The 72,089-nt window shown below is 46.4% G+C and overlaps 1 protein-coding gene across 1 annotated transcript; it reads left to right on the top strand.

The window, feature by feature from the left end:
- The first annotated feature begins 29,813 nt into the window (after positions 1-29,813).
- LOC127217490 (cyclic AMP-responsive element-binding protein 3-like protein 2) lies at positions 29,814-62,600 on the top strand. Its single transcript, XM_051178488.1, has 7 exons — positions 29,814-29,912; positions 52,715-52,891; positions 54,700-54,787; positions 57,662-57,846; positions 60,391-60,537; positions 61,323-61,381; positions 62,501-62,600. Exons 1-7 carry the CDS (start codon positions 29,814-29,816, stop codon positions 62,571-62,573), a joined length of 828 nt encoding a protein of 275 aa, XP_051034445.1. The 3' UTR covers positions 62,574-62,600.
- Positions 62,601-72,089: the final 9,489 nt, after the last annotated feature.

The raw sequence follows: 72,089 nt of genomic DNA, 5'->3' as shown, positions 1-72,089 counted from the left end.
CTTTTCTGTTTTATGCCTTGGTTTCATGGATCTTGACTGTTGCTCACATGCCAAGGGCTCAGTGGCCAGCCTGCATTATTGGGAAGCATAAGGAAGTTAGGCAATTGGTAGCATTGCCCTTGAAGAGGACATGGGGGTCCCATCCCCATCCCCTTCCCTTTCCCAGCTGCCGTGAAGTAAATGGTTCCCTCTGCCACAGGCTTCCCCTGTGGGAAGCAGCAGGGCCAAGAAGCCAGGTACTGAATGGAACCTTTGGAGCCGTGAGCCAAGGTAAAGCTCCTTCTTCAGTTGATTATCACAGGTATCCTAGCAACTGAAAGCTGATTGACAAGACAGGCATTCTGAAGACTGGAAAGAATTCAGTAAACCTTCACGTTCATTCCAATATGCTGTGATCTCATGTGTTAAGTGCTACGCCTGGAGAATTGGGTCTGACCCCCACTGACCTATCCTGGACATCCACCCTGATAAGATGCACTTCTGTGTACTTGAGTAGTGGCCAGGATGAGTGGAGAGGTCAACTGGGTGACCTCTGGCTCAGGAGCAGCTTATTCAGTGTCTTTGATGCAGAAGATGTGACTGAGTTAAACAGGCTCCTTCTGAGCTCGCTGGGTCTCTTGGAGTAGTGACAGTCATGGCCGTAGATGCTGGAGAGATAAATGAGTTCCTTGAATCTGGCAGTTTTAAGTTCTCTTTATTCATCAGATGGCCCTAAGTCTCTGGTTTGGCTTGAAGTTGCTGAGAATTAATTTTCTGGTTCTTTGGAGGGAGGAGAAATTCCGTATTAGTTACTGCTCTGTTGCTGTGGTAAAACACCACAACCAAAGCAATTTATGGAAGAGTTTATTTGAACTTACTGTTGAGAGAGAGAGAGAGAGAGAGAGAGAGAGAGAGAGAGAGAGAGAGAGAGAGTTGCAAGTAGGGTAAGGCCCTACTTTAAGATCTCTTAAAGTTCTCTCCAGGTGAGGTACTTCCTCCATCAAGACCACACTTCCTAAACCTTTCAAAACAGCGCCACCACCTAGGGACCAAAAGTGTTCAAATGCCCAAGGCTATGGGGAACATTTCTCATTCAAACCATCGCAGGGCCTTAGCGGTTAGTCATGAAGACTTACACTTGACAGGAATTATTTTTTACAAATATTTTACCTTAGAATTTTAACTGGTGTTAGACCATTGTATTAGTTCTGTTTCTCATCACTGTAACAAAAATACTTGAAAAAAAAATACCAACTTAAAGACGTGTTTATGTGTGTTTACTGTTCCCCGGGACGCAGTCCGTCATGGTTGGGAGTTCCTGGTGGCAGGAGGTGGTGGTCACACAGGGTCCAGTCAGGAAGCAGGAGGTGGTGGTCACACAGGGTCCAGTCAGGAAGCAGAGAACAGTGAAATCTGGGCTCAGCTAGCTTTCTTTTTTTTATTGGGTGTAAGATTCTGGCCTGGGCAACAGTGCTGCCCACGGTGGGTCTTCCTGCCTCAATTAACCTGACCTAGAGAACCTCTCACAGGCACGTCCAAAGGCCTGCATCTGAGGTGATGCTAGCTCCCAGAGCCCTAGCCCTGGGGTGTGAATACTGATAGTTAGTATAAACCATCACAAAAATGAAGTTTCTCATATCCTTGGTCTTCTATGCTTGTAGGGGATTCCCAGTCACCTCCTGGCTCACAAACTACAGGGAGTCGGATGAGCAAGCTGGGATGTCTGGAATGGTGAGGGCTTAAGAAAAGGCTAGAAAGTGACTGACTCATTTAGTGCATCCTCGGGACTTCAGGGTAACAAGCTTGGCAGACTCTGTGGGGGAAGAGGCCCAGTTGTATGACTGTTGCCTCCTCAGGACCGAATAGTTTTTCTTCTGCCCTAAGTTGCAAGCAGGAAGTTACAGAGTGAGCTCATCTGATAGGTTTTTATTTACTGTGCTGTTAATGCCCTGGCAGGGGGCAGAGATACACATACTTGTTGTAGTCCCCAGCTTCCTCCCTCTTCTTTGATGAAAACGTGTGAAATGGCTAAATTGAAATGGAAGGAGTAGGAATTATTGGGGTTTCCAAAAATAATGCCAAATCCTCTTCACTTTCTGCCTCCCTCCCTCCCTGTCCCTCCCTTCCTTTCTTTCCTTCCTTCCTTTATCATGTTTGCTTTTTTGAGACAGGGTTTCTCTGTGTCGCCCTGGCTGTTCTGGAACTCACTCTGTAGATCAAGCTGGCCTCAAACCCACACCTCCCAAGTCATTCTTAAAATGAAGAAAAATTGTTCACATTTCCTTGCGATTAAAGGTTCATTACTAGTTGAGGCACTGGAAACTCCCCCCTCCCCCCCGCACATAGGGAAAGATAAAATCAGGCAATGCTGAGGGTGGTCACAATGTGGCACAGAACAGCCAGGAAAGCCATGGGGTCACGGCATTCATTAGTTTATCAAGGGTTTATTTGCCTTCCGCCCTGCCTAGCACTGTAACCTAAGGCTTTCCCATGATAAAGCTATGGGTAACGTGGCCCGTGACCACATCCATGAAGAGGGGAAATGGACAGAGATGCACAGAGTAATGACTGCTGAAGGGCAAGTGAGTTTTGGGAACACGTTGGGCTCACAGCGTCATGAATTCAGAAAGGCTGTGCTGTGAAAATTGTAGACGTTTTACAGGAAGATTAATGAGGATCCAGCATTTTCCAATCCATTCCAGGATGTGTCCAAGGCAGGGAGATTTGGTGACCTCCTTATCTCTCCAGCGGATCAGACTGGAGAACAGTGGAGGGACCAGAAGAATCAGACAGAAGGTTCTGAGAGTCTTCATGCTAGGAGGGATGGGGATGAAATACACACACACACACACACACACACACACACACACACACACACACACACACACTCACACACGCACGCACGCACACACACATACACACACACCACACACACACACCACACACACACATACACACACACCACACACACACACACACTCACACACACACCACACACACACTCACACACACACCACACACACTCACACACACACCACACACACACTCACACACACCCCCACACACACACTCACACACACACTCACACATACACACACTCACACATACACACACCACACACACATACACACACACCACACACACACACACACACACACACACACACACACATACACACAGTGGTAGTTGGAGTGACAGACAGATGCTGCCCTAAGAATTTGTCACTAAACTTGAAACGGTTTTATAATGAGAAAGGTTCAAGTATGGAACTGTACTATAGTACGGTTGCATTTACATCCAGTTACCACCTTTAACTTAGTTTCCACAGATCTGGTGAACCGTCTGGAAATACCTCTAAGGCCTTTGGGACCCTCCTTTGTCTTCTCATCCTACACATGGCACCTGTTAGTGTAAGATGGCAGGCAGTAAGACCTGCGTGCTGAGCTCCGGGGCCCAGCTGGTGATTATTTCCAGGGACTTGAAGGTACCCAGGTGAGAGGATAAATTATCCGCGTGGCAAGGAAGGCTGGAGTCTGGCTGTGCCCTCCCGATGGCCTCGGGGACATTAGCTATCCTCTTTGAACTGTTTCTCATAGAAGTTTCTAGTTTTATGTGTAATACTTCAGCTTTCCTCTAAAAATGTAAAGCTGAGAGAGCAGAGGTACATAAGTAAAAACTGCATGGAGTTATTTGTTAGTTTTCTTGTGAAATAACTTTTTCTTTTCTTTCTCTTTTGGTGTGGTGCATGCTTTGCTTTTTGTCTTTTGAAACCACAACATTTATTTTATAACTGATGGAAATCCTCGAGATGAACGCCACGCTGCAACATCTGGCCTCTTGTTTATGTGGAACCCATGCCTGAATCATCGATAGACAGTTTTTAGGTGCCTCATCCACCCAGTCCCAATAGGGCTTTGTCGCTCAGCTCGGGCACTCCAGTTACACTTTCTCTGGTGCTCTGCAGGGCGGTCACATTTGCCGCAGGTCAGCTTCTGAGGGTGGTGGGCCTTAGAGTCACGGGAGCACATCTTTGCTCTCCAGAGCATGATGCTCTCCATTCAGCATCTTGCTGCCGCCGTCTGGGCCAAAGAGACCAGAAGAGAAGGAACTTCCGCTATTTCTGTGGATAAGCTCCTGCACTGGGGACTTCACATTATTAAAATGCATGGGCTTTTCATCTCAATTGGAAGTGAAGGTGCCGAGTTCCCTCACACATACTTCTAAGGCTCTGAGTAATTTTGCACATGCCTGTGTCTGGCTGTCAGGGCTCCCTGGGAGATGAGTGAGAGGGCGATACTAAAGTATTAACCATAGCATGGCCATTGAAACTTCCCTTATCTTGTGACACCACCCTCTACCCGTCAGTGCTGGTTGTGACAAATGTCACGAACATATGCTTCTCCTATGCCTGTTGGATGGCTTCTTACTCTACACCACACTGGTGAAAGATGAGCAAGAATTCCTTCCACATAGTGTCTAGTGACTGAGTAACCACGTAGGGAAGGCGGCGCGATTCTGAAAGACCAGGGGAATAGTGGCTGATCACAAATGGGATCACACGTTTGCTCATCAGTTACAGTACCTCCCTGGCAGACGTGAGATCCTGGGTTTGATCCCAGTACTACATACAGAACTGGGCGTGGCGGTACAACCCTGTCCCAGATTTTGAGAGATGGAGGCAGGAAGAGCAGAAGTTTGAGGCCAGCCTGAACTACATGAGACCTTGTCTGAAAAAGGTGTGCTTAAATGGATAGGAAAGGTTGGAGAATCTTGTTTAATGCTAAGTAAGAACTGAGCCTCCTGTATCCCAGGAGAGGGGTGGGTGGGGCTGTACCGCAGAGCAGCACCCCACTGGAACAGGGCTTCCTGCATCCTGGGCTCTGCCGACCCAGAAGTACCAAGTGACTGCTGGGATAATCCACAGCCTTTCCTCTTTTGTGTGTAACCACTGTCCCTCGGTGTCTGGGACCGTGGGGTGTATACCAAGGAAGTGGGGGACAGACTGGAGCGATGGGTCATCCTGCAATCCTGTCCTCTGCCTCTTTTCACCCATAGCCAAACAAGGCATGGCACATTCCAGACTCCCTTCTCCGCTGTCGGAATAACTTTCAACCACGAGGGCCTGGAGAGCTCGGCAATAAAAATTTAAAAGAAGAAGGAGGAGGAGGGAGAAGGGGAAGAGAAGGATGAGGAGGAAGAGAAAAGCCTTTTCTGAGAGACACATGATTGAATCCAAAGCCTAACATATGCTAGGCGAGTTCTCTACTGCTGAGTTATGGGTGCTCTAGACTAGATGTTCCACTTTAAAAATAGGGTGCTCCTCGAATGTTTGGATGTAAACACGTGCTCCCTGTGGGAAAGTGATGCTCCTGGCAGCTCCTGTGCAAACCCTTTCCATCTGCTGAGTTTCCCGACAGAAGCCAGCTGAGGACAGTGTGGGCCTAACCCGCCCTTGAGAGAGAGAGAGAGGTGATCCCGCAGCCCCTCCCTGCCTGCTTCACCCCTGCGGGCTGGGAGGGTATCTGTAATCTGCCAGTAATACCCGTAGTACCATAGCCTTCTCATTTTAGGACAAATGATACACAATTAGGACAAAACATCACTAAGTGCCAAGTGCTACACTTGGTTTCCTAGAATCATTCAACACTGTGGATCAATTTCCACGGTCGTCTGCTTATCGATTGTGTTGGAGTATAACAGATACCCTCCCGAGTCTCAGGGTCAAAGGGCAGAACTCTGGTTTTTCTGTGGAGGTTGAAAATAGCAGAAGCCCAGGAGGAGCCTCTTGGGTGGGATCTTCTCTCCACAAAGAGTGATGGGAGGTTTTTTTGTTTTTGTTTTGTTTTGTTTTTTTCCCCTGGCGACTCATCAGGACAGCTCTGTTCATTCTTCACAGCTCACAAACCCCCTCTGCTTTGACCTCATGACAGGTTGCTAGGTCTCATGTCTGTGGGATATCCCTGGCTGGTGTGAAAGTCTTGGTGATATTTTTCCTCTTTGTTTGGCTACCCTTCTAAGATCTCTCCTTCACTTGGTTATCTAGCTAACGTGCTAGTCTGCATTAAGAGTTGCCTAGACACCATCATGAAAACAGCTTTTTGTTGTTGTTGTTGTATACCCCGCAGGTGCTTTCTGGTTAAGTTTGGTGTTAGAAATAGCTCAGTGTATATACCCACTGGCCTTAGGCACGTGGAAATGAAACCCAGGCCGTCAATGGCGATGTCGCCATGCGCCTGCGCAGTCAACATTCTAAGATGTACATGCAATAGCCCAAACATCCCCTCCTCTACAACCCCATGTTACCTTCCCTTCTAAGAGACTCTGTTGTGAATTGCTGGCCCTTTCTAAGGAACATTAGCAAAAAGCAACAGAAAATCCCAGACACCATTATTCACCCGTCAGTTGCTGGGAGCATAGCCAGCCTGGGGTGTGTGTAAAGTGGGAACCCTGTTGCTCCACATCGGTCATGAAGCAGGAATGTGTTCCATGGAGTGGCTGTTAATCAGTCCCTGATAGGAAGGCTTTCAGCAGAGCGACACCAGGAGCTGGCCCTCTTTTAAGCAAATCCAGTGACTTGCACAAACTTCCTAGCCCCGGATCCTGCTCCTTCCCAGGAAACAAATCACCATGGAGCCAAGAGATACCAACTCGTGTATTTTCAAAGTTCTTCTTAAATGGCTGAAGGAGTCTTAAACTCCTGAGCAGGGAGATAAATGATTGTGGCTGGACCTGGGGTCAAAGGAGGAAGAGATGCCAGGAAACCTTAGTGTTGGTAAAGTCAGCAAATATTTACTGAGCACCTCCTACGTGTGGAATTTCCCGTGTAGGTGGGGTAGGGTCGCTGTCAGAATGTCAACAAAATAGGAATCAGATAGTGAAGTTCAGAACAGATCAATGCTGATTTCAGACAATGGCAAACGTAAATGTGGATGACAAAACAGATCTGTGACTGTCTTCCCCAGCTGGCTATTGATAACGGGCAGGAGACCTGGACTCGGCAGCCAGGATGTGGGGAAGGCGGTGCTTTGTGGTAGGGATGGTTAATAGAAATCAAGATACAGAGGACGTGCAAGGCTTTGACAGCAAGTCACTTCCAAGTTTCCCAGATGGTTTTAATCACCTTTTGGGGGAAAGCTTAACATGGTATTAGTCACACGAGTGACAATAAGGACATGTGGAATCTCCTCCGAATCTCTTCTTGCTACAAAGTCAGAGTCAGCCAATAGACAAGAAGAAAAAATGTGGAGAGTCTAATGCGCCTCTCATGCTAGCGTCAGCCAGTCGATGCGTGACCGTGATTGTGTGTTCTTGTGTTTAGAGGCACCTCCTTCAGTGTGTCCCATCGGCCTGTTTACACTGGACTGTAGCCAGGAGCTCTATACCGTGCTCGAGTGGCGCTTACCTGCCCCGGGATGTTTTCTGTTAAGGCACATGATAATCTCCTTGCTTGGGGAACACATGGCATCGTGTCACAACTGTGCCTGGGGCCACTTCAAGCAGCAGACTCATCAAAGTGCAAAGGTGTGTAAACATGACAGCACACAGCCCCTGAAGAGGGCACCGTTTCCTCTGTAAGGATGGAGCCAGGCGCCGGCGCGGCGGCAGATAACCACTGTTCCCTCTGCTTTGTCCAGATTCCCAAGAGACCCGGAACCACCACTGACTTGGGGGTGGGAGCAAGCAAGAGACTCTGGGTTGTAAAGAGTGTCTGTCCTGCTGACGGGCGCTGTGTGATTGACAGTGTGGTAAATGGCTCACCCTGAACATGATTCTATTCACAGAGCCAAACCTTGAAAGCCTGGGGGGGGGGGGAGATGGCTGGGAAAGGCAGAGGTAGGAGATTAACAGCCCCCTACGTCTCAGAAGGGCTGATGGCAGCCACGTTGCCTTTCATTTAGGAGGGGCATGTGTGGATTCCTGTGTCGTGGACTAACTGTCTGGAAAAGAACACAGCTGTGAATTGAGTGGAATCACAGGAATTTTGCCCACCCTCCTGAAAGCTGCAAGGGTTTGTCTGGATCCTTTCTTTGACCACTGCCGCCTGGTAAGAATAGACACGCTGGAAAACAGGTCTCATGTTGCACATGCTCAGGTAACACAGGCAGGCAGGGTTCTCTCTCCCGTTGTTTAAACGTTCTGCGTGTTTATGGTGATCATACTCCACTTGTCTTCACCATGAAGGGTGACTTAGCTGCGGATGCTGACCTTTCCCTTAGAAGGATGGAATAGTGGGAAGCTCGTGGTCCTGGGTCTCTGGCTCCACCCCCTTTTGAGCTTTGCCTGCAGGTCCATCGCAGAGCCTCTCCAGGCTCACGTTTTCTCACTGATAAACTGACTAGGGTAATAATTGCTTAACTCATATGTCTGTGCTGAAGATTCATTCAAATAATATACCTAGCCACGTTTCTGGTTGTACCTCCATGGCTAGGTGCTTATGCACAGCTAGCTCATCGGTGGCTCATCATCTAGACGGTGACCTTTGTCTCCCAGCTGCTCTGCCTGGAGAGGGCCACGCCCAGTTGCACCATTATCAAATCGCCAATGTACACTGGCTTCTGCATCAGCAAACACCTAACCCGATATCACTATTTACTTTCTTCTGAACACAAATGTTCCAGAGTAAACATGGAGGCAGATTCCCTTAGATTTTTTTTTTCTCTAATCTTGAAGGAGTTGCCAGGTTTTGTGTGTCAGCTGTTGAGTAAAGGGCTCAGGGACCCTTGCTAGCTATGACAGACAAGTGAAAGGTAGGGGGAAGCTACTCCTTCAGTGTGGTGCCCATCTCATTATGGGAAAAGTGCAGTAGTGGGAATGGCTTGAGCCACAGGATCCTGATCAGTGGCCAAGTCTTTGAGGTACTAGATTGTAGGACCTCAGAGAAGAGGTCAGGACCCTCTCTCCAGTAAGATGAGACCACATGGAAACACTTAGATTGATAGACATGGGTTAACATTTAACACAGAGCTAGCCAATAAGAAACGCTAGTAACAGGCCAACAGCTTTATATCTAATACAGCATCTGCGTGTGTTATTTGGGGCTGATACAGCTCTGGGACCAGGGGGGCAAGAAACTGCTGGGAACACTAGACTAGAAACATAAGGACTCCCCCGTTTTGTGATGATTTTGCAATTGCATGGTACTGTGTGTTTTTTTTGTGGAGTTTGGAGCTCCACCTTACACCTAATAAGGACATTTTCCAGTATTTATATTTTACTTTAAAACTCTACTTATGGTCCTGTGGATTGGCCCCAGGTTTGTGGGCATGCTAGGCACATGCTTTGTTACTGAGCTTCATTCTCAGCCCATGAGGGTCTTTTAAGAACTTGTATGTGAAGTTAGCAGGTGAAAACCAACTACCAAAGTACATTGTAGGGTCAGCTTCACAATGGCAAAGACCACGGGGTCATCAATCTCATGGTCCAAGTGGCTGTTTTTCTCTGAACTTTGGTAGCTGATATCCACAGGAGAGAAAATGGCATTTGTTCATGATGTTCATATGTGAACATATGCAGCATCCCGTGACCGTTTGTATTGGCACAGTCTCTTGATTGCCCACCTATTGCTTTTGTGTAGGCCACAGAACAATGATGATGCCGTGCATCCAACACACGTCTAGGGTCTTACAGTCTAAAGCAGTGGACAGGGTGGCAGGTGATTGTGACGAGGCTACTTTCCAGTGGTTCACTAGTATTCATGAGAAAGTATTCATTCAAACTAGAAAACCCTAGCTGAAAATGAAAGCACACTTCAACAGCCAAGAGGGCCTGTCTTAGGGCTAAATTCTTGTCTTGGTTAAGGCGAACTGGAATTCCATTTCCTTCTGGTAACTACACAGGTGAGAGCCAAGTGAGGATGCTAAAACTATAACACATTTATTTTGACCTTACAGGGTTAGAGAGTTGGAGGACAGGAGAAGCTACAAGTAACTTTTGTGTCCCCTACCCTCCCCCCTCCTCCCATAGAGTTTTCCTGGCTACCGTTGAGCTGGAGCTTAGGCAGTAGCTGGGGAGAATAATTGGATCCTGAATGGAGTTTTGGCAGAATGTAGTGCCAGCCTCCGTAATAAATAAGCAGGTACTTTTTAAGTGTCCTGCTAGGTCCCAAGCTGATTATTCTTGTATATTCAGAGCACACGTGTTCACAACACGTCCTGCATTCTTAATGTATCTTCTCTAAATTTAAGACAAAGTGGGCAGAGAGCAGAGAGAGAGACCCTGTGGCAGCCTCAATACAGCCAGTAAAGCAAGCATGGCTTTGAAAGGTGCCTGGGGTTAGGTGTAGGAGAGGCTTTGTTGAGGTCATGCAGGGACCTTCTGACCACAGGGAGCCAGAAGCCAGAGTGGAAGGACCTGGTTGGGTGGTTGCATGGAGGAAGGGCCAGGAGGCTACAGAGCTAGTCAGGGAGCCTGCTCAGAACGGCTGGAGGGAGGCAGGTGCACTGTCACTTGCAGACAGGCAGAGGGAGGAGGCAGAGCGTCAGCAGTAAAGCTGGGCTGCAACCAGTCTTGAGTACAGTAAGCCTTATGCAGATATGTGTCCTTTGCGCACAGCAAGAATCCTTCCTCCATCCTTCCTCAGTATTCTTGTAAACATTTCTTTCAAAGGAAATCAACTTCTTGCTGCCTTAAACCATAAGGGAAACAGACCACCCCACCCCTACATACACACATCTCCAATCTCCCTCCAGACATAGGCCAGAGCAGAATAGCAAGCTTGCTGTCTAGGAGGCCGGAGGTGAAGTTCCAGCCAGACTTAACTTGTGGCCAGACATCACAGAGGGGTAAGTGACAGGTGGGAGGGGACATCAGGCTTAAGAACCAGTGCGGAAGTGGCCCCTCACTCCAGGCTAGTGGCTGTGTGCGAGGTGCACAGCTTCCCCCAGTTACCACCCGTGTCTCAGGATTCCCTTTTCGTCATGTAGCTATCTTCAGGGGCGAACAAAGGAGAGAGGGTATAGGTACAGGAGTGGACGGACATGAAGCCAGGTGCCGAGTCTATGAGTTTTCTGTTGTTCCGTGTATTAGTCTGCCTGGGATACTGTGTGTAATAAAGCACCATAGCCTGGTTGGCTTCAGAGCCAACTTCTCACAAGTGTATAGGCCGGGAAGACCTGTCAGGAAGCCAGTGTAGTTGGATTTGGTTGAAGGCTTGAACCAGATTTATAGATTCTTAACTGTGTTCTCAAAGAGAGAGGAAAGAGGAACCAGAAGGATGAGTCAGCAGGTAAACACACTTGTCACCATCACCGGCTGGAGCTTGGCAAGCTTGGTTTGAGCCTAGGAATTCACATCCCGGAAGGAAGGGCCCAGTTCCGGGAAGCGGGTCCTCTGCTTGTACTCCATGGTGTGCCTACCCCTCCCCGCATAAATAAAGGCTGTTAAAAAATAGAATGTAAGAAGAAAAGATGGGAAGAAGACAAGGAGGGAAGAGGAGAGAGAAGAAAGAAGGCAGAGGGAAAAACAAAGGAAGAGAAGGAGACAGGAGGAAGAGAGAGGGAGAGAGAGAGGGAGGGAGAGAGAGAGAGAGGGAGAGAGAGGGAGAGAGGGAGAGACGGAGAGAGGGGAGAGAGAGAGAGAAGGAGGGAGAGAGAGGGAGGGAAAGAGGGAGGGAGGGAGAGAGAGGGAGAGAGGGAGAGAGAAGGAGGGAGAGAGAGGGAGGGAAAGAGGGAGGGAGAGAGAGAGGGGGAGAGAGAGAGAGAGAGAGAGAGAGGGAAAGAGAGGGGGAGAGGGAGAGAGGGAGAGGGAGAGAGAGGGAGAGAGAGAGGGAGAGGGAAAGAGAGAGAGAGAGGGAGAGAGAGGGAGAGAGAGGGAGAGACGGAGAGAGGGAGAGAGAGGGAGGGAGAGAGAGAGAGGGAGAGAGAGGGAGAGGGGAGAGAGGGAGAGAGAGAGAAGAAGGGAGAGAGAGGGAGGGAAAGAGGGAGGGAGAGAGAGAGGGGGAGAGGGAGAGAGAGAGAGGGGGAAAGAGAGAGAGAGGGAGAGAGGGAAAGAGAGAGAGAGAGGGAAAGAGAGAGAGAGAGGGAAAGAGAGAGAGAGGGGGAGAGAGAGGGAGAGAGAGGGAGAGGGAGAGAGAGGGAGAGAGAGAGAGGGGAGAGCCAGCCAGCACACCCAGCTTTGTGACTTTGGTTCTGAGTATTGAATTCGCAGACTCACACCTGTGCACTCCACACCCGAGCCACCTCTTCAGCTTCTTTCTTTTTAGGAGAAAACTGGTCCCATCATGAGGGCCCTTCCCTGTAACGTCATCTAAACCTAAAAACCTTCTGAAGGACCCATCTCCAAAATACCGGCACATTGGGCGTTAGAGATCCCACTCGTGAAGCTGTGGGATAGTTCTCTGTTTAGCGTCATTACAGAAGACCACAGGCATAGCAATTTGAAATGCCACATTTATCTTCTCTTGTTTCCTGTGGGCAGAGCTACCTCCCTCTCAGTTCTTAAAACCTTGTAGCCAGGTGGCAGCTGGAGCCACAGCCTTTCTGTGGTCCCTCTTGGGACCTCTTGGGTTCTCTAGCCAGGTGTAAGTTGGGTTGAGGTTTTGTGGGGGGGTGGGAAGTTGGTCTGCAGGAGGGAGGTCTGTCTATTGGAGATATTATTTAAAAGGTCCTAGTGTCTTAGTTAGGGTTACAATTGCTGTGATGAAACCCCGTGACCAAAAGCAACTTGGGGAGGAAAGGGTTTGTTTGCTTACCCGTCCACATTGCAAGCCAGGGACAGGAACTGGACCAGGGCAGGATCCTGGAGGCGGGAGCTGATGCAGAGGCCATGGAGGCTGCTGCTCACTGGCTTGCTGCCCCTGGCTTGCTCAGCCTGCTTTCTTATGGAGCATGGACAGAAACATGCTAGATGGGCTGAGCCCTCCCCCATGGATCACTAATGAAGAGAATGCGGTACAGCCACATCTCAGGGAGGCACCCTCTCAACTGAGGCTCCCCTCCTTTCAGATGACTCACTGTGTCAAGTTGACATAAAACCAGCCAGCACACCTAGACAGGATGGTCTCCCATTTAATGAACCCAGTCAACGGAACCAGAACCTCAATGACATCTATAAAATAGCCTCATATCACCGCCTCCCTTTTCTACCCTACTCTTACTGCAGAGGCTGAGCTTTGGGGAGGGAGACTGAGTACCCAGAGAATAGAGAGCAGGGGCCTGGGGTCAGCTTAGAATTCGGCCGGGTCTGTGTGGTGCCCTAGCTGGCAGTAATGGGGTGGGTATTTGGATTGTAGGGTCAAAACTATGCTTTTTAGGTATTTTGTGGCTGGCGGCCACGAGTCACAAGAGCCAGGAACTACTAAATACTATTAAAAACTACAAGCTTAACTGAAGTAGTTGGGGGTGGGGTCCATGGTGATGGAGTGGTTCTGGAAGCCCTCGAGGGGCCTGCCTGGTGAGGGGCTGTGCAGGAAAGGGGCCATTGCAAGGGGGGGTGTAGAGTGGGGGAGGGTCTTGTGTTGCTGACTGGAGCTGTCTGCAGACCTGCCCGTTCACCAGGACAGCTCAGAGGGTGTGAGTAGTAATTGCTAGTAATGTGGGGGAGAAACTAAGGGGGGATTTCTGTCCCCTTAACAATTTAAAGTCTCAGAGAGACATTTGGTGACTTGGGGTATTACGCTATGGAGACTATTTTAAATCCCAATCCCCAGTGGGCTCTTTACGTATTTAACAAGGATGGAATATCCAGTATCCGCCCTCTGGATAGAAAATGTTGCGGTCAGGGATCCTCACTGTCCTTTGTTCCCGGAGGACTATCCAAACCAGGTCTCCCTTAACTCTATTAAAAGGAGTCTGTTTTCAAGGTGGAAAAAAAAGTGTTTTGTTTTTCCTCTGTTATAACGAACTTGAAAGTTTTTGTTGCAGAAAACGTAGACCAGGAAAATCACATTATCTGTTTTCCTCAGTAGATGCTCCCCCTTGCTTACCATTTCTCTGTGTGCATACCCCTACTTCCAGCATTTTGTAAGCAGTTTGCTCTTTGATCGTTGAGAGACTGACGGGGAATTCAGGTTGTTGTTCAATGCTATCTGTGTTGGGGCTTTTTGAAACATGTTAGCAAATGGACTTCTGCCACAGCATCTGAAACAGTTACTCAGACACCTCTTAAGTTACTTCAGCAGTCTTACCTGGGCAGTTTCTGTTTCACACGGGAAGCTGGTGGCAGTGCAGGGTGATCAGTTCCGTTAGGAGACCCACTTGGTGGCTGCTGTCCTGTGTGTGGATCCAGTGCTCAGAGCAGCGTGCCGTGATGTGCCTGCTGCTTGCAAAGGCCAAGCTCCTGCTGTATATTTCCCTTTCCCCTGCTCTGTTCCCAAGGCTCCTTGCAGTTTTTAAATGCCTCCTTTGTGAGTTGGCAGCCCCAATAAACAAACCGCTTTGTTGAATCTAGGAGTATCAAGGCTGCCAGTCTCCCAGTGCGACTGTGCGTGGCAGACATCAGGAAATGACAGGGTGGTCCAGCTTCACCTTGCTTTCACACATGGGCTCTGTGTGCAGCTCAGGGAACTGGGGTTTGTAAGGAGTTCGGGTTTTTCTGCCTGCCGCCGCCCGGTCTTGTCCTGCTGCTGCGCCAGCCCCAAATAATACACAGAGACTCTGTATTTGATACAATACTGTTGGCCCGGTTACTTGTTACTTATCGGCTAGCTCTGCCTTTAATTATTAACCCATTTCTATGTATCTATGTATTTCTCTTACCAGGGAGCCGGCAGCATACTGCTTTCTCCAGACTCTCCATCTTGACTCGTCCTTACTACTTCCTATTTCCTCCTTGTCTCCTAGTCCCTCCTATCTTCCTTTCCTATTGGCCAACAGTGCTTTATTATTAACCAGTATGAGAAACATACAGAATGACATCTCCCATCATCTCCTCTTTTCTGTCTAAATAAAAAGAAGGGTTTTAACCTTAACATAGCAAAATATATCACATAACAGTTATCAAATAATCACAGTTAACACTATTTAGTCCATTAACATTTAGCAAGATTTGAAGAAAATATTCCATCATCTATCCTATCTTTGTGTGTCTAAAGTAACTTATCTTTAATACTAAGGAAAACTATAACTATAACTATCTGTCTTCAACTCCTTCAAAGACCACAGAAGGATAATATATAAGCTCTAGAAATGACAGAGACAACTCACTGCCTGGTCACCCGAAGTTCTTTTGTAATCTTCCATCTTCAGCCCATAGGCCATAGTGTGTCTGGCAGACTCTTCAGCAACACAGGAAACTTTAAACTGTCTTCTTGTATTGGCAGTTTATCAGTCACTTTTCTCTGTGTCCTGCATACTGTCTCGCAGACTCTTCCATGAATCAGGAACTCTGTAGCAATGTCCATCTTGAATCAGCAGTCACTTTTCTGTGGGTCCTGCATGTCCAGTTTATACAGCATAAAGTCAAACAGTCCAGACAAGAGCAGTATCTTGTTCAAATGGCTAGTCTTGCCATATTGGAAGCAAACTCCAAAACGAGTTTCTTCAATGTCCATCTTCTTTTCTGGTGCAGGTGGTATTGCCAAGAGCAATTATGTCTCACTGTCAGGAAAACCCTAAACCATTTTAAATGCCATATTCTGTAGGTCTTTGAAAGGTTTGAAGAATGCCTATCCATCTCAAATATATGTCTGTATATCTAGAAATACTAACTAACTTAACTATAAGTTCTAACTATCATAGGTAACTATCTATAATCTGTACTACATTATACATTACATTTCTAACTGAGCTCAATAAACACAATACCTAAACAAGAGAAGAAATATACATATCACCTTATTGACCTTAAATTGTATCAATAAATGAAAATCCATTCCAAAACAAAGTATACATATCTATACCATAATTCCCTTTTTACCTTTAAAAAGAATTGGCTGTGATCATTACCCATTTATAACCAAGTCCATTTACATGAAAACAAACATTTATAAACAATGTTTGGGAATTTGGGCGTCGTTCTTTCCAAACTACTTCCTGCTGACAGGGGGCGCTGTCATGGGGGATCCTGAGAAGATGGCAGTAGTCTGCATGGCTGCCTTGTTCAAGCAGTTTTGAATGTAGGATCACCTGGTACTCTGTTTCAGGCGGTCTGGCTTGCTCAAACCACCTTAGTCTGGAAGGAATCCACAGCTTTTCATTTCCTGTTGAAACAAAAATAGAAATCCTTTTCCCCAGTAACTTGTCCTTGAACTTAAATGTTGGAGTCAAAGCATTTTTAAAATATATAAATTGAATTAATCCAGCAGCATTTCCTTTATCAGTTGTTATTTTCTCAGCAGTCAAACAATGCAGAGACAACACAATAGCATACAGTAACCAGATTCTCTCTAAGCTTTTCATCTTTACATGGCTTTATTATTACTCCATTTCTTTTCTTTTTTATTTTTTGAGACAGGGTTTCTCTGTGTAACTCTTATCTGTCCTGGAATTCACTCTGCATACCAGGTTTACTTTGAAATCACAAGAGATCTGCTTGCCTCTGTCTCCCAATTGCTGGGATTAAAGGTGTGTGCCACCACACCCAGTTCCTCTTTGTCTATTTAAAACCATTTTTTTGTTTCCCAAGCCTATGTATTTTTTTAAAACACACTGTAAACTTTTAGCACCTTTTGTTAACGTGAATATGTCTCTACTGTAAATCTTTATCTTTTTTTTTTTTTGGCCATGAGTCTTTATCTGTTAAACAACAACATTGTTAAAATGAAAGTCTTTGTTTTTGCCGCGGTTTACCAAAGATGGTGGCGGGTACTTTTACTGCCAGCACTGAGAGCTGTGCTCACCGCCTTGGTCTGCAGTGCCACCCAGAAAGCATTTTAAGTGGAAGTTCTTACTAGCCACGTGGGCGCCATTTGTAACGAGTATGGTTTTTCTGCCCGCCGACGCCCGGTCTTGTCCTGCTGCTGCGCCAGCCCCAAATAATACACAGAGACTCTGTATTTGATACAATACTGTTGGCCCGGTTACTTGTTACTTATCGGCTAGCTCTGCCTTTAATTATTAACCCATTTCTATGTATCTATGTATTTCTCTTACCAGGGAGCCGGGCAGCATACTGCTTTCTCCAGACTCTCCATCTTGACTCGTCCTTACTACTTCCTATTTCCTCCTTGTCTCCTAGTCCCTCCTATCTTCCTTTCCTATTGGCCAACAGTGCTTTATTATTAACCAGTATGAGAAACATACAGAATGACATCTCCCATCAGGGGTTTGTCTTTCAGTTTGTTTTTTTTTTTTTTTTTTTCTGAGATACTGGGGCAGAAGTCTGTTTAAACTAAGGTGAGCAAAGGATCATGGTAGCGCCTCAACTTTAAAGCTTCGCTGGAAGCCTGACTTTGCAATGAGAAGGGCATTGAGGAATGTGGCACATGGATTTATCAGCTTACATATAAATCCTTTTGTGGTTTTTTTTTTTTTTTTTTTTTGAGACTTGGTCCCACTCTGTATAGAGAAGGATGACCTTGAATATTTGTTCCTTCTGCCTCAGCTTCATGAGTGATAGGATTACTTGTACCCAGTAGCATGAGATGCTGTAGACGAAGCCCAGGGCTTGAGGCATGCTAGCTAAGCACTCTGGCAACCGAGCAGCATCCCGAGCCCGGGCTTCCATTGTGCCAGTATACCTTTTTGACTTTTCGGACCCTATGGTGACACTTTTGGTTGTTGTTGTGATGAGAAAGGGAACAGTTCACTAGCATTTCATGCCCAGGAGCCTGATCCATGTGAAGGCTTGTCTTGAACAGTCATTTATAGCATGGCCTGGTTGAGTACCTCTAGCAACTTCAGAACAGTTGGGTTTCTTCTAAGGAGTGGTGTAGAATGGGGTAGAGGACATGAAAACATGGCCCCAGGTTGCTCTGGAAATTGTCCTGCATCTCTTTTTCCCACTGAGGTTATTCAGAGCCAAGGCTGGGAAGATCTTGGATTTGTAGGTCAAGGAAAAGGAGTACAGGGCTTTTAAGCCTTCATCTACAGTTGGCCTGTAAAAGTTGAGTCATGGTTTTGTTTTGTTGATAAATGCCTTTCTGGTTGTTTGTCTCTAAGGCCAGCTGTGGGAAGGGTGGAAGTCAGCCAGTCCTGTCCAGCTGTTAGCTCAGCTGTCCTCAGGGAGGAAATTCTTTGCCAGGAGGCCCAGAAAAGGCCAAAAGAGGACTTTGCAAGGAACACTGACTCAGGCTTAATATTTGTTTTCAGGCTATATATATTCCCTCAGGTGTAGGGGAAGCAGAAGCCAGCTGTGTCGTGGTTACTGCCTTCTGAATGTCAGGGTGGTATGAGAAACCAGGTCACCCTTTATTTTATCATCTGAGAAAAGAGACCTAGAAACGCTCAAGGACTGTCTGGGTTGGGTGGGGTCACAGAATCAGATAGTGACAATATGTCTACAACTAAAAGCCTTAGATTCCCAATGAAGCATTCTTTCCAGCACACAGGCTGACTTCCCACAATTTATTAGTGAAGCTTTGTTGACTTTCTTTCTAAAATATTCCCCTCATTCCCACCAAGGCATTGCATCATGGTCCCATTCAAGCCACATGTGCTTCTTAAGGCCATTGACTGCACGATGGGGGAGAAGGATGTTTTCTGAACAGCAGGCAGCTCTCTCTCTGATCATGCTGCTGTGAGCAGCTTTCCACCATTGTTTAGCCGTGAGCAATACACAGAAGCAGCACCCTATGTTGTCTTCAGTGTAGGAAGAGAGGACAAGGGTGACAAGGATCTCACACACACAGATACACACACAGACACAGATACACACACACACACAGATACACACACAGATGTGCACACACACACACACACAGGTACACACACACAGATACACACACACAGACACAGATACACACACACACAGATACACACACACACACAGATACACACACAGACACAGATACACACACAGACACAGATACACACACACACAGATACACACACACACAGATACACACACACACAGATACACACACACACAGATACACACACAGACACAGATACACACACAGATGTGCACACACACACAGGTACACACACACAGATACACACACACACAGATACACACACACACACAGATACACACACACACAGATACACACACACAGAGATACACACACACAGATACACACACAGATACACACACACACAGATAAACACACAGACACAGATACACACACAGATGTGCACACACACACACACAGGTACACACACACAGATACACACAGAGACACAGAATCACACAGATGTGCACACACACACACAGGTGCACATAGATAAACACACACAGATACACACATAGACACAGATACACACACAGATATGCACACACACACACAGGTACACACACACAGATACACATACACACACAGATACACACAGATACACATACAGACACAGATACACACACAGATGTGCACACACACACAGGTACACACACAGTTACACAGATACACACTACACACACACTCGCACACATACACACAGATGTGAACACACACAGATACACAGATACACATACACACACACACAGATACACACAGATAAACAACACACACAGATACACACACAGACACAGATACACACACAGATGTGCACACACACAGGTACACACACAGATCCACATACACATACACACACACACACATACACAGATTCACACACATATACACACATACACACACACACACACCTCAAGTAAGCTGTTTGGTAACAATTTTTAACATGTGGTGCCCAGAGAGACTCTACAGAATATTTTCAGTTTGGTTGATCTTATAGCAATCTGTTACAATCAGAAGACACCATTTCTGCTTTTCCCGAGGAAGAGAGCAATGTGACCTCTGTTGCTTAGAATCAGAATAGAGAAACTTTGGGTGTGGCCATGATGCTTTCTGTCAAGCTTTTGAGGTTCACTCCTTTTGGACTGGGCTCGCCAGTACAGTGACCCAGTGTGTGGGGGTATACCTCCAGGCTCCATAATGCTCACTTTAAGTCATTTGGGTCTTTTTTGGTCAGCAGTTTTACTAAAACAGGAATCTGACAATGCCGCTAAGTGCCGGCCAGTTCTCTTATAAAAGTTGGGGTGAGGGCTGGAAAGATGGATGGTTCAGCAGTTAGGAGCTCTGACTGCTCTTCCAGAGGACCTAGATTCAGTTTCCAGTGTCAACAGGGCAACTCAGGACGCTCTGTAACTTCAGTCCCAGGGGGTCTGAGGTCTTCTGGCCTCCATGGCCACTGCATGTATGTGCTGCACAGACATTCATGAAGGCAAAACACCCCTACATGAAGTAAAAATAAAGGGAAAATCGTCACATGGGTGGCAGGTTTGCATAAAATTATAATCTCTGGCTAGAAGAGCACGAAAGAATTCCATGGGTATGGTCAAAGTTGATTTATGGAGAAGCAGTCATAGGGAATGAGAGAGATGATTTGAGCGTGGAGATGTGGATCTCTTCAGAAAGGAGGAAAGAAAGCATATTTATTATAAACCGATGAACTAACAGCCAGGGACATGGCTTAGTTGGAGGAGTGCTTGCCTAGCATGCACCAAGGCATGGGTCTGATACTTAGCATGCACAAAATGGTGGGTTTGATCACTGCATGAGCTTCCATGTGTCTGTGTGTGTCTGTGTACATGTATGCACACATGTGCATTCATACATATCTGTAGTTCTAGCTCTTGGGAGGTAGAGGCAGGAAGAGAGCAGGAGCTCAAGGTCATTCTTGAGTACATTGTCAGTCTGAGCCCATGATAACCTGTGTAAATACATAAGTTAATTTTAAAAATAAATTAATGACCTGAACACTGAATCCCTTACTTAGTAAAACGGGCAAACAGGGAGCTGGTGTAAGTTCACTAAGAAAAAGATGGCATTATAAATTAATGAGCTCGATCATTTTTTACAGTATTGTCCTATGGACGAGTCAGAGAAGTGCTTGTTAGTGACGAGAATGACATCAATAAAACATCAAACCTTACTAAGCTCGTGTTATTCAAAAGGAGCTGTTGTAAGTGTTGAGAAAAAGACCAAATTCTGCTTGAGAGGAGGTATGGAGCCAGTAGAGCATCCTTTAAAGTGATGAGGTTTAGGTCTCTAGCAGCACGGCTACCATCAGGGGCTTCTCCTGGGGCTGGCATGGTAGAGTAACCGGACTCAACAGGAAGTTCTTCGTTCTCCCTGCTTCTGGATATCCTGTTTTGAGCAGGCCATTCCGCCTTTAAATTCTAGACGCATTTGGAGGTGGAAAGCATTTGTTACTGAAGTCAGTTTAAGTCCATTAAAGGATCTGAATGTAAGAGCAGACAGCCAGTGGCTATTGTGTTCTCAGTTTCTGCCACTGTTAACTGGCCAGACAAGATGGCGATAAGTACTGGGACATAGCTTTCACGTTCAGATGGTTTCCTCAGCCAATTCTCTTTTATTATGTCATGTCTAAAATATGTATGTATTGAATTTGTTGTCATTGTAGTGCTGAAGGGCAGATTGTATTTGTGATTTTCAGATGAGATAGAAAGTACAAGTGATTTGACCACAGTCAGATGCTAATAATAATAGAGCTGAATTAAAAATAAAGCTATCACCAGGCTATGGTGGCACACGCCTTTAATCCCAGTATTCAGGAGACAGAGGCAGAGGCAGAAGCAGAAGCAGACAGATCTCAGTGACTTTGAGGCCAGCCCAGTCTACAGAGCTAGTTCCTAGGACAGTTAGAACTGTTACACAGAGCAACAAAAACCACAAAACAAAATTTAAAAAAAAAAAAAAAAAAAAAAGCCAACTCTCAGGACCTAAAAGATGATTGTTACTAGAGTTCCCTCCTTCCTCTGAGATTAACAAAATCTGTAGACACTCAAGCCTTTTGCATAATGAATGACTTGCATAAACCTACACACATCATCTCATGTACTTTAAATTATCTCTAAACAGTTTACAGAATAAGGCTATGTAAATTGATGTTCAGGGAATAATGGTTGCTTGGTCTTTGTTTTGTTTCTGAACATTTTCAGTTTTACTCCATGCTATCCTGTCCATAGTTTGCAGATGGAGAAACACAAATGAATATATGAGCCCAGTAAGGGAAACACAGCTTTTCTTGGCTAGTGTCCCCGATGTGTGGTAGTTGCTATCATTCCAGAGAGGTGGGTCATACTTGTGAAGTCTAAAGGATCAAGAGACTGCATGGCTGAAAGCCAGAACCTGTGGGATTCCTGTTGCCTTATCTAGGGTGATGGAGTTTCTTCTGCCAGTGAGCCCCTCCCTGGGAGTTTAAACAAGGCGGTACCTTGTACATCTGACACACCCACGCCCTGTGACATCGTTGGCTCATAAATAAGACAGAGTCCGTGAAGTATGCAAACTTCATGACTCCTTTACCTTATCATACCTGACAACTGACCTGGTATTGGGTCTTGAGTTAAAGTTAGATTGCATACCAAAGTATATGTCCTGTTCTTTAAGATTCCAGGTGGCATCGGACCTGTGAGAACCTCCTCTCCCTCTACTTTGGTGAGCCTTGAGTTTAGTCAACCCTTGACTCTGATTCATGTACCACTTTTGGCCTCTGTTCTTCTCCAGTTGGAATGATCAGGCTGCTACTTATGATTTCCAGAGTTTCTGCCATCATCAGTAGTCTCAGACTTTGGGGCTATGTTATCCTCCACAAATGTCTCAGGAATGGCAGGTGTTCGTCATTCAAAGTGGACTCAAGATAGTGAGAATGAGTATCTTAACAGTGTCTTCACTGCAGGAGATGAGGGAACACCCTAGACTGTTGGGGCAAAGCCCAAAGGTTGACAATAGAAGATAGGAGCTGAGGGTAGGTGGGTGTACATTCTGTTGAAGAATGAAAGGAACCTAAAAGCTGTAGTGGGAAAGGGGAACAATATTTCTAGAAGACATTGAGCAAAACACCCTCCACATTCACTTACATAGTGAAAATGTAAAGGGGTTAAAATCTGCAAACTGAAGAATCCAGGAAGGGTTAGCAACAGGGGGCAAAACAGAAACCAGGAAGAGACTCTTGAGGGACATTAGCTGGAAGATGAGAAATCAGAAATTTAAGTCCACTTAACTTTACCTGTGGGTAAGTTGTGTTTAGACTGAGCTGTGTTAGAGGCTGTTTTCTGAGTGTGGAAGAGTTAAGAACGCTGGTTTTCCAGGCTCCGGTGTGTCGGTCAGATCAGGCACGAGCCCCTCTGTTACCAGCACACCCATCTAAGGGAGGTGGCTCATCTGAACTTTGCCTTGGAAGGAGAAAAGGGAAAGAAGGGACAGACCGTGAATACAGCTGTTCTCTGTGCCTGGAGTCTGTGTCTCCCCCTTTATGTTTGGAGAACAACGTAGAAACGCAGACTCAGTACTGCTTTAGCATTGAGTGCTTAGCTCCATCATGATTTTGAGCGACTGTCATTTGATAGTCAGATTCAGTTGCCTGCTAAGGTAGAAGAAGCAAGAGAAGGACTCACAAGCTGAAAATAAAACAGAGGCCTCCTCCACCGCACAAGATTCTGCTGTTCTAGAAGGATCCTAAGGGTTTTCTCTATTATCAAAGGAGGTGGTCCTGCCGATAGGGCCCAAGTCAAAATTGGAAAAGGATTTCTTTTCGATGACTAGGAATCTGAGTTACTAGCTCTCTGGCAGAGATGTAGAAGTGGAGGACAGTGATGGAAGTGTGGGGGGCGCAAGCTAGAGGCCAGGAATCCTTCCCTGCTCTTTGGATTCCAGTCTCCACCCTCTGGCTTATCCCAGTCTTGTGAAGATAGCTAAAGCAAGAGTGGAAGCTGTCTGTGCCTGCAAAGCACCAAGCACTGAACACGGTGAAATACAGCTGTAGCTTCTCCAGTGCCCCACGGGGGGGACTGGATGGATTCCAGTGGGAGGAGAGGCTCTTCGTCAGGGTTAGGCTCTGGTTCGGCTTCAGAAGTCACTCAGATACACATTTGGGGGTCATTCGCATCTACAGGTGCAAGCAGAAGGCAGATTGTGCTAGCCGAGCGAATCGCTTGGAGCCCTGTTGCTCATCAATGGGCTTTTCCTCCCTTAAAGTCATGAACTTGTGCTTGCAAGCCTCTCCCTCTCCTCCCTCCCACCGTGTGTGTGTGTGTGTGTGTGTGTGTGTGTGTGTGTGTGTGCACGCACGCCTGTGCATGTACAACAAGAGCCACAGTCTTCAAAGGAAAGAGTGCATTCTCCCTAAAGCAAATTCAAGAAGAGCTGCTGCGGGCCATTAAGGATTGGCCTACATTTGGTGAAAGTTTATCATTTCTTATTTTAATGATGGAAAGTTACGCAGTTTAAAAGCCGTTCTTGCTGGCGTGAGGCAAACAGCATCTGTAAAGAAATTTACATTTAGATTAATAAATAAATGAAGGGTGACAAGAAACTTTGAAGAGCACTTTGAGTTTTGCAGCAGAAGTGAAGAAGAAATACTAGAGATTTCCCAGACAACTATATTCATGGTCGTCGTCTGGGTCAGAGTGACCCGTATGTTACAATTGATGGGCACTGACCACAGCCTTCACAGGACAGCCAACAGTTTATGTTAGACTTCCATCAGTAGTGTCAGCATCACAATGGCATGTACAGGAGTTAACTGTCCTTCAATCCCAGGGTGCCATTGTTGCGGAGTAATCCTGTATATAAACCACGGATGCACCTACCTATGGATTCATATTTGCTCTCTTAGGATCTGCATGCGCCTTTATACTTTGATTAATTCTGTTACATGCTTTATCCACAAAGAAAAGCACACCTGCACACAACATACTTAAGTGTGTATGTCTTAGGGTAGGACTTGAGACATTTCTTTTACTGCTAGTTTCAATAAAACAAATGACAATTACCAGAGTAAAACCAATCCTCTCAAAACACGGTCACACCTTTAACAATGAAAGGAGCTGCAAGGCTTGGCCCTCTTTTATTTTTTTAATTTAGAGACATCTGTAATTACCTAAAGTTTAGTGCCAGAAACAAATTGGGCACACTTGGAATTTGCTTGTAATGGGATTTGACTCATCAGCACCTCCCCTTTTTTTTTTTTTTTTTTTTTTTTTATTTCTTTTTTGGCTTGTGACGTTGACTGTGTTGCCTTCTTCCTTCTGGCTGTGTGTGTGTACAGAGTCCTGAGTCAGAACCGCTTAGATCTAAGGCCTCTGTGGGGAGGGGACAGGGAGAATAGCTTGATGGCCTCCAGAGCCCATGGAGACCTTCTAGCCCACCTCAGTACTGTTCTGCTGGAGGGAGGCCGAGCTCTGTGTCTAGTCAGCTTGAGGCGCGTCCTCTAAATGTTTTTGTTAGCTTGTCCCACCGCATTCCCCACTTTGTGGCTCTGGAAGTGTGCTATGTGTGTAAGCCTTGAGCGTTTTGAAGTATAAAGCCTCCCTTTTCTCTGTCCAAGTGCAATCTTTCAGGCAGAGGCCCACAGTGACCACAGACATGGAGAACAGGACTCTTAGCAAGCACAGATTGGGGGCTTTGGATGGCTGGCCCTGGGGTTCTTCCACCTGAACCCCAGGGTAGAGGTCATGGGTGGGGGGACCCAAAACACACCAACCAACTACTACTATAACAACAAAAGTAGCGATAAAGCAAACCCACAATAGAAGAAGGTAGGAAAGCATGCATATCCTCATTTTAGGTTGCCTCAACATTTTAGAAAATTATAGAGTACCCTAGCTGAATAGGTTACTAACCATGGCCTGCCAGTGTTTGTGAGTGATTACTATTATCTTTGTTGGCAGTTCTTAGGCTCAGTTCATGGAATACCCCTCTTCTAGCTGGGATAGACTTCAGGGGTGGGCAAGCCTGGGTAAGTGGGGTTTGTGTGTCTGTGGCTGTGGGTGTGTCTCAGGCAGGCTGGTCCAGCACATCCTGTATGAGTTTGCACAGTTGGGCCTTGAGTCCAACATCTATATGTTCCACCATCCCTTAACATAGAACACCCTACTCATCGAGGTGGACAGATACTGACCACATCCAGCATTTATTTCATTATTCCTCAATGCATCCCCACTCCACTTCTCCAACACACACACACACACACACACACACACACACACACACACACACACCTGATTTCGAAGCAGTGGGTTGACAGCTACACAGTCCCAGTCTGCTCTCTTCTTGTTAGGCTGAGCGCACCCAGGACCATGACCACAGGATGTGCTTCAGATCCGTCTGTACACGAGACTAGTTATTTTCTCTCTTCCTGCCTAGCCCCCTCACTTGGCCCAGTGCTTTGTCTAGAGAGCTGTATATAAGCCACATTGGATGAGTAGCCTCAGGGGTGAGTGTTTGAGGAAGACCATAGGAAGTCAATGTACCAGTTATTTGAACTCATTATAATCCTTTCATTTTCTTTCCATCTCATTCCTTTTTCCTGACCCCCATGACTTCAGATCTTGGAGCAGTTATTAGCATTAGGTCACCTTTGGGGTGTGTGTGTGTGTGTGTGGTGTATGTGCGTGCATGTGAGCGTGTACACACCTGCCATGTATTGAGATCAGAAGAGGTCACTGGGGGTCCTGCTTTACCATTCTCTGCCTTATTCCCTTGAGACAGGGTCTGCCATGGAACCCGGAGCTAGACTGGTGGCCAGCAAGCTCAGCCATCCTTCTGTCTCCACTACTATAGCTCTTGGGTTATGGGCACATCTGGAGAAGGGGGAAAAGCCGTGCTGTTTGATTTAAGCTGGCATGGAGCTCAGCCAGCTACACGGTAGACCCACAGCCATAGAGTTGGAAAGAGAGGTTGACCCGTCTGCTGAGTCCCCAAGACCAAAGCTGCCGAGTAGACCTGGCTAGCTCCCCTTTGCCGGGCTGAGTCATGGCATCCGTTAGAACTGATTGGTGCCATCTCTTTAGTCCCTGAACCCACTCAGCAGTTACCTTTGTTAAGTCCATGGTGGGTGGCTAGGTGCTGTTGGTCTTTGCTTCTGGGGAGCTCCTTTTCTGCAGAGGGGGAGGTTATGATGTGGATTCTCAGGGCCACCTGTTATTAGGGCTAAATTGTCTCATAACATGATAATTACTTTATCGTCCAAAGTAGGGGGAGCCTGAGGAGGGTGAACAGAGCCCGGAGTTTATTATTGGTTATCAAGAGGATGTTCATGAAAACATTCATTAGTGCTGCTCCAGAGAAAGAAACAGGGTGTCAGCAGAGCAGGCCAGCCCAGGCAACTTCGCCTTGCCTCTGGATGGGCCGGGATTCCAGAGGCTTAGTGGGGCTGGCCTATCCAGCCAGCGTTGACCTTGTGGCTCGGGACAGAGTTGTGGTTTGGGTGCGGGCAGGCTGTGATCAGTGCTTTTGAATCTTACGGTTTTGCATTATTTAACCTCCCTTTCTGTCACTGTGATTTTGTTCTCAAAGGTAACGCCATCAAACACCTCATAATACTCACCGTCCATCAATCCGTCCATCAGGCCGGGAGCGTGGCCTGCTTAGGGGGACCATACACTGACCTTAGCTTACTGTATAACAGGAAATCTGGTTCAGATCTTAGCCTCACAGCTGCCCTGCTCCTCCCTGGATTCAGCTGGTCGCAAAGGAAGGCTCGTGGGCCCCATGCATACATGTGATTCAGAGTCTCCCTCTTCAGTCTCCCCGAATAATTTCTGTGTATGGAGAAGTTTAAGACGCCCTGTCCTAAGTGGCCATGCCTTAGGGAGGCCTGGGTCTTTTTGTCTTCTTATTTATTTCATGTGCTGGGTCTTCCTAAAGTTTGACTTTAGCTGCAACGTCTGTGGCTCTTCTTCTCATCTTGGACGCCGCATCTACACCGCTAGGGACAATGCCAGTGTTCCAGGACACAGGCGGGTCAGGCAGCAGAGCCGTGAGTGGAAGTGGGGCCAGCTTCCTGTTCACAGTAGAAGCCAGCGTGGAATTACAGGTGCTGAGGGTGGCTTCAGCACGGAGACACTTTGGTTTCACACCAAAGAGGGGGTGTTCCCGACATCGAGGGGGTATATACAGACCAACCCCCACCACACACACACACACACACACACACACACACACACACACACACACGCACTCCTGCCGCCACCTCTACACCAGAACCGAAAGAATTATCTAGTCCAGCATGCCAGCCGTGCAGTGCTGAGCATAACTCCGCAGATGCTCACTGGACCGGTGCAGCCCTCTGGTGGGGAGGGTTAATGGGGCTTCATCCCCTTCAATGTGGGAGGGTGAGAGGGGAAGATAGCGGCCCCAGGTACTACATACAGACTACTCCTATAGAGTAGAGTGCCCATGGCTTGGCAGGGACTGAGAAGTCAGCTGAGTTAGAGATGGAGGGTGGAAAGTGACTGTAGCGCACGCCTGATATGATTAACCTTCCCCTTGGCTTATGTTGTGGAGGGTCCTGCGTGTAACTGCTCACGTTGCATAATCGGTTCATGCTGACGCTGCTGTTCCGGGCAAGCCAGCACACCTTGATGTGCGGGTATATGGCAGAACAGGGCTGTTCATCCCGTGGCTGAAAAGTGAAAAAGAGAAAAGAACGCAGGGTCCTGTGTGACCCGAAGACCCCCGATAGGCTCCACCCCAGAATGGTTCTTTTACCTCTCAGTGGCAACATGGGTGAGGACCAAAGCTAAGACATAGACTTTGGGGGGAATATTCTAGACCAGGACTATAGCGCTGCCTCTGTTGCTTTTGAGTCGGGCTCCTTGCTGTAGCCAACTCCTCACTCTGTAGAAATAGAGGGTACCCTATTTAAAGATGTTGCTAGTGCAGACTGTGGCTGAGCATTCCGACAGTGGCTCTCAGGGAATCACACTCATCTGCAAGTGGATTTTGATATATATATATATATATATATATATATATATATATATATATACTTTTTTTTTCTCTCCCAGGAAGTAGAGTTGTATTGTGCCACCCCATGAGCCTTGATTGGAGTGTCCATGGAGACAGGGACTTTGTGAGACAATGGTGTATGATTCTGAGGTCATTCATCTATCATTTTGTTCTTCCTGGAAGATTTCTACCATTCTGTCAGGGAACCCCACCCAGCTGCCTTGAGTGAGGACCCAGGCATCTAGCTGCCTGAGCCTAGACCCTAGCCAAGCGTGCAGTGTGGCTAAATCATGGGACCTCAATGAACTCAGTACCTCACTCAGAAAACCCACAAAGTGACAAGGGATAATAAGTTATGATTAGTTTAAGCCGCTAAGTATCGAGTGTGTGTGTGTGTGTGTGTGTGTGTGTGTGTGTGTGCATGCACTCACAGGCTAGAGGTCAACCCTAGTGCCCTCAGGGACTATCCACGTGTCTTTGGAGCAATGTTTCTTGCAGGGACCTGGGGCTCCTTAATTAGGTCTGACTGGCCAGCAAGCCCTAGGAGCCCACCTGATTCCCTGGCACTGGCATTGCAGACATGTGCCACTGTGCTTGTATTTTCATGTGTGCCCTGGGGACCAAACGCAGGTCCTCATGCTTGTGCAGAGAGCACTTCACCAGCTGAGCCTCCTCTGCAGCCCCTGCCCACCGCCATGCTTTGACGGACAGATATAGACGAATGGAATTTGCAAGTGGCTGCACGCCGGTCCGTCCATCTCTTCTCCTTGAGGTGTGTGTGTTGAGTGTCAGATCAAGAGCGAGCAACCCTGAATTCTTCCTCCTCTGCTTTCTTGCAGCACTTCTCGGAACTGCTGGATGAGTTTTCCCAGAACGTCCTGGGTCAGCTCCTGAATGACCCTTTCCTCTCAGAGAAGAGCGTGTCCATGGAGGTAGAGCCATCTCCAACCTCACCAGCGCCTCTCATCCAGGCTGAACACAGCTACTCCCTGAAGCGAGGAGCCCCGGGCTCAGTCACCATTCACCCATGTGGCTACCAACGATGGCTTCAATGACGGTAAAAACAGAGCAACAGAACCCTGGGGGCCTTAAACCCTTTGACTGCACCTCATTGTGGAGACAGGTGTGGGCTGTCATCGTTAGCATCCACGTCAGCCGCTCACCCTCTGCCTGGTGCTGAGGCTGTAAATGCCAAGAGGGACAGCATGTACTTTTCTGCGCTAGGCTGCAGCTCAGGGAACTTGCTGTCACTGGAATCATCTTGTTCTCTTTGACCGGGGCCCTGGGCAGCAGAGCAGCCATGTGCAATCATGCTGGCTTCACAGCGGGAAGCCTGCTGTTTTAAGGGATTGTGTCATTTTCTTGACAAAGAATTGCTATGGTAATTCCTATCTAGAGAAACCTCTGGGGGCACCCTCTTAGCCATTTTCCAGCAAGAGCCTACATGTGTGGGATCTTGGCGAATGTTTTGGATTCTCTTGTTGGTAACCCTTTAGTGCCTGTTCCTGTCACCAGCACTGCTTCTTGGCATTGTTGAAGGACTGGCTTTTCTAACGCGGAGATGCTAAGGTGTCTTGATCGTTATTCTACAGGCCTTTGTTTGCTGCGTTTTCTACCTTTCCAGTTCTCCTCATGTGCATGCATCCACACACACATGTACACAACACATGTGTACATACACATGTTCATTCTGCCTTACACCGGCAGGATGAGGTGTAACACCTCCCAGAGAGAAAGGAAAAGGGAACTGGGCTAATTTGAGGACATAATGGCATTCTGCAGGTAAAATGAGCAACCTCTGCTGAATAGCATCTCTGCTGAGTAGCATCTCAGCAAATCATATTCTGCTCGTAGTGCCTGCCTGCTCCTGTGATTTGTTCGGTTCGTTTCAGAAATGCCCTCAAATGAGATGTAGAATATGCTCTCTGTTGTGACTAGTACCGTTTTCTACCCTTAGCCTCATCACAGATGGTGTGTTGCCATAGCAACATAGTACAGCAGAAGTTATGTGAAACACATGAATCGACTTATTTCTCTAGTTTTCCGTGTAATATCGTCAGACTGATTGACCATGGGTAACTGAAACCGTGGGAAGTAAGCACAAATGATGGGGATGTTATCCTCATTCCTCACTGAGTGCAGGACAGCTCAAGGAGGTCAGTTGTCTGGGTTTCAGGTTAAATTCATGTAAGCCCTGCATTAATTTCATTATTTTTTAAAACGGACCTTTGGTGAGTGGCTGGACAAAATGACTGTTAAGATTTCTCCTAACTCTGAGATTCTTTGTGGGGATGTTCTTGCCTTTATGCAAGGTTCCTTGTATTCTTACCATTGCTTTGTCTATATGTGTCTTATAATTCCTTTGAAACCTCTATCTCTAGCCCTTCTTCATTTGTGGAGATAATCTTCAGTCTCTTTTGCATTAGCTATTTATACTGTGTAACAAATATCCCCCCCCCGAAATTAATGTCTTATGAGGTTTGTACTTAAGTTCTCCAAAGTGATAGTTGTGTGGTTTTGGTTCATGATTCACCATGAGATAGGAATCAGATGTTGGCCAAGACATTCCCAGGGTTAGACACTCTACCCTAAAAGCAGCTCTCTAGAATAGCCGATAAGCTATTGGTGGTAAACTGGCAATGGGTCTCCCAATGGGAATGCTCTCCTACAAGTGAGAGATCTCCTGTTCCTTTCCTGACACAGCCAGGTAAGAGGCTCCACTGCCCACACAGGATAGCTCTGACTCATTGAGATAGGGATTTGCACAAGAAGGTGGTGCCCTTCAGGAGGTGCAGTCCCTGGAGGTCCTCTTGGATGCCAACACTGGCACTGTGAAGTGAATTCTTTGTGTCTGGGTTCTTTTACCTAATATTACTATGCTATACACTCTTCATTCATTTGCCCAGTGGGCTTTTGTGTTCATATTCAAGGCCCTGAAGAAATATAAAGAAAAAAATGCTCATTGCTCTCTAAGAATTTACCAGGAGGGAAGGATTAGAAATGTGCAGTACAAAACTGATTATGAAAACATTGTACATATGCCATCCCTAGTGGAAGCTATTCACACCTGTTCCAAATTCTACATTGCCACTGGCTGGCTCTGGGAGGGCCATTTAACTTTCCCAGCCCAGCTTCCCCGTGTGCAAAACAAGAGTGAGGACGGCTCTTCATAGTTTCTCTTGAGGATTAAGTTTGGTAGATTTTATTTTCTCTCGGGGTCTCACTGATAGCAAGGAAGTTCTTGGCTCTATTGCAGCTGTAGTTCTGCAAGAGGACAAGGTACTTAGACTGCAGAGGAATTTTAGGACTTAATTTATTTATGGGGGGGCATGAGTGTGCACCTCCTGTGGAGGTCTGAGGAATCTTTGCAGGAATTAGTTCTCTCTTTCCACCATGGATTTGGTTCATCAGGCTTAGCTGAAACTGCCATTACCCAATAAGCCATCTTTCTGGCCTCTCAGTTTACCGGCCTATAAAATGTAGTAAGAAATTAGCTCATTAGTGGGTCATTTGATTTTTACTAGTTTGTTTCTTATACATCAGCCAGGCCCAGAGAACATGCCCCAGATTTTAATTGTTTAGGGGACAGAAATTAACTGTAAGCATAATAATACTATTTATTTGTTTAGATTATTAGTTATCCTTGTATTTTTCAATTCCCTGTGTAAATTGGGTCTCTTCTATATTGTGAGTTCTGTTGTGTGTCTTGCAGTTGGCATTATGCTTGGTACTTTGAAGAGGCTCAATGAATATTTGTATCATTGAATTGTACAGCCAGTTGTTAAAAAAGAAGAGACCGGTGATGGAGCATCTGTTTCTGACCCATGGGGTAAACTCATGGAGGCCATTGCTCTGTTCTGCTCACTGCCTCTCTGCATGCGCAACACAGGCAGGGTTTCACCATTGTGAGCTCCTGGCTGGTGGATTCACCATTGTGAGCTCCTGGCTGGTGGTTTCACCATTGTGAGCTCCTGGCTGATGGATTCACCATTGTGAGCTCCTGGCTGGTGGTTTCACCATTGTGAGCTCCTGGCTGGTGGATTCACCATTGTGAGCTCCTGGCTGGTGGATTCACCATTGTGAGCTCCTGGCTGACGGCAGCTTTCATTTGCAGGATCACACGTGGTGCCAAAGAGAAGTAGGCGTGTTGCTAATGCTTTATGGCTCGATTTCAAATCAATGTCATAGCAGTTTTTTAGTACTGCACCTTATAGATGCCAATCAGCAACATATGGAAAAAAATAGAATGCACAGGAGCTTGTAGGAAGGGAGGGAGTACTGAAATCTGAGTGACAATACACAGGTGATACAAAGACACGTGTGGAAGAGGGAGGAACTGGTGTGTGTCTCACACGTGTAGTGTGTGTCTCACACGTGTACTGTGTGTCTCACATGTGTAGTATGTGTGTCTCACACGTGTAGTGTGTGTCTCATATGTGTAGTGTGTGTATCTCACACGTGTAGTGTGTGTGTCGCACACGTGTAGTGTGTGTCTCACATGTGTAGTGTGTGTGTCTCATGTTTAGTGTGTGTCTCTCACACTTGCAGTTTGTGAGTCTCACATGTTTAGTGTGCGTGTCTCATACGTGTAGTTTTGTGTGTCTCACACTTGTAGTGTGTGTCTCACACATGTAGTTTGTGCGTCTCACACTTGTAGTGTGTGCGTCTCACACTTGTAGTGTGTGTGTCTCACACGTGTAGTTTGTGTGTTTCACACGTGTAGTGTGCGTGTCTCACACGTGCAGTGTGTGTGTCTCACACATGTAGTTTGTGTGTCTCACACGTGTAGTTTGTGTGTCTCACACGTGTAGTTTGTGTGTCTCACACTTGTAGTGTGCATGTCTCACACATGTAGTTTGTGTGTCTCACACTTGTAGTGTGTGTCTCACACGTGTAGTTTGTGTGTCTCACACTTGTAGTGTGTGTGTCTCACACGTGCAGTGTGTGTGTCTCGCATTTGCAGTTTGCTGTTCAGAACACCCAAATTAGAGCTGGCCTGCTGAATTCAGTAGACTAACTTAGCTTCAGCTCCACGTGTAGGATGCACACCTACTGTGTGCCAGACTGTGCTTAGATACTTACGAAACACAGCATTAAAACATGTTCCTGCCTGTGAGGAGGAAATCTGCCTCTGAAGAAAGCATAATGTACTTAATACCATATTAGGCAGAGTTTGAGCAGTGTTCCAAGAGGAAATTAAAGTGTAGGAATTTCCAGGAGGGAGAGCATGCTCCCGGAGGAGTCAGGAAGAGTGGCTGAAAGAAGCAGGGTCCCAGCTGGGCCCTGGCTGGCTGCCTGGAGTCAGCCCCCTCACCCCCACACCCCTACCCCCCACCCCCAGGAGCTGACTCCAGGGCCTGAGATGGAGAGCAGAGGAGCAGAAGGCCAGGACACAGTGGCCCTTTGAAAAAAGATCCCCAGCGAAAAGATTGCTCGCAGAGCAGGTTTCCAGAGGTCTGGGGTTCCTTCCTGTTCCCTTCATTAGGTGTCTCCCTTTGTCTCCGTCTGGACATACTGTTTCTCCGTTGTGTTCTATCCCTGAAGTTCCTTCCCCTGTGGAGGTTTGCCTGGTGCCGATACTGTTTGATGTAGCTTTTATTTGACTGGCTGACTTGGAAAACTGCTCAGTTCATTTTCAGCGTATCCATTTCCTTGCTGATTTTCCCCCCCTCTAGTTTTGGACTCCCTGCTCCAGTTCACTGTTTGGCTCACTTTGGAGACTGTCTTGTCAGGGAATAGACTTTCTTAGCGCACCTGCTTACGTGAGTCATCTATATAGTCATTAATTCTTGTTAATAAAAGGACTCTGAATTCATTGTGGGCGTTTCAGCCATATTGGGGACTTGGGGTTTCATTGTGGGAGCTGGTAGTTTGGGAAGGAGTGATGGAGAAGACATCCCTTAGGAAGACTCCCAGAAAGCAAAAGAAGCAGATAGAATTGGCTGCCGGTGGGGGGGGGGGGGGGGGGGGGGTGGGGGTGGGGGGGGGGGGAACAGTTAAAGCTAGGAGACCCATTCAGCCTTACAGACTTTGAAAGCCCAGCAAAGAAGCAATACAAATATAAGACGGTGTGTGTTTCACATTTCTTCTCATTGTTTACATGCAACATTAAGGAATTGTACGCAACATAAAGGCATCATATGGGCACCTAAGCTAACACCCAGTGTGGGGAGAGGCAGTCAGCAGATCGTGTTAAGGAGGCCTTTCCTATGGTAAGACCAAAGAACTCACTGTTGCATCCCCATCTGGCACCCGGTGCTACCTTAGCTTCTGTGCTGTGACAGGCTACGCTCTTGGCTAAAAAGAGGCAGAGGGGGCACGGATGGGTTTTGCAGAGGGCGTGCCGTCCACAGTTCCTCTTTGTGAAGCTCTGGTGTTTTCTCTCATGTTAAAAGTAGGAGATGATAGTACGGGGTACAAATTGTTTGAGATGTTTGACATCAAAGGTTGGGTGAATGGAGATAAGGATGGTCTTACCCAGCACAGCCTCCCCTGGGTCTTAGCTTCAGTTGTGTTGCTGAGGTTTGAGAATGGCCAGTGTGTGGTGACAATATTACTTTATTCTCTCCCTTGAAAGGAGGAGTCAGCCCCTCCAGTCCCAGCATTCAGAGCAGATGACCACACTGATAAGGTACGATTTCTCTTTAGGAAACATATGCACACATAGTGTTTAAGAGCAAGTGTTGCCAACAAATGCAATATTCCTTACCTCTTAGTAACCAATAGCTAAATTAATACTAGGAGCCCTCATATGAATAAAGCACTGTTGGCCTGTAGGAAGGCAAGATAGGCGGGCTAGGAGACAAGGAGGATTCTGGGAGATGTAGTAGAGAGGAGTCAAGATGTAGGACGTGAGAGAAGAGGTCTGGACCTCTTTCTGGTACGATAAGACCACGTGGAAACACTTAGATGGATAGAAATGAGTTAATATTTAAGACAGAGCTAGCCAATAAGAAATCGTAGCCATTGGCCAACAGCTTTATAACTAAAAAAAAAAAAACCCAAAACAAAAACAAAAATACTAGGAGCCCTAACCTCTAGTGTTGGATAATGGGATGCATTCTTGGGAAATCCTGTAATTCAGTTCTCCTTGTCCAGTTTTCCTTAGACAAACACTGCTCTTCTGCAATTGCTTCTGAGCTTGAAGGCAGCGCTAGGGCATTCAGCTAAGCAGAGGCTTAGTTTATAAAGATCCCCCTTTTATTCATCCCTGCCCTCTTCCTCCTGCCACAACCCTCTGCCTCCCCTTCCCATCCCTCCTTACTTCCCCTTATCCCTCCACCCCTGCCCCGAGTCCCCGGGCAATCATACAGAGCAAATGGATGTCTGTACCCTATCTGATGAGCTCTGGACCCCTAAAACTCTACACAAAATTTGGGGCTGTCTAAGTTTGTTAACTTTCCTGGTGGTACAAGGCTTTATAACTTTCCTTAGTTTATTTTTAGAGTGTGTATGTGTGTGGTATGTATCCATATGGTGTATGTGTGTATGATGTGTGTGCCAGTGTGCATATAGTGTGTTTGTATGGTATGTGTGTATGGGATATGTGTGTATATGGAGTGTGTATGTGTGTGTGTGTGTGTGTGTGATGGAGTCTGTGTGTATGTCTCTGTGTATGTGTGTGTGTGTGTGTGTGTGTGTCTGTGTGTATGGTATGTGTGCCTGTGTGTATATAGTGTGTTTGTATGGGATATGTGTATATATGAAGTGTGTATGTGTGTGTGTTTGGGTGTATGGTGTGTGTACCTATGTGTATACAGTGTGTATGTGTATGGTATGTGTGTATGGGGTATGCGTGTATATAGAGTGTCTGTGTGTGTGTCTGTGTGTCTATGTGTGGGTGTGTGTCCGTCCATATAAGGGAATGCACGTATTTCACAAATGCTGAGGTTCTTTCTTTCCACTGTATGGGTCCTGAAGTATGCTGGGCTTACCTGCAAGTGCCCTCACCCTCCAAGTCATACTGTGGGCTTCCATAGCCTCCTTTAGCTTCTCCAAGATCCTGTGACTGAAAATGGAAAGTTGAGAACCCCTGGTCTGCTGCAGCATAGCTCCCATCCATCTCAGAGCTTACTGAAACCCTGCAGCCACAGGGCTAGCTTCATGGGGCTCAGGCCACGGAAGCCAAGCCCGGGAACGTGGCTGATCTTCATGCACACTGGAGGCCGTGTCCACCCCATTCAGCCCCCTGTCCTCAGGGTACAGGCTGGTGACTAGCTGCTGAGAGTGATTCTTGTCCAACAAAAACAGTAAAGTGATAAAAGGAAAAAAAAATAATGAGGCGGCTTAGAGAAATTCCCCAGTGGAATATTCCTGGCTATGCCTATGATATTGGGGTGAACAAACCTTGTATGTCACCCCAAAGGTCGCCAGTGCCTATTTGGGGTCCTGCTCCAATGTAATCAGATTGGGCCATTGGGCTTATTACTCAGTTTCCTGTTACTATGGCGGATACCGGTGTAGTCGCCGTCTAAGGAAAGCGGACACGTTTGATGGCTTTGGAGGTGTCTCCAGTCGCTGAGGTCTGTGGTCCAGGGGTTTGTGGAGAAGCAACACATCACGGTGGATGTGTGTGGTGGCGCAAAATCGCTCACCCTGGGACCAGAAGGCAAACGTGAAAGATGAGACTGGGGTCCCTAACTCCTCGTGAAGAACATGGACCCACTGACCGCAAACCACCCGCTAGGCTGCACTGTTTATGCTGGGCGCAAAAGCAGGTGCACACGGGAGACACGGTCGATCCACGCTACAGCTGGGCTTCTTAGTCTTTCCCCACTCAATAGCACCTTTCTGCTCAAGAGATTTTTGTGTGACCCTTGGGGCACAGGTGTAAAAGACAGGCATATAAAGCAGACGTTTACCATAATAAAGAATGAATGGATTTTAAAACAGTTCTGCAGTGTCATTTTACCATTTATTAAAGACTGAAGCAAATAAATATTCCATTGAGTAGAATTGACCATACTTGCTTATTTTTGTATATTTTATATATCTTGTCCAAATGCTGCAAGGTGTGGTGTGTCTTCAGTGTTTTAAGCTGTTTTCATTTTAAAATCATCAGTGCTACTGGGAATGCTGTTTTGCGTGAATATTTACTATAGCGTGGCAAAAGCATGCTTAAACCTTTTCAGAAATTATTGGAAATTCTGTCCTAATCCCAAGTCAAATTCACCTAACCATTTTTGTTCAGAGATTTATTTTATGTATGAGTGCTCTATTTGTATGTATGCCTGCAGGCCAGCAGAGGACACCAGATCCCATGGTAGATGGTTGTGAGCCTCCGTGTGATTGCTGGGAATTGAACTTCAGGACCTCTGGAAGAACAGCCAGTGCTCTTTACCACTGAACCATCTTCATTTAAAAAAAAAAAAAAAAGAAAGAAAGAAAGAAAAGAGAAACTCAAGTTTCAGAAGAAACTCCAAAAGCAAATTTTAAAATCAAGCAAACTAACACAATAGAACCCCAAGAAATGCTAATTTGATACTCACAGGTTGAAGAGAGACATCCAGAAATACTAAAAGCCTTTGTTTTTTTTTTTTTTTTTTTTTTTTTAAATAATTAAACCATTCTGTCTCTGTAAGAGGAAGCAACTTTGCATGGGCACCGGAAACACTGCCGCCCATGACACACAGTTGTCCTGAATCTGAGCTGAGGAGTTTTGGTTTCAGTGGCTGGTGATCCATGGCGTAATAATAGCCTGCACCGTGCAAGGCACACACACCGTGTGTTCAGAACCAAAGCTGCAGGGAAGTCGCTGGGGGGCGGTACTGGGTGAACTCTGCAGAAGTACATCTGATTGATTGATAGGAGAACTCTGCAGAAGTACCCCTGATTGATTGATAGGAGAACTCTGCAGAAGTACCCCTGATTGATTGATAGGAGAACTCTGCAGAAGTACCCCCTGATTGATTGATAGGAGAACTCTGCAGATGTGTCTCTGATTGATTGATAGGGGAACTCTGCAGAAGTGTCTCTGATATAGTAGCTGTCTTAGTTAGGGTTTCTACTGCTGTGAAGAGACACCATGAGCACAGCAACTCTCATACAGGAAAACATTTCATTGCAGCTGGCTTACAGTTCAGAGGTTTAGTCCACAGTCATCACGGTGTGAAGCATGGTGGCGTGCAGGGAGACACAGAGGCACACAGTGTCTGCTAGAGCGGCAGCAGCTGACAGTTCTTCATCCAGATCTGAAGGCCACAGGAAGAAAAAGTAGGCCTGGCTTGAGCTACTAAAACCTCTAAGCCAATTCTGTCTGACACACTTCCTCTAAAGGCCACCCCTTTAGGAATGCCAGTTCCTATGGGCCCACGGGGACGATTTTCATCCAAACCAGCACGGTATAAGTTTGATTTTCCTTCTTTTGGTTTTTTGAGACAGGGTTTCTCTGTGTAGCCTTGGTCACTTTGTAGACCAGGCTGGTCTGGAACTCACAGAGATCCACCTGCCTCTGCCTCCCAAGTGCTGGGACTAATGGCTTGCACCACCACTGCCCAGCTAAGTTTGATTCTTTTTTTTTTTTTTAAATCAATTTCTGTCTGTTGTGTATTCAGAAGCCTTTTACTGTTACCTAATTTGTCCTGATCGCCACATTCAGTTGTGTGACTTACAGCCGAAGACTCTGAAAACAATGGCATAAGGTACACAGTTGCTTTGTTCTTTTATTTCAGTCTTTTTTTTTTTCCGCCTTGAAGGAGAAACTCAGTAGTGCCAGACGACTGCGGCATTCAGAGAGAACTTAATGTGGCCCCTGTTGTCCAAGGTTGTGTAAGAATCGAGTTTAAAAGTCTATAAAATGTCAGCAGGCCAATCAAAAGGGATATATAACATGTTTGTGCCAAGGAAACTTTATTTGCGCTGGATTAAGAGGCTAGCTCCTGGGGGCTGAAGAGATGGCTCAGTGGTTAAGGGAGTGTACTGCACGTGGAGACTTCGGTTCCTAGCACTTGTATTAGGTGACTCAAAACCACTTGTGAATTCCAGCTACAGTGTCCTCATGGGCACTCCATATATGTGCACATACCAATCCTCCCGACACAGACATATACACACGATTTAAAAATGAACAATAAAAGTAAATCTTTATGCAAAAGACCGACTATTGCTGTTTTAGGTCTATAGAGTACAGACCAGGGGCAATCCCTTGTGACCCGTTGCCCTGCTGATGAATCCACTGGGGCTTCTTAGGGTTTGCAAAAGCTGAAGACAGGGCCAAGTATTGGCACCTTAAATTTGCGGAACTGTATTGCAGTAAATAAGGATCAGGATAAACAAATAGGCCGAATAGATGTTTATTCAGGGAGAAATAACTTACAACCTAGACAGATGAACACCAGGAAATTCAACCCGATCCTCTCCTGTCCGAGTCACGCCAGAAGAGCCTTTCCTGGCTCCCCAGTGCCACAGAAGGACTATCTCACTACAGAACTGTTTTCACAGTTACAAATAAAAGGCAAGTCCTCGGTGAGCTGGGGTGAGTAACTGGTGTTGCTCTGAGGACACACTGGGAGTATGTCACAAGACAAGCTGCTGGAGGGAGAAGGACCCAGGAATCGAGCACTGTGGGATGGATGAGTGGGAACCAGGGCTCGGAGCAAACAGGGAAGTGTTTGTTGAAGAATCCAAGGAGAGGATAGCGGCTCGGCTCGTTGCTGAGGTTGTGAGAGCAGGCAAGAGGTGCACAGAGAGTTGCATGCAGAGAGATGCACAGGTGTGTGACATGGACGGCAAATAAAGTGGCTTTTTTGCTTTGGTTTGATTTGGTTTGGTTCTGGTTTTGGATTAGGGAAACAGGCAGCAGGATTCACACGGGGTTGTGTGTGTGAAGAAAGGGCAAGGGTGAGCCATGTGTGACTTAGGTTTCTGCTCTGTAGCCTTGGAGGGATCTTGGTGTTGACGTGTTCCCAGGAAGTGGGACCCAGAAAAAAGAAAAAGGCTCAGAGATGAGACAAACAGCTAATCACATTTTCTCTGAGCTGGTGTCGAGAGCATCCGAGTGAGTCATCCCAGGGGGGCAGGAAGGGATGACGTAGTCAGCATCTGCTCCCGTGCGGGGTCCTCGGCCATGGGTGGGATGAAGAAGGGGCCTGCTTGTGATTGGGTTAGGACAAACTAGGGAAAACGGGTGGGAAAGGTAACAGTGTAACGCGGTTAAATAAGGATCAGGATAAACAAATAGGCCGAATAGATGTTTATTCAGGGAGAAATAACTTACAATCTAGACAGATGAACACCAGGAAATTCAACCAGATCCTCTCCTGTCTGAGTCACGCCAGAAAGACCCCACCCATGGTTCCACCCCCCAATGGGCGTGGTCAGTGCCACAGAAGGACTATCCCACTACAACAGCGCTTCCTCTAAAACAGCAAAACCGTGACCCTTTGCTTAACCACTGCAGTCTAGATAGTACAGTGTAGCCAGGGCAAAACTGACAACCATCTATCGAGTAAACTGCTGTGACGATTCATGAATGGCAGCTCTGCCATTGATGAGGAAAGTTAAATACACGTCAGTTTTGTGTTCATCTGTATACTAAATTAGCCTCTCTCAAATCCGCCCTTTGTCCTGTGGATATTTATGTGGTTCGTGCTCTAAACATGACATCCTCCCAGAAAAACCGTGAGTCTACAAGCAGACTACCGGTGAAGTGCAGCACGGACCTCTAGAGTCCTGTTGTGTAGATCTGAGTCTGGGCTCTGCCCAGATTATGAATGACGTGCGCCTGGGCGCGCTACCTCACTCCTTTTTCTCACCATCCAGATCTTTAAAGTGAGAATATGATGTTTACCCCCACAGCATTGCTGGAGGATTTCTCTGAGTTAATATTTATTGAGCACTTAGGACAGTGCCTGTCACTTTGCAAGCAAGTATGAGCTATTATTGCTGTTGTTCTTCTGTGGATTGCCCTGTAATTAAATACATAATTTACCAAGTGGCTGTGATAGGAATGACAGGCGCTGAGGGGAGAGTTTGTGTGTGCACAGGCACCGAAGGAACACAGAATGACAGAGATAGCTGATTGTGTTGGTCTCAGAAGCCACAGACTAAGCACAGCATGGTTTAGCTATTACGACGAGTTGGTCTTAAATGATGTTTCTTCATGTACATGGATTGGTGGTCTGTAGTACAGGAGTCATCAGTGTTTTATTTTATTTTTTTCCTCTGCCTACTTAAGGACTCAAAAAGACCATGTGTTAAAATACAATCCTTCTAGGCTGGATTGAACCATTGCCTCTCCCTTGGAAAGCAGTGTGTGCCTGAGAGAGTGAGCCCAGGCCATGGGACAAATTTCTGTGTGAGTTCCAGGTCTGACACTCACCAGCTGTATGTACACTTTTGGGTGAATTACTTAATCTTGCAGTTTAAGAGTAATGGTTATATTAACCTCTGTGGTTACTCTTAGGACTAAGGTAATGTTTCAAAGGACATAGAACAATGCTCCAGCCCATAGCTAATACTTACAGTACTCCTGATTTTCCTGTCATAGAAACCTCTCCACACCATTCTATATGGGAATTCATTGTAGGGCACCATAGGCAGACAGGCTGCTGGCTTCCATACAGTGGGCCATAGCTTTTTCATTATTCTAACGTGTTTCACAGTATCCTTGCCCTGTAGCCACCTTCCTTCCAGACTTCAGCCTTGGAATTTCTAAAGGAGATTGATTTTCCCTCTATTCGTCTGGATGTTTTGCCTGCATGTGCCTCTGTGAACCACTTGTGTGCCTGGAGCATGTGGAGGCCAGAACAGGACATTGGGTCCTCCTGGAACTGGTTATGGACTGTCATAGAGTGCTGGGCATTGAACTGACGTCCTCTGGGAGAGTAGCCAGTGCTCTTAGCCACTGAGTCAGCCAGCTCTCTAAGCACCGGAGAGTTTTATGTGATAATAATAATAATAATAATAATAATAATAATAATAGATTTGTTAATTTCGTTCAACACATTCAAAGAGCAAACAAGTAAGATGAAGGATTAGGGGAGACATTTAGATACTTTCTTCAATTTATATATAATATTTGAATGATAAATGGATACATGTAGGCTTTTTTTGTCATAGATCCTATTTGTACCAAGTGATTTCTCTTAAAAATATATGTTTACCCCTATTCTGTGTTCTGTAGTGTGTGTGTGTGTGTGTGTTCACACACATGCCTGTGCATCTGTCTATGAAACACATGTCTCATGCAGGGTCCCCTGTCTGTGCACGTGGAAATGAGTGAGGCTTTATTCTCCATGCTGTCATTTTATTGGCTTTAAGCAGCTCTGTCCTTTGGTCTCCAAGGCCACCTGATGTTTTAGTCATTTAGCATCATGGTGTTATGGCTGTTCCATTCTGAGGTCAGGGAAGAACTTGTTCCCTACCATGAGACAGTGACATCTTTTCATCTTTGCTGATAGCCAAGACTGATGCTCAGGAGATGCAGCCCTGGAATTTGACCTTTAGGGGAAGCTATGCAAACAAAGTCTGTCTGATGCTATGGGGGCTTGGGGGGGGGGGGCTTTTCATCCAGAATATGCACTATTAAAACTAGGGGAGGATGTCTTTCATTTGAAACGAAACTTAAAAGGCATTGTGGATATAATTCAGAAAAACACCCTTTTTTGGTTGTTGTTCAAAGTCTGAATTGCAGAATAGACTAATATTTCATGTACTTAGTTCTCTCTCTCTCTCTCTCTCTCTCTCTCTCTCTCTCTCCCACCAGTTATACAAATAACTGAGGATGCATCCAATTCTAAGCCTCAGTGGCCTTTTTGCCAATAAATTTTAACTGCAAAACTAAGGCCCCCAGGCAAACTGTAGAGCCCACTCCTTTCCTGCTAACCTTATAGGTTGCATTTGCAATTTTCATTTCTCTAATTTGATATTTAATTCCATTGGGGGGAATTTAGGTCAACAGCCAAGAGTTGGGAACGCAAGCTCTCTTCTCCAATTTCAACCACGCTGAAACGCTGTTCCCATCACTCTTCATATTGACTGTATTCCTTAATCTGAGAGCAGATCTTTTACAATGCATATGGAGGCTGTGGTCGACCAGTCTGCAGGCATTTATTTATTTTTGTTAATTGTGGCATGTGCAAGTCAGAGGGCAACTTTTAGGTCTCGGCTTTCCTTCCAGCTTTATGTAGTTCCAGGAATTGAACTCAGGTCATCGGGCTGGGCAGGCAAGAGCTTTGATCTGCTCAACCTTCTCACCGGCCCATCCAAATGTGTATTGACACAATCTCCAGTTGATGACTTAGAGGAGTTACTCTGAGAAATCAATGCAGTTATCCTATTGCAGTGGATTCTGATGTCATAATCACAGCCATGTTGTATTAGCTAGCTATGCTGTCTAAGAGGCCATCTCAAACCCCATACTTTTACTTTCTGTGTGTGTGTGTGGGGGGGGCGGTTTATTTCACGGTGGTCTCCAAGTTAGTCTACAGTCAAGGATGATCTTGAACTCTATACCCTCCTGCCTCTGCTTCCTGAGTTTGAGCACTGGGATCGCCAGTGTTTATGTGGTACTGGCGCTTTGTGTATACTAGGTAAGCACTGTATCAACTAAGTTTCAGTACCTGAAGTAAAAATCAGTTCATTACTAGAGTTTGTGCGTTTCCACTACTGAGGAGACTGACTGACATGGGATAACCTTAGCAATGGCTGCTTCCAGCTACATTTGCTCTCATCTCAAGGCTGGCAGAGACTTGGATGGCTTGTCTCGGCTCGCCTTGGCGTGCCTTTGATCAGTGTGGTAGTGCTCCTTCCCCTGGGGTCAAGAGATCAATTATCCTAACACAGTCTTCTTATGTGGTCGTAAAACCATAAGAACATAAGCCCAGTCTGAGCTAACACACGGCAAGATCTCTGCTGTACTAATAAGCTGACTTGCTGTTGGTTAGGTTACATTTCAGGGCAAAGCTGGGAGTCTCATATAGCAAAAGAGACAGTTGGAGGGGTGTGATGGCTTACATCCGTATAGACACAGTTGGAGGGTGTGATGGCTTACATCCCTATAGCTTGGCTAGACCAAGATTCACCTAGGAAAGAAGTCACGGGACACACTAGTGAGGGATTGTCTTGGTTAGGTTAATTCAGCCAGAATGCTTCCTAAATATGGGCAGCATTGGGTTGGGCTCCTAAAAAGGAGGAAGCTAGCTGGGTACAACCTTTATCTCTCACCACTTAATGGATACAAACTGACCATCAGCCCCACACTGTAACCACTATGCCTTCCTCACCTACGATGGACTACCCTCAAACAGTAGCCTCCCAAATCCTTTCTCTCTTAGGATGCTTTTTGCCAGGGTAATTTCTCACAGAAACAATGAGACTAATTATTACGAAGTGGGAAGGCCGGCTGGTGTCAGCAGGGGGTTGTCTCACCCCAAAGCAATAGAGGGGGCAGGGCAGACATGTCCCTGTGTGACATCTGGGAATAGTGTTGATAGATTCAAACGCAGGCTTTTAGGAATACTACAAAAATGTTGAAGAATAAGAAAAAAAAAAAAGCCACAATGTTCTGAATGATTATCTTGATCTATATTTACCATTCAGGCATGTTTCTTCTGTCGCTGTCTTAGTGTATTAATTGTGTTCTATTGCTGTGGAGAGACGCCATGACCAGAGCGACTCTGATAATGGAAAACATTTCACTGGGGCTGGCTTACAGTTCAGAGGTTCAGTCTCTCATCGTCATGGCAGGAAGCTTGCTGGCGCACAGGCGGACAGTGCTGGAGAGGTAGATGGGAGTTCCACACCCGCACCCAAAGGATCAGAAAGAAAGAGTGAGCCAATGGGCCTGGATTGGGGTTGTGAACCCTCAAAGCCCATCCCATGGCGACACACTTCTTCCCACAAGGCCACACCTCCAACAGTGCCATTTCCTATGAGTCTATGGGGCCATGGGGGGGGGGATTTTCATTCAAATTACCACAATCCCTTTTCTTCATCAATAGTATGTTATTATACCAAGGGTTTCCCTAGAATGTTATGGATCTTCCCTTTATTACTGAAAAGGTTCTGTAAGTATGTCAATGTCTGTGTAAGTATTCTACTGTGTAAATAGACCACAAGCCACCTCATCTTCTCCTTCTTCATGGATTGGTTGTTTCCAGCACCTCATCCTTCTAAATAAGAGTGTGTCCATACATATTCATGTACAGATCTTCATCCATACACACGTTGACTTGTTTCCTTCACGGGAAGAGTGCTGGTAGGCATCGAGCGATGTGGGTCTGACCTCGGGTGGCAATGCGGAGGAGACCCACATTTGCCAGTGTCCTCGTCTATAAAATGACGCCTTTGAGCTTAGGCTTCATTTGAACAAGATGGAGGACTAAACTGCAGTACGGGAATGGACGCAAGAGGGCGCCATTAGATGTTGTTTCTCTTCATCTAAGCTCCCGTTTGGTCTTCTCACTTGCTTGGCTCCTGCAGTCTTTAAGAAAGGATGCTTCCTTCTGCAGTCAGGTACCATTGCTGGCTCCACAGTCTCTGCTCCCAAGACAGCAGTGATTGTGTTTTCAGATAGGACCATGGGGCTACGCATGAAGAGCAAACGCTGTCCTTTCCCGTTTCCCGCACACGCTTATCTGTTAACAATGGTTTTGCCCCACTAGAAGAACCGATTTCATTCTCCTCTGGGGCTTCAAGTGTACCTTCTTCATTTGATTTTTCCTGGAGTGTGTATTGTGAATTAAATCGGGTCCCAGTCACTTTGATTGTGACATTAGGACATGTGTCCGTACCTCACAATTTGCTGATCATTGCATGGGGCCGTTTTCCCAGGAATGCCCCTCCCACTTTATTTTACTATACCCAGAGCTCGATTTCCTTTTACTCCAACCCTTCCAGCCTCTTCTGGTAGCAAACAGTGTTGGGTTCGGGTTGTGAGTGTGATCTCTACAAGCAGCAGCAGCAGCAGCAGCAGCAGCATCTCACTGATGAGTGCAGAACATGATCCGTGCCCTCTCTCTGCCTCTCCCTCCCTTCCCCATTCTGCTGTGGACAGTGTTCTAGTTCTGAGCCTCCTTGCGGGACAGTCACTAGTCTTCTTTGGGACTGTGGTTCCCTTGTTTCTATAAGCTGAGCAGGGCGCCCATCTGGCCAGCAGAACTATGTGTCAAGTGCAGTGTGGTCTCCCTCCTCTGGCAGCCCTTAAAAGGCCCTTTGTTCCCTCCTTGACCCTACTGGTCCAGGATGTCGCCTACACCCAGGGGATGGAAATCCCCCATCACACCAGACACTGGGCAGCTTATAGAACTCGCTCAGAAAGTAGAGTGCCACCTTGTGAGTGGAACCTAACCTTTTCTGTGCTCAGAGGAAGCAGCTTATGGAGTTCACGTTTGTCTTTGTGAGCCTTTTTTGCTCTGCTCCTCTGTTCCCATGCTTCCCTCCCTAGCAGTCCCCTATGACTTCTCAAGTACCGCCCGCCCGCCTTCTCTCTTAAATAAGACAACCTGAGCCAAGTTCTTGAGTTCACAGTGGGGGCTGCTTTGCAGCCCTGAGCAGTTATAGGTAACCGTGCAGGTGGGGCTTGTTTTCAAATAGCAGAGGAAGGCGCCTGCTTTGTGCATGCCCTTCCTTGGTAAAGCTGGTGTCAGTTGCGGGCTGTGGGCTTTGGGAACTGCTGGCCTTGCCTTTTTCTCTGCATGCTTCCAGACTCCTTGGCTCTCCTTCCTTACCCCACCCACTGTCACTGCAGGGTCGGGCTGAATACTTTGCGCTGAAGCAGTTTGGTGCAGCTGAAACTCCAGAGCAACATGTGCCCTGTGGCTGAGGAGACCCACTGGCTCCTGCTCCACAGCTCTCTCTCCCCCTGGCCCACCAAGACTCTGCCCTCTTCCCATCTCAGCCAAGCAAACCCAGAACTTTCCAGGGGTCTGTTCAAAGTCTCTGGAAGTCTAGCTAAATTTGAAATTTAGGTGGGGAAACAGAAGGAGGCAAAAACTAGGGAGTGAGGAATTGAAAAACCGGAGAGAGGGAGGGGAGAGGGAGGGAGGGGGAGAGGGAGGGAGGGAGGAAGAAAAGAAGAAGAAGACAAATAATTGTGAAGAAATCCTCTGTCTCCAGGACTTGCTTGCCAGCCATTAGCTTCTTTTTCTCTTCTTTTTCTCTTCTCTTCTCTCTCTCTCTCTCTCTCTCTCTCTCTCTCTCTCTCTCTCTCTAAATTTAAATTTGAAACAAGATTGTTTTACAGGTCAATCCCAGTTCCCTCTCCCTCCCCTCCTCCCCTGCCCCCTCCAACTCCCATTCAATTCCCTTTCTGCTCCCTAGAGAGGGTGAGGCCTTCCATGGGGGATCTTCAAAGTTTGGAGCAGGGCCTAGGCCCTCCCCCGTGTGTCTAGGCTGAGAGAGTATCCCTTCATGGAGAATGGGCTCTCAAAGTCCATTTGTACACTAGGGATAAATACTGATCCACTACCAGGGGCCCCATAGACTTCCCAGTCCTCCCAAATAACACCATATTCAGGGGATCTGGGTCAGTCCTTTGCTGGTTTTCCAGCTATCAGTCTGGGGTTCATGAGCTCCCTCTTGTTCAGGTCAGCAGTTTCTGAGGGTTTCTCCAACCTGGTCTTGACCCCTTTATTCATCACTCCTTCTTCCCTGTAACTGAATTCCAGGAAGTCAGCTCAGTGTTTAGCTGTGGGTGTCTGCTTCTGTTTCCATCAGCTACTGGATGAAGGCTCTAGGATGGCAAATAAGGCAGTTATCAACCTCATTATCAGGGAAGGACTTTTAAGGTAGGCTCTCCACTATTGCTTAGATTGTTAGTTGGGGTCATCCTTGTGGATCTCTGGACATTTCCCTAGTGCCAGATTTCTCTTCAAACCTATAATGGCTCCCTCTATTATGGTATCTCTTTTCTTGTTCTCCTCTATTCCTTTCCTGACTCAACCTTCCTGCTCCCTCATGTCCCTCTCTCCCCTCCTCTCCTCCCCTTCTCTTTCTCCTATCCCCCCCCCCATGCTCCCAATTTGCTCAGGAGATCTTATCACTTTCCCCTTCTCCAGGGGACCATGTATGTTTCTCTTAGGGTCCTCCCTGTTTCTTAGCTTTTCTGGCAGTATGGATTGTAGGCTGGTGATTCTTTGCTCTGTGTCTAAAATTCATATATGAGTGAGTACATACCATGTTTGTGTTTTTGTGGCTGGGTTACCTCACTCGGGATGGTTTCTTCTAGTTCCATCCATTTGCCTGAGAATTTCAAGATTCCATTGTTTTTTTCCTCTGAGTAGTACTCCATTGTATAAATGTGACATATTTCCTCCATCCATTCTTCAGTTGAGGGGCATTTAGATTGCTTCCAGGTTCTGGCTATTACAAATAATGCTGCTATGAACGTAGTTGAACAGATGTCATTGTATGAATGTGCATCTTTTGGGTATATACCTAAGAGTGGAACTGCTGAATTTTGTAGTAGACCGATTCCCATTTTCCTGAGGAACTGCCATACTGATTTCCAAAGTGGCTGTACAAGTTTGTACTTCCATCAGTAATGGATGAGTGTTGCCCTTTCTCCACATCCTCTCCAGCATAAGCTGTCATTGGTGACTCTAATTTTAACCATTCTGGCAGGAGTAAGATGGTATCTCAGAGTTGTTTTGATTTGCATTTCCCTAATGGCTAAGGATGTTGATCACTTCCTTAAGTGTCTTTCAGCCATTTTAGATTCTTCAATTGAGAATTCTCTGTTTAGTTCTGTACTCTACTTTTTAATTGGATTATTTGGTGTTTTGGTGACTAGCTTCTTGAGTTATTTGTATATTTTGGATATCAGTCCTCTGTCAGATGTGGGGTTGGTGAAGATCTTTTCCCATTCTGTGGGCTGCTATTTTGTCTTGTTGACTGTGTCCTTTGCCTTACAGAAAATTTTTAGTTTCAGGAGGTCCCATTTATTAATTGTGGAGCTCAGTGTCTGTGCTACTGGTGTTATATTCAGGAAGCTGTCTCCTGTACCAATTCATTCAAGAGTACTTCCCACTTTCTCTTCTAAGAGACTCAGTGTGGCTGGGTTTATGTTGAGGTCTTTGATCCATTTGAACTTAAGTTTTGTGCATGACTATAGATATAGATCTATCTGCAGTCTTCTACACAGCAGCATTCAGTTATGCCAGCACCATTTGTTGAAGATGCTTTCTTTTTTTCCATTGTATCATTTTAGCTTCTTTGTCAAAAATCAGGTGTTTGTAGGTGTGTGGATTAACATCAGGGTTTTTAATTTGATTCCATTGGCCTACCTGTCTATTTTTGTGTCAATACCAAGTTGTTTTCAATATTATAGCTCTATAATAGAGCTTGAAGTCAGGAATGGTGATGCCTCCGGAAGTTTCTTTATTATACAGGGTTGTTTTAGCTATCCTGGGTCTTTGTTTTTTCATATAAAGTTCAGTATTGTTCTTTCAATGTCTGTGAAGAATTGTGCTGGGATTTTGATGGGGATTGCATTGAATCTGTAAATGCTTTTGCCAAGATTGCCATTTTTACTGTGTTGATCCTACCTATCCAAGAGCATGGGAGATCTTTCCATTTTCTGATACCAAAGACTCAAAGTTCTTATTATATAGGTCTTTCACTTGTTTGGTTAGCATTACCCCAAGACATTTTATGATTTTATGTTATATAGTAAAGCTACTGTTGTTTGTTTGTTTGTTTGGTAATCTTGTATCCTGCCACTTTGCTGAAGGTGTTTATCAGCTGTAGAAGTTCCCTGGTAGAGTTTTTCAGGTCACTTATATAAACTATCATGTCATCGCAAATAGTGAAAGTTTGATTTCTTCCTTTCCAATCTGTATCCCCTTGATCTCCTTTTGTCTTATTGCTCTAGCTAGAACTTCAAGTACAATATTGAAGAGACACAGAGAGAGTGGACAGCCTTGTCTTGAGTTTCTCTCCATTCAGTTTGATGTTGGCTCTTAGTTTACTGTCATCTCTTAGTGTTGGTAGAACATCTATCCAGGACCTTCTGTCCTTCAGAGTTTCCATGGAGAAGTCAGGTGTAATTCTGATAGGTTTTCCTTTATACGTTACTTGGTCTTTTTTCCTTTGCTGCTCTTAATATTCTTTCTATATTCTGTATGTTTGGTGTTTTGATTATTATGTGGTAAGGGGATTTTTTTTTCCCCCCTTTTTTTTTTTTTTTTTTTTTTTTTTTTGTGGTCCACTCTATTTGGTGTTCTGTAAGCTTCTTGTACTTTCATTGGCGTATCTTTCTTTTGGTTGGGAAATTTTTCTTGTATGATTTTGTTGAATATATTTCCTGCACCTTTGAGCTGGGTTTCTTCACCTTCTTCTATACCTATTATTATTATGTTTGGTCTTTTCACAGTGTCCCACATTTCCCGGATATTTTGTTTTAAGGATTTGTTAGACTTAAGATTTTCTTTGGTCGATGAATCTATTTCTCCTAGTGTATCTTCAATGCCTGAGATTCTGTCTTCCATCTCTTGTAATCTGTTGGTTATGTTTGCATCTGTAGTTCCTGATCATTTACTGAGCTTTTCTATTTCATTTCCAGCATTTTTTTTTTTTTTTTTTTTTTTTTTTTTTTTGGTCTCTATTTCAGCATTTCAGCTTTCAAGCCTTGCACTGTTTGAATTGTTTCTTGCAAGTTTTGGTTTGTATTTTCCTCCATTTCTTGATTTTTTTTTTTCTTCCATTTCTTTAAGGGATTTTTCTCACTACCTCTTTGAGGGTCTCTATCATCATTGTAAAGTTGTTCTCTTCTGCTTCATCTGTGTTGGGAAGTTCAGGTCTTGCTGGTGTGGAGTCCCTAGACTCTGGTGGTGTCATATTGATCTTTCTGTGTTCTTACACTGTTGTCTACCCATCTCTTCTTCCTGTGTGTACTGGTGGGGTCTCTTCCTGTCCTGGTGGGTACGGGACCAAGATTCTCTTCCGGTGGGTGCAAACAGCTCCAGTGCTTCAATGGCTGTCCTCTTCCAGTGAGTGGTGGCGGGACTAGGATGCTGGCAGACTCTGAATGGGCTGGTCAGCCCGGACAGGCTCCCCCTGTACATGTGCAGTGCCCAGACTTCAGGAGGGTGTGAGTAGGATCCCAGAAGGTGGGAAATAGACCCATAGATTACTCCTCCCATGGGTGCATGTGGGACTAGGATGCTGGCCGACTCTGGATGGGCTGGTCCGCTGGGCAGGGTTCCCCTGTGCACAGTCCCTAGTCCCTCGGGGCTCCGATCAGGGCACAGGAAGGCGAGCTCCTCCAGTGGGTGGAGGTGGGACTCTCTTTTTTCCTTCTTATTTTTTGACTATACTTATTTATTATTATGTAGATAGCATATCCACTTGGTTTGAAAACCAAAAAGTAACATGTTACATGGTTAAAACCTCCCCCTCCTGTCTTATTCTCTATGTACCAAGCCCCCTTCTTGCTCTGCCCAGGAAACCCAGTGCACTAGCTACTTTCCTATTGGCTGTGATAACACACCATAACCAAGATAACCTATGGAAGAAAGGGTTTACTTGGCTTATGTTTCGGGAGGGTTAGAGTCCTTCATGGCAAGGAGCCGTGGCAGCAGGGAACAGAGATGGTAACAAGGACAGATGAGAGCTGAGGCAGGAAGACAGGGAATGCCCTGTGAATGGCTCAACACACACCCCGGGCACACTTCTTTACGCAAGGCCACACCTCCTCAACCTCTAGCAGCCCCACCAACAGGAAATCAGGTATTCAAACATCTGAGCCCATGGGGACATTCTTATTCAAACCACTTGTCAGATTCTACCTTTCAGCGTAACCGTCCCAACATTTCTTCAGGCTTATCATGTCCGGGCATATACAGATAGAGATTTTTTTCTTGCTGTCCATTTCCACCTCCGTGTATTTCTCTTTCCACATACGCCTCTCAGTTGTCCCTTGTTGGATCTGTGAGAGAGGAGTAGCCAATCACCACGCGTCTCGCATGGCTGGTGCCCCGGTGTGCTCACGAGTGGCTTGTCCTTTTCCCACAGAGGAAGTGGAGAATGAGGAAGTGGTATCTGTCTACAGACTTCCCTTCGGCCACTGTCAAGACAGAGCCCATCACAGAGGAGCAGCCCCCAGGACTCGTTCCGTCCGTCACTCTGACCATTACAGCCATTTCTACTCCTTTTGAAAAAGAAGAGTCCCCTCTGGATATGAATGCTGGGGTATATATGGTTTTCTTCATTATAAATATGTGTGTGTGTGTGTGTGTGTGTGTGTGTGTGTGTGTGTGTGTGTGTGAAAAGGTAGAGGTCTTTGGTCTCCAATAAAGCATTTATGCTAGGAGATGCATGTATTTGAGGGGGAAATAGCCAGGTATGTATGCTTGCATTCATGTGTGTTTATATGCACAAGTGTATCAAGAATATGTTAATTGTTATCAACATCGATTATGGCAACTTTCAAAGGTGTTGCCCAGAACAATCAGTAGCGAAGATGATTCATTTTTTACTTAACTGCCATCTGCATGGCATAGACATTCATTCTGGCGGGAGAGGAGGAGGTTATGGTAGAGTCCACACCATTCGGTGCCGTGGTGGCTGTCCATACTGGCTCTGTGTAGACTTTTCTTTCTCTAGAAGCCTGCCGAGTTGCCCTTCCCAATCCAGGGTCTCCCACCTGCTGATTCACACATGTCATGTGCCTAGTAGAGATCATAGGAAGGGCCGGAGTCCCCTCCTCACCGAAGCCCCTCACTGTGGAACGTAGAATTTAACTGTGCTCACGTCTCCCTGGGGGTTTCAGTGTCTGACGACAGGCCTGAATCACATGTATATTTTCCAGTTCTAAGTTCAGAGCCTCATTGTAGCAGCTCCAGACATCTCCATGTAGTTACACATTCCATCAGCAAGATGTGCTATTTGTCTGGTCCTGAAAAGGGAACGTATTGGGAGGGCCACAGACACGTCACAGCCTCCTTGGTAAGGAGATCTGGGTTGCAGTAGATCCCAAGATCCCTTTCTCAGTGCCTCTCTAGATCCCTGGCAGGCTCCTGAGATCTGTGTTAGTCTGCTTTTTCCAGAAGATTTTTGTTCAGTTGATTTATGTATGTGTGTGTGCGTGCCCGTGTGCATGTGCATGTGTGTGTACGTGTGTGAACTGTGCATATGTGTGTGCGTGAGTGCATGTGTGTGTGCGCGCATGTGCACGTGTGCACATGTGTGAGTGTGTGCGTGTGCGAGTGTATGTGCGCGTGTGCATGTGTGTGTGTATGTGTGTGTACGTGTGTGAGTGTGTGTGTGTACTGTGCATATGTATGTGCGTGAGTGCATGTGTGTGTGCACGCATGTGCATGTGTGCACATGTGTGCGTGTGTGAGTGTATGTGTGCGTGTGCATGTGTGCGTGTGCATGTGTGTGTGTGTATGGTGTATATATGTACCACATGTGTACATGAAATCAATGAGGTCAGAAGAGGGCATTGGGTCCCCCTGGAGCTGGAGTTACAGTGGCTGTGAGCTGCCGTGTGGGTGCTGGGGACTGAAGCCAGGTCTGTAACAGCGGCAGGAGCTCTGAACATTGAACCACCTGTTCAGGCCTTGGTTGGTTTTGAGGTCTGTCCGTAACTAACTAACATCCAGGGTCCTGTGCTCTTGCTTCTCTTTCTCCTCTCCCTGATAGGTATTTTATAGTTAGATATTGTCATCGGTCATCAAAGCGTATGGAGGGATAGGACACAATGGAAGCCTGTGGCTCTTCCAAGTTTTACCAAAATATTTCACCATAAATGTCTTTATCATAACACCACTGCCACCACAAGCAATAATGATGATGATGGTGACCGCAACAATAGTAATAATAGCAATGTAACGAGCCTTGGACTTTAACTAGCGGTCTCAGGTCTGGCTGTGAGAAGGTAAGATGTAGCCCAAGCCTTACTGTGCTGGCCCCATACTGAGGCACAGTTGGCAGGCGGCCTGTTCGTGAAGGCTGTCTCTGAGTTATAAACTCACGTTTGGAAATTCCTTTTCCAGGTGGATTCCTCGTGCCAGACAATAATTCCTAAGATTAAGTTGGAGCCCCATGAAGTGGATCAGTTCTTAAACTTCTCTCCTAAAGAAGGTATGCTCCCCACCCCCCCTCCCCACCCCTCCCTCCCCACCCCTCCCTCCCCACCCCCCCTCCCCACCCCTCCCTCCCCACCCCTTCCTCCCCACCCCTCCGTCCCCACCCCAGGCGCTCATTCCAAAGTGAAGGGAGCACAGAACAGTGGTACAGTACAGGATTACAAAGGTAGCTGGCTGTCCGGAACAACTCTGTTCTTAAGAATCTTGATTTTGAAGGTGGAAACCTTTCTCTAAAGAAGTGACCTCTCTTTCTGCCCTTCCCTTTCAGCTAAGCGTCAGTGTGGTTTGATGCTTAGCTTACCAGGCGCGGGGCTTTAGACCCATTGTCCACTGCTGTGACATCCCTGCAGCTGGTGAGAGCCACTGTCCTTCCACACTCCCAGTGTGAGCCTGCTAGCACCCCTACGGGCACACAGCAGTGCACGGTGGCACTGGCTCAACCGAACCTTGAGTTTTAACCCTCTGCGAAGAAGTCATAGTGTGCCTGCACAACCAGGGTGTGGTGACAGTTGTGACAGGCCCCTTTCCTGCTCGGTGATGTTCACGGTCCTGATGGTGTACCTCTTCGGGCTTCTTGTCTTTAGAACCCAGTCGTGCCTTGGCATTGTTTGCTTTTTGTTAATTCTCTACATCTTATTTTTTTTTTTCTTCTTCCTGACTTCCCGTTGTGTTCTCATATGAGGCCAAGTTGGGATCCTGGGTGAAGACCCTCTGCCTCGGGTTGGGGGGTTGGCACAGGATGCTCTCAGTACTTAATTTATACAGAACATGGAGCCCGCGCTTGTTAAAATTCTGTCTGTGATGCACCTTCCTTTTATTTACACGTTCAACATTGTTTAGACGTTCATTTCATTGCATGGCCCACAAAGGAGCCAGCATATACAACTGCAAGGAGCTCACATTGCATATGAACATTGTATATCATGTACCTGATTTCCTTTAGGACTCCACCCAGGGCTGGATTTGAGACCACCGAATCAGGGTTGGCCGTGACAGCCTTTACTATGTGTAAAGAAGTAAAAAGTTAAATTATCCACCTGCGTCTGTATTGAGCCTTTGTTTCTTGGCATTGAGCGGAATGCATTCATGTCTTTGAGCCCTGGAATCTGCTCTCGAGTATTTCCTTCATCTTTATGGCTGCTTCCCACCACCAAATGTATCTTGTCCTTTTTTACTGTGCCATGATGTGGTTCAGAACCTGTCACAACCCAAACAACAGATCCTCATAATAGTGTCAGGATCTGGGGTCACCGGAGGAGGAGTGGCTGTCCTTCCCTGTCATTCTGGATAAAGACAGATAAAGAGATTGGAATATCCTGGCGTAATCAAGGTTTCTAGGCGGTAGCTTGTCCCCAGCTCCTTGGGCAGCCTCAGAGCAGCATATTTCAAATCAGGTCTAGAAATCTGATCCTGGGGCACCTGTGTCCAGATGGGCAGGATTTCCTGCCAGCCTGCGTCACTGTTTTGTGGGCTCCCCCCACTACTCAGAAAGGAGAAAAGCGTAGCTTAGCCTCGGCCAGGTCGGCCAGCGGGCAGAAGAACTCTTGGTGCCCTGGGGAGTTCAGCTGCAGTCTCTGTAGATTAATCTCATCCACAGCATCATATATTCCTGGCATAGGGGAAACCTTGGCAACCTTGGCTGATACTTATGGCGTGCATGCCTGCTTTCTAGCCAGGCACGTGATGTGTGGAAGGGGCGTACTCAGCCTGCCCCTGAGCTACTTAGGTTTGTAAAGCATGCAAATGCCCTGTGGATACAGAGATGCTGCATGAGGCTGACCTACCCCCCCCCAGGGGCTGGGGGCAAGGGGCTCTCAAATGTAATCTCTCTCAGCAATAGCCCATAGCAGAACAGAAAAATCCTGTTCAGAAAAAAGAGGGAGGGAGCCCCCAGTGAACCCCAGGTGATGCAGGGGGGTGGGGCTGGGGGGTGTGGTGGCTAGAGTGGGTTAGCCTGACCTCTGTGGGGAGCTCTCAGCCCTGGTAATGCGCCTTGAAGAAAGGCCTTAGGGGAGAAGGCACCGTGCACCCCCCATTTTTTTTTTCCTGTGACTACTTACCGGTCCAATGGTGGATGTAGGGTTTCTGAATGAAGAATGCCTGGCCTCCTGCCCGCAGGCCCCACTGGGCACATTCCTTCAGAAACAAAGCAGCTTTTCTCCAGGGATTCCAGGAGTGCTCTCAGGTCGGCAGGTTCCAAAAAGACTGTTTTAAAAGCTGCATACTACTAACAGGATTTGCGAGTCAACTTGTGTAAACTGTCTGAAGAGTACAGCGGGCGGGCGGGGCTTGCAGCTCAACTGATAGAGGGCTTGCAAAGCTTGCAAGAAGCCTTCCATTCTACCCCCAGTACCACATATGGTGGCACACACTTTCAATCCCAGCATTCCAGAGGTGGGGGAGGCAAGAGGATCAGAAGTTCAAGGTCACCTTCAGCTGTCCAGAATGCATGGCCAGACTGGTGTACATGATTGCCTGTCTCAAAAATAAGCTTATAAAGGACCACAGTCTTGTCAGTACCATGTCAGGGGGCACCCACCCTCCCAGGCCACCCCTGGGATCACCCTTTTGTTAGTGTCTCATGCATATGTCTGCCCAGGGTAGTTTTGTGCTAGGACTAGTGAGTGTACCTCTGTGCTCACTTTCTCTCCCTTCCCATACAAAAGAGGACAACTGGACACACTGTTCTGTGCCCGGCTCCCCTCTTCTCAATACATCTCATCTTAAAGAACTTTCCAGGTCAGCGAAGAGGGTCACCACTCTGTGCACCTACCCAAGCTCCCTAGTGTGGAGACGCGTGTGTTTAACTGAGTCTCATGTTACTCCTCCGTGGTGGGTAAAATGCATGCTTTCTCTTCATCCGCAGCAGCCTCGGTGGATCAACTGCACTTACCGCCAACACCACCCAGTAGCCACAGCAGTGACTCCGAGGGCAGCCTGAGCCCTAACCCACGCCTGCATCCCTTCAGCCTGTCTCAGGCCCACAGCCCTGGCAGAGTCATTCCCCGCGGTGCCTCTGCCTTGTCCACATCTCCCCTCCCTCACTGCCCCCATGTAAGTATCTGAGCCGCCCTTCTGGCAAGCCAGGAATCCTCTCAGTAGGATTTTTCATTCTTGGAGTGAAAATTTGTTTAATGGTTGCAAGTCTTTGCCCACGTTATGTTGCCGTAGCAAATTAACCAAGAAGGCTGAGTAAGTTGAGGAGATTATTTTGTTGTTTGCTTGTTTGTTTTGGTACGTGATCCTGGAGGTGGTGAATTTCAAAAGCATGGCACTTATATCTCCTTAGCTTCTGGAGAGGATGCTTCAGGCATAACAGGGAAACAGAAAGAAGAAGGGCCAGAGAGACATGTATGTACCCAGGAGACAGGGACCCGTGAGCAGGGCACCCTCATGGTAACTAATCCAGTCCTGTGAGTCCCAGCTCAAAGGCATTGATGGGCGTTCTTCACATGCACACTTCTCAGTGGTACCACACTGGGTCCCAGCCTCCAGACGGGGACAGACTGGTTCAAGGTACATCACCAAAGTGGAGTAGTAAGAACCCCAAAGAGCATGTTTGCAAAGACTTGCCTACAAATCTCAGTAATTCTGTTTTTCATATGCACAGGTCCAGTTCATACTGATTTATTTCCCAGGGCTGGAAGACTAAGGCATGCCATTTCTGTGCTTTTCCCCTCAAAGTTCTACCATAAACACTTGCCACTAATGTAGACTGTGCTTACTTAGTGTGCACTAGGGAATGCCTTTCATCTTTCAGATAAGCCGTCTTGGGTGAAATTTGAAAAGAAAGTCTCTCTGAGATTAAGTTCTTTGATGTCAAAAGCTTGAAAACATAGTTTAATCTTCCTGTGTGTTGGAGGGTTAGGGGCAACCTGGGACAAAAATAGCAGGTCGTCATTCATCCCACACACATAAAAGGAGGGGTAGAGAATTCACTCTCATTTTATTGTTCTGAAGAGGAGTCTGATTTCTATGAGGCCTTAAAAATTACAATCAGAATTTTAGAATTATACTATCGTGAAGAACAAATTTTAAAGGTATTTTATTCTTTGAAAATTTCACACATGCCTGCAAATACAAATAAAATGTTTTAAGAAGGCATGGGAACCATCTATCAGTATAATTTTAAAAGTTTGAGATTCATTTGTCCCCATAAGTTTTAGATCCTAACATAGCACCATTACTGAGAACAAAGGAATTCACGCCCCCTTCTTTGCCTTTTCTACTTGAACCTGGCTTTGGATTGTTGGAATAATTTCCATCCTCTATGTCTGCATCTCCTTCCAAGAATTACCCATTTTGAACACTTTGGGGGAAGTCACCCCCCCTCCCCGTATTCTTGCTGGCAGCCAGGTAGTATTTCCTGCTAGATGCCCTGTGGGGCCCGGCCCTCAACAACTCACCCTTTGCTGTCTTGGTACTTTTCTGAGTAGAGCACGGTCTTTTGCTTATAATACCAGCTCCCCTCCCCCCCCACTCCTGAGAAGGCATCACTTTTTTTCAGAGAGCAGCCTTCGCGTCTCATCCCTTACTCTCAGCCTGGAAACTGACAAGGGTCCTCTCTCTTTGTCCAGCCAACACCACAGCTTTAGCACTGAGCCGCCCTGAGATTTCAGGCTTAAGTCTTGATCCTAAGCCACTTCAGAGACTGGTTTTGTTTTCAGCCCCCCCCCCCGTGGCAGGGAGCATGAAGGTTAGGCACCAGTGAGTCAGCAATAGAGATGCATCATTGTGTCCTGGGCTAAATGGACGAGCTGTGGTTCTCATCTTCATGCTGATGGGTAGTGTAGGACTCCAGAAGCCTGAACTTGCGTGGAAGGTGCCTGATGGTGTATCTCTGGGAGTTTGGGCTCTTCCTTAGCTGTAAGGAGGGGGAAGAGCAACTGTGGTGTGTGTGGAAAGAGCTAGTTATAAAATTAGCCCTTCAGTAGGAGAACAATACAAGTCTTGAATGAAGCTGAGCTCCAAGGGAATTTTCCATCACCCCTAAGTGGCTAGGGGTGTGGGGTGTGAATTCTATACTGTTACTTTTGCATGTGCTAGATATGGGTTACTTCCTGGGAAACAGTGGGTGGAAGCTTCTTTAGGCTTTCCTTTGATTTAAAACACCCACTTGGGAGACTGGGGGGGGGGGTGATTCAGAGGGTCTGGAGGGTCTTGCTCTGCAAGCATGAGGACTTGAGTTTGAATCACAAGCACCCTCATAAAAAAGTCAGGCATGGATGCCTGTGTCTGTAACACCAGCCTTGGGGGGTTGGGACAGGTGGATGCCAGGAGATCACTGGCTAGTCAACCTGGGTGAGAACATCAAACTTCAGGTTTGTTTCACTACAGTTTAGAAGAGTTCCTATGCCCTGTTCTGGCCTCCATATGCACACAAGATGCTTTACACGCTTACACCACACATACATATATACACATGCCACACACATGATAAATGAATAAATCACCCACACAGGCACACCTTTTCTCTCTTGTCTCTTACTTGAAAGCGCCCACTGTTCGTGAGCCACTGTGATGGGTTTCCCACACTCTATGTTGAGGTCATTTTTCAGCCACTGCTCTTTGACCCCTCTGTGCTCCCTGTCTGCACAGAAGCTGCAGGGATCTGGCCCACTTGTCCTGACAGAGGAAGAGAAGAGGACATTGATTGCTGAGGGCTATCCTATTCCTACAAAACTGCCCCTGACCAAATCTGAGGAGAAGGCCCTGAAGAAAATCCGGAGAAAAATCAAGAATAAGGTGGGTTGCTCCCCTCAAGGCGTCTCTATGACAGACAAGGAAGAACTGAGCTCTCACAGCCCCCAGTCCCCAAAGTCCACAGTGGGACTGCCTATAGCCAGTCAGGAACATAGACACCATCTGCCCATCCTTTCCAGCAAGTCCCACCCACCATGGGTGTGAACTTTCATAGCAGTGTGCATACTCCTTCTTGTATGATAGCCTGTTCAGAAGCAGGAGAAGATACAAGCATCTCCCCTTTGCATATCTTTTTAGAAATCCCAGCCTTTTGGGATGCATGTATTTTTCTTCTAATTGCCCTATATGTAGTTTATAAAACACTATGACTTTATGCTGGGTAATTTAAAGGTTTATTTTTCTTGATAGTGGTCTGCGATGAAAACAAACTTGAGTAGCCACCTGGTCTCTGTCTGGGCTCATCTGTTGCTGCCAGGGCTGAAGGGGGCTGGTGAAGCCCTGGCCTGTGACAGGAGAGGAAGCAGAGGGAACCAGGGTGATGCCTCTGTACCCTCACGCAGAGCCAGCAGACAGTTTATATATGTCCAGGCCCAGTTGGCTGATTTTATATGTAATTGAGCCAGCTGAGGTCCAGAGAGCTGACATCATTTTTCTTAGCTATTTTAACAGAAATGGGGTTGGTGGAAAATAGACTCCTCAGTTTAAACAAAGGGGAGGCAGACACCCAAGTGAGGCCAGCTCGGCTGACCTTTGCTTCCTGCAGTCCATCCACTCCTGTTTTACTTACGGAACTGGAAATTCACCCCCTCGCCTCCCTCATTTCACAGATTTCTGCCCAAGAGAGCAGGAGAAAGAAGAAAGAATATATGGACAGCCTGGAGAAAAAGTAAGCCAGCTCACTGACTGGTTGTGGTTTTTTTTCAGGCAATGGTCAACAAGCCGGGCGGGTGAGGGGCTCAGTTTGGCTTCCACGATCCCCCTCTCCCCGCCCCGTGCATCAATCAGCAGTGTTGGCCTGCCCCCTTGTGGTCATGTGGGAGGAATCGCTGCTCTTGGACCTTGATCTTGAGTGCTTGCTTCTAGGCTCCTTGAGCAAGCCTTAGATACTGACATTCGAAACTCCTCAGAGATGCCCAGCTTCAGCCTACTGGAAAACTGTTGTTTACCCAGGTCCTATAGGCCTCAAATGACACAAACCAGACTCTGGTGTTTCCTGTATTCAGTAATACACACTGTGGGCAGACTTTTTTTTTCTTTTTTTTATACAAAAATACATGAAGGCACCTTTGTTCTCTTGAAAGCCCTGGAATGCTGTAAGAGCTCCCAGAGAAGTGTGAATTGGGTGCCATCTCTGCTGACTCTAGAAAGTAGTTTTTCATCTGACAAGTTGGCGTGACTTTGAGATAGGAAGGAAGGAGGTCCTAGAAGACCCATAACTGAGTCTTTCTTCCTCATTTGTGCACGTGGGAGAAGATACTGGCTGGCTTCTAACTGGTTCTAGAAGTTTCTCTGGGAGTAGTGTGTCTATGACTTGACCTAGATGATGCTGGTGTAGCATCAAGCACTCCTGTTCGGTTTTAATGTGCCCTAAAGGCGTCTGTAACTAAGATTATCTCTATGGACCTCTCCTCTGCCTCTCTGGGTGTGTGGGCTACAGTACATCACTGTCCTGGCTTCTGGTCCCGGCTGACTTTCACACAAGCTCCAAGCTTTGTATCAGATCTGGCTCAGATCTGGTGCAGCTCACCCATGGTTCTCCACGCTGTAATGTAATGGTGGGATGAGAGCAACAGGAAGAGGTGGAGAGCCAGGCTGAGAGCCTAATGGGGGCTGCGTGTGTCCAGCCTGTGCTCCTTCCTGAGGAGAGCCCTGGCCTGCCGTGCTGTGCGCCTGGACTCTCTTCTCCACTGACCACCCCTACTAAAGATGCCACTCACCTCAGCTGCTCCTAGCTGAGCCGTTGCCCCGTGGAGAGTGACTGTGTGTCTTTGCCCTCTCTCCTCAGAGTAGAGTCTTGTTCAACTGAGAACTTAGAACTTCGGAAGAAGGTGGAGGTGCTGGAGAACACCAATAGGTGAGTGTGGCCACAAGAAGGCAGGGGCTCACAGTACAGGACTGGAGCAGGAGGGAAGGGCTTGCCTGGATACCCAAGTAGCTGGGCACCGCCTACCAGCTCTGCTTCATGGGCTCCGCTTACATACACACAGGTGTATGCACAAATACACTTGTACGCACACCACATGCATGTTCTTTACTTTTGAATGGTTGGTAGGGAGGATGGTCATAACAAGGACCGTAATACGAAGTTAAAGGGAGTGGGACTCAGTCATAGAATGCTTGCCTAACATGCATAGAGCCCCTAGGTTCAGTCCTGGGTGCCACAAAGCACGAATGAATAAAGGAATACCGAAGGGAAACTTGCAGCAGAATGAACCCCTCAGTCTGACTCTTCTGAAAGTGATACTGAGTTTTAGAGGTGGACAAGGAGGCGTGGGGATTTAGCGTCAGTTAATTATAGCAATAATCACGTGTGTTAGTTTAAGAAGGGACTCTTGGCTTTGTGAGCCTGTTTTTAATTTAAAAACTAATGACTTACATTTCAGTCCCATTTTGAAAGATTAGTTGGGCCTTTCTTTCCAGTGGAGGTGCCTTCCAGGCCTTTCTGGTCCCCCTGGATCCTATACCTCAGCCATTTCTTTAGGGTTCTGTCTCCTGCCTGTCATTAGCTGCTATGGATGTTCCCTCGTGTTTCTGAGTGTGAGCTGGAGAAGGGCCGGCAGTTTGGGCCTGTTGGGGCTGGGCTGTTAGGCCTCCCGTTGGCCACAAGGGTGCAGCAAAACCTCAGCAGGGTTGCGTGGGGACCAAGAAGGAGCATGTTGAGAGAAAGGGCCCACGAGCCACCTGGCCTGGGGAAGGGGTCTGCTCCACTCTCCATCTGGCTACAGTTTGCTTTGTTTGTTTAGTCCTTGGTAACCACGGACGTTTAAAACTCTCCCTATGCTTTTCACCTTCCACGTGCCAGGGTTACAGGTGTGCACCCCACATCCAGGCTTGAATATTTTTGCTTGCTCGTTTGTTCATTGGCTTAAATCACGTATCCACACCCCCCAAAGGTTCACATTGGTGTAGGCGTCCATTGTGTGTCTTCTTATCTTTAACATGTAGATTCTCTTCCGTGTTCTTATTTGCTTTGTATAGAGCCCAGGCAGCCAGCCATGACCTCTGCAAGTCTGGCGTGCCCGTGGCTGCCTTTAGACATCCTGTGCTTACCGTGGGCTGCTTTGCTTTGTGTTCGGGTTTAGGTATGGATTCCTCATAGGGTCCACTCAGCCTCCTCAAGAGGTTTATAAACTCTCTCTCTCTCTTTTTTTTTTTTTTTTTTTTTTTTGGTTATCAGCAATGTGCAATTTCTAATAATTTCAGGACAGGTAAATATATAGGGATTTTGGAAACAACTTTGTAGACACCATCAGTTTCTTCTTCAGTTGTTAGCAGGATATTTTTTTATTTAATAATGTTGTGGGAGATTGAAATCCATATCTTTGCCTATCGCTCTCCACCTTGTTTTTTTTTTTTTTTTTTTTTTTTTTTTTAAGACAGGATCTCTTACTGAACCTGGAGCTTGCTGTTTCTATAGACTGGATTTCCAGGAGCCCTCAGAATTTGCCCCATAATCTCCCAAACCCCAGTGATGGGATAACTAGAGCATACTACCACACTTGTCTTGTAAAGGAGTACTGCTATCCAAATTCTTCATGCTTGCATAGCAAGCACTTTGCCCATTGGGCTAGAGTGCTCCCCGGGGCTCACTGGCCAGTCAGCCTAGCCTAATTGGTATGCAGCAAGGCAACACCTCCGGAAGATGGCATCTCTGCCCTGCCACAAACATGCACACACACAACACACACACACACACACACACACACACACACACACACATAAATTCAGTATATGCTTATATAGAATACATACTTAAATCTCCAAATTCTTTGATTTGGATCTACAAATACTTCTTAGGATAATTCATATATATGTGTTTGTGTCATGCATATTTTTTTATTAAAAATTTTTCATTGAATGACATACACTGGACTCATTGTCCATGGCTGTCTGTACTGAATCCTCATCTGAAACTGTTTCATAATTCTCACAGGACATTGGTGTTTGGCCCTTTCCTGACAGTGGCTGTCAATTAACATAGTCAGGCTAGTATTTAGGCACTGGCCACAGTAGAGAATGGGTTTAGCTTGTTCTGCCCTATCTTTAACTTTACCTGGGTGTAACTGACAGAGAATGCTGTACATTTTCAAGTGTCATCATTTCATACATGTGTCCATTGTGAAATGATTATCATAGTGGAATAAATTACACTCCCCCACACACACGGTTATCTCTGTTTTCCTGTCATGCAAACGCTTTAGTAAGAATTAGTAAGAATTAGCAGAATACTGCCCTGTCATTAATTGCAGTGGCCTCCTGTGCATCAGCTCACAGTTCCTTTTCACCTGAAATCCTTTAAGGAACCTCTCCCTACTTCCCTAACTCCCCAGTCCTCTGGGCCAATTTCACATTCTTGTTTCTGAGTTGGACTTTTAATAGATCATTCTGTATATAAGCAATCCATAGTCTTCTTCTGTATCTGTCTAGGTTCTTTTCGTTTCCTAACTGCAGGAGCCTCTCTGATTTGCTAGCCCCTCACTTGCTAGACTTTTGATAGCCAAGAGCTTCCATGTGATTCCCTCCTGAGTCCCTATCTGCTCTCCTCCACTTCCCTGGTTCAAACTTAACTTCCAGTGGACAACCTTCAAGTGGTGGTTATGACTGGAGCTTGACCCCTTGTACTGTTTCTACAGATAATTTTGGCCAGAGTTCTCCAGTCATCATACCCCAGTACCCATATTTCATGTATTTTGACTTAAAGGTGGATACATAAAGAGCTGTGTTGCTGAGCAGTCTCTAGTGGGTCCCACCGTCCCCCCTCCTTCTCTTTCTCCTGTTTCTTGCAGGGCCTCCCTTGTCAGAAGACCACAGTGACCAAAACAACTATGGTGTAAACACCTGTGCTCCAACACCAGCTGGGGAGAAGCAGGTGTCAGGGGAGAGCTTCTGGACTCCTCATATCACATGATGTTTGAACTGAGCACAGCCCTGGACGGAATGAATGCACAGCTGTGTTTGTGCTACTATGGACACTTCTCCTTTGGAGGCAGCCAGACAGATGTCGAAACTGATGACTAATGCCAATGGGAACCCGATTGCAAGAAGTGGGTGGGGGACATAGAGTGCCATCATTTCTAACGGCATGACAGGTGGGCGACTATGTCACCACTGGGAAACAATGCCTCTCATAGCTAAGATACCCGGTAAAGGGTGCGTCAGGGGTTCGAGCCCATCTGGACTGTTTGCACTGACTTCAGCAATGGACTTCCCGGCATGTTGGTTGGTTTCGAGGGGAAAAGGACACCTTTTTCTGAGCTCAGAGACACTGGATGGGGCCCAGCTAGCGGTGTGTGTGGGGGGTATGTCCCTGTTTCCTCTCTCTCAGAGCTGACGCGTGGTGCTGGTGCGCTTTTTGCCGCCTTTACTAAGGTGGTCCACTATTGCAGCCATCCATGGAGCAAAGGTGATGCTACCCAGGGGACCCTTCATCCTAACCCCAGCCAGTAAGTGTATCCACTCAGTGGTGCCAGTCAGAGCTACGGAGACTCCTCTGCTTTACCCCCGGCCTCTCAGGATGCAAATGCAAGCTCTCAGGAAGGCCCACCCTTGTCTTACTCCTGAGACATCCTGTTCTTCAGCCCTGTGGCCACTTTGCCTAAGTGATGCACCTGTCCCACCCAGCCCATCACAGGGAGGTGTTTGTGGCTCCGTTTGTTTTGCTCTGTCTCTGAAAGGCTGTGGCTCCAGTGCCTCTCTTCCAGACCCGATTTCTAGGCTCTTATGAATATGCACTTTAGAGGGCTTGATGCCTCCTTGCTAGTCACTGTCAGGCCGGTGAGGTTAGAGTCATACTAACAGTAGCAAGTAGAAAGGAACTGGAATTCGACTTCCTGGCTGTCACCCTGTGCCTTTCCCTGCTCCTGTGCGGCTCTCCCTCTACTTAGCATGGGTCAGACCTGGCCAAGGGAGCCTGTGCCTTAATGGACCCTGCTTTCTGTTTCTCCAGAGCCACAGAGGGATGAATGGTCAGCACGACCATAAGGGTGTGTTCCCCCAGAGCATGCACTCTGCCCTGTACCCAGAGACCTGGGATTCTTTGTCCACATGCTCTTAACCCATTCCCAGGGTCCATGTGGACTTCTACCCCAAGTCCATCCTCTGGAAGGGTACGCTAGGGGCCCTGTGGAACCCTGAGGCCAATGGGGTACATACGATTGGAGCTGAGGGGCAGGAAGGCGTGTGGCAGGGTGCTCTTTCACAGTCTCAGGCCTAGGATTTCATTTGACCTTACTATAGGAGGTCCGAGATTCCGGAGTCCAAGACACAGGACTTGTTTATGCCCAGCATAGCAGGCAGAGTGGCCACTGACAGATTTGTATCGGCTCTCTTTGCCACCATATTCCAGAAAAGGTGCAGTGTGGGCATGGCTCTCCCAGTGGCTAGGGCTAAGGAGGCCATGGAATTGAGGGCTCCCTGCTTCTTTAACAGGTTGTAAATAAGCCCGCTTTTGTGCCCAGGTGGTGTGAGGAGAGAGCCTTCAGACTCATGGGATATGCAGGCCCCTTTCCTGAGGCCGCAGGGTGTGAAAAATCACCCAGTTTTACTCTTTGACCTGTCCATTGCTGAGTCCTCTCTGAACGTCTGCTCCTCTTGGTCTTTAAACCCTGTGTAAGAATTCCTACCACAGATCTTCCCATTTAAGTCTGCTGGGCATGCCTACGTCCTGGCTCTCCTGGGGCATCTATTGAGCCTACAAAGCTATGTGTATTCCTCCCTATACACTATTGTATCTTCTCTGTGAGTTCGTCTCATCTCTCTTGGACCGGTTACTGGCGAGCCCACCCTCTACCGTATACAGAGGAGCCATAGAGGACAGAGAAATTACCCATATCATGTTTTTCAAGATGTTTACCCTGGTTTAATTCACTTTTCATTTCTCTAGTCTCTACATCTGTTGTATGCTGTGTGTTTTCTTTTCATATGGAGATATCTCAAACTTCAAAGAGGCATTGCAAGCCCTACCATGGAGCTCCCAGAGAGATCAGAAAAGCATTTTAGTGTGCCTAGTAGTGAAGGTAGAAATCTCACAAATTGGGTAAATATTCCAAAATTCTCTTTTGTGCGTTCCTAGGGCAGTAGGTAATGCAGTCATTCAGAAATACTTTCGGTTCTTTTAAAATAAGTTTCCTGCACCATAGAAAACCCCCAGAAAGAGGGTGTAGACATGACTCGAGTTAAGAACAAAGGCTTCTCTTCCAGAGGATACAGATTTGATTCTCAGCACTCACATGATGGGTCACGACTGTCTGTAACTCCAGTTTCAGGGGATTCTCCACAGGCACTTTTACATATGTGATGCCCAGACATAATAGCGATAAAATACCCATACACGTAAAATAAAACAATTTTAAAACTAATTCACCCAGAAGAAGGAGACAACAATACCCCCCACACACACGTTCCTCTTTTTTATTAAGGCTGGAACCCCATAAATGACTCACAGAAAAAAAAAGAGTGCAAACAGCGGGAATTAAAGTTTCGGGCGTTAGCTGTAGTTGCTTTTGTAGGTGTCACACTTTAAGGTAGCGAGATAGTTCATGTTCCTTCTGGAAGACCTTGATGAATTTCTAATTGTTGACAATGCATTCTGCCACCCAATAGGGTAGATGTTTGGGGCTTTGGACTCCCTGGGGCTCAGGAGTTGCAAGATACTAGCATGTGTATGACTACACAGAGGCAACGTGGCAAGAGCAATGTGAGGATGAATGAGGATGAGTTTTGCTTCGAAGGGATGTGAGTGCTTCTCTGTTCCATTGAGCCCCTGATTCGTGTGTGCGTGTGTGTGAGGTGAGAGAGAGGGGGGTTGGTGGGGGAGGTGGTTTGGGGTGCGTGGTGAATGTGTGTGTGTGAGAGAGAGACAGAGAGAGGACTTATGTCTTGGACATAAGGGATATAGAGGAAAACAAAATTAAGCCAAATATGAAGATAACAAACTGATGCATTTTCCAGTTCCTGCAAGATTTCATCTCATACTCTTGGATACTTTAATGCTTTTTTTTTTTTTTCCAGGTTTTAGCTGATGGTCTGTTCAGGGTACAGGGTGATGCTCATTTATGGCAAGGCTAAGCTTCCTATGACTGCCGCTCTTTTGCAAGGATGTGTATGAAGATAGCCACTAAGTTTATTTTTTCACTTCACCATAGGACAAGAATCTGGATCAATCAAGCATAGGACACTCCAATTTAACAGGTTGTGAAAAGTCTGTTGGCCCAGATAAAAATATATGTTGAGTGTTTCTCCCTGTAAATTAGGTACCAGATCCTAGAAGCCAAAAAATTATTAAGCCATAATTGGCCCTACTCACTGATGATGAAAATATGATTAATAATAATATCATGGGGCTTTGGTGCAATACGTGGTCTTATTGCTGCTTTTCATATCTCTAGTTTTAAAATAGTGTTTTTGTTTCATCTGATAGCTGCTTTTCTTACAGCAAGTTGTCACCCAAGTTTTCAGTGCTGCAGATGCTGACATCTGTCCTGGTGGCAACATAGAATGCCCAACATCACCTCAGAATATCATATCCATTCTAGGCTTTCCAGAAAAAGGAAGCTTAACTTCGTCTAGCAGCTGAAAAGAGGCAGCAGGCTACTTTTCAGCAATGCTCTGCTTCGGTGAACGGGCTCCGTAGCAGAGTGATCCTTTCCTGATTCTGCTAGCTGATCTGGTTGGGGAAACTAACTGCTCAGCTGCTGAAGTAACTCGATTAGTGGCACAGGGTCGTCATGGTGAGCTCCAAACGTGGGCTCCCTCGCATCCAGAGCCAACCTTCCTACCCTGCTGCCGGTGCACCTGCTCAGAGCACTACAGCAATCCATCCACTCGGCGCCTGACAGAGGAACCAGTCCCGTCTCTCCGTTTGTCTAAATAAATAAGCAAATCCTGGGTTTGACTTCCCGACACTGAAACCTGCGCAGGAGGCGCATTGCAGTCATCACTCACCACCATTACACCTTTAATACACCCATAGCAGTCCCACAAGCCTTTGTTTCCCTGTATTGTTTATGACTGTCGTAAGTTAGCATAAGAAAGGAATAGGTTCCATTGTGGAACTCTCATGTGTATCTCATTGTGCTGGTTCTTATTTTCCTCTTCACCACCATTCTCTGTCTCTCTTCTGCTTTCCAGTCACCTGTATTCATTACATTCTCTCCCCTCTCATGGTCCCACTTTCTACTTTCCTCACACACACATACATGCACACACGCATACACGCCTGCACATGCATGCACACACATGTATACACATAATACATGCATCTATAACCATGCACACATATGCAGATACTCACATGTACACATATATACACAAATACACATATACATACACACATACAAATATCCACACTTATACACACATGTAACACATATACATACACCATGTACATATACTATACAATGCATATACACACACAAACATATTTATATGCGCATGTATAAACATACATATATGTACACACATGTACATATAAACACATGTATATACATATACACACATGCAGATACACATATACACATATACAAATATATACATATATATTATACATATACACCATACACATATACATATGTAATATATATACACATATATATACACATATATGTACACACAGGTGCCCATGTCCACATGCATAAGTGTATGTGTACATACTCATATACATAGGTATCTATTATATGCACAGATACGCTGATACACTTGTATACATATATGTATGTATATAGACACATGTACTCAAAATATTAATACACATGTACATATATATGCATGTACACATAAATCATATACATATACACATACAGACATGTACACACAGGTACACAGGAGCAACTTATCACATACATGTATATACACATATGTAAACATACGCCCCACAATTTATTTGTGTCATTATTACTGAATGTTAGTTGGGAAACACCTCATTGCCATTGGAAAGGCTGTTACCATAGCCCTTTATTTTTGCCTGCATTTTGCTACAGCTCTTCCTTCTGTGGTCATTTGTAATAGTGACATTTTATGTCTAGCCGTGCACATAATGCTCCAGTCACATCACTACCAAGTTAATGTGACTGGACATTAAGAGGATGTAATTAAGAAGTTTTTTTACTGTGAATTGTATTAGGTGTTGATGAGGGACTTTGCTGAGCACACTGGAAAGTGTGCAGGCTAAGGAAATCAGGTGGTTTGGGTTGACTACCTTGGCCCAGGGGCTCACTGGTTATGGTCCTCGTGACTGCAGCGTGGTCTGTTCCTAGAACTCACTCTCTCTTCATTTCCCTAGAGTGAAAATGGTGGTTCTTGTGGGATTAGTCATGAGTTCCCCAGACTGTTGGCTCACAGGAACCTATGTGAATGCTTGAGGTGGAGAGGTTGTTCTTTTCTCGCTGTCAGGGAGAACCTAGCAAGGGAGCTGGGGGCCGGCATTACAGATGACAGTGTATCCCACAATGCTATGGCCTGCAGAATCTCAAGTCTGCGGAAGGAGTTCTGCTCAGCCAGTGGCCACAGGTAAATCACTCAGTATTTGATGCCGTGGTGGGGCTTTGTGCTGTAGTGCAGAGGTGTGTTCAGAGCATTTTTGTCAGAGAATAAATTCAGTGACAGAAGAAAGGGTCTACAACCTGCAGGGGAACTCTTGGTTATAAACTTTTAAAGTAGAATTTAAAATAGGTATTCTATCGGTATATCTCAGTCTTGAACAACATACAGTGTGATTTTAAAAAATATCCTGATAAATATTCTGGGTCATGTCAGACCGCATCTTGCCATGCTTTTATGTAGCCAAAAGGAAAGTATAATTAGGTACAATAGCCTTCTGTAGTAAATATCATTTCACATTTCACTGAGATTATTCAACAGAGCAAAAATCAGAGATGGGACCAAAAGGGGATTTTCTTGCAGGTTCAGGAAGTTTCTACCGTGTGTGCTGAGGGCTGTTCAGACCATTACCACAAATCCAACCACTATGTACTCTGCAGAAGGGGAAAACTATCCTTAAAGCCAGCCTGCACCTGATTTGCTTAAACTAGAGGACTCCATCCTGTGGTAGTGGCCAGGGTAGGACTGCAAAAGCCTACCATTGTTTCCAGCATTTGAAAGCCATTTGGAGGGATAGCTATGATGGGGAAGCAAGCCCTCAAGGAGAATTCCAGATTATTCTTGTAGCTCTGACCATATCATGGTGTGCATTTTTTTCTGAAAATGCTCGTTGACACTCAGGAGACTACATTTCTCATAAACCTTTCCATTTTATCATGTACACTGGCTTTGAGTGGAGGAGATAAAGTCCGCACACCAGTCACACAACTTCCCTGGGAGACACTAATCCAGGAGGGGGTTGCTGCCAAAGCCAGGATACATCTTGCCATTCTTGGCTA

Source organism: Phodopus roborovskii, unplaced genomic scaffold (assembly GCF_943737965.1).
Source record: "Phodopus roborovskii unplaced genomic scaffold, PHOROB, whole genome shotgun sequence".
Lineage (NCBI taxonomy): Eukaryota > Metazoa > Chordata > Mammalia > Rodentia > Cricetidae > Phodopus > Phodopus roborovskii.
This window is presented reverse-complemented; position numbering and strand designations above follow the sequence as displayed.

What these genes read in the sequence shown, in the direction of transcription:
- LOC127217490 (XM_051178488.1), top strand. Translation starts at nt 29,814, where the DNA reads ATGACGGTAAAAACAGAGCAACAGAACCCTGGGGGCCTTAAACCCTTT. An exon ending in CTGTCATCGTTAGCATCCAC is followed by an intron (nt 29,913 to 52,714) that starts GTCAGCCGCTCA and finishes CTTTTCCCACAG; the next exon opens with AGGAAGTGGAGAATGAGGAA. An exon ending in CTCTGGATATGAATGCTGGG is followed by an intron (nt 52,892 to 54,699) that starts GTATATATGGTT and finishes TTCCTTTTCCAG; the next exon opens with GTGGATTCCTCGTGCCAGAC.